General features: G+C 42.8%; 2 pseudogenes; both read left to right on the plus strand.

Moving 5' to 3' along the window:
• The first annotated feature begins 7,834 nt into the window (after window positions 1–7,834).
• On the plus strand, window positions 7,835–8,255 carry LOC140639447 (NADH dehydrogenase [ubiquinone] 1 alpha subcomplex subunit 5 pseudogene; annotated as a pseudogene).
• An 8,182-nt stretch (window positions 8,256–16,437) lies between these two features.
• Window positions 16,438–17,029, plus strand: LOC140639448 (rRNA-processing protein FCF1 homolog pseudogene; annotated as a pseudogene).
• The last annotated feature ends 55,060 nt before the right edge of the window (window positions 17,030–72,089 follow it).

Raw genomic sequence — 72,089 nt, forward strand, 5'->3', positions numbered from 1 at the left:
GCTGAGGTGGGGAAGGGTGGTTCCCCAGAGGAAAATCAGGGTGCTGTCACTAGAATAGAGGAGGCCTGCAGGTGACCCTATGGCAACGCCCTTCCCTATCCCTCTTGTACTCAGCCTTTATGACACAGAATTTCTTGGACCTCCCAGAGCAAACTCCCTCATATCTTTTAGTAATTCCTGCTTTTCTTCCCCACTGGAACCCTCTCCCACTTCACACATGAAAGAGCAACTGAAAAGATGTGTTTGCCCAGGAGTGAACACCTACAAAACACCTCCAGGATTAGCAGCACCCAGACCTCAGCTGGCAGGCTATAGATTTACCACTTTCACTGTCCATGTAAAAAAAAAAAAAAAAAAAAAAAAAAAAAAAAAAAAAAAAAAACAATATTTGGAGCATATGGGAGCTTCCAAATCCAAGGGAACAAATATTTCCATATCCATAGATTTTTTGCTTACAAATATATATTTATTGCCTCTTTGAACAATTGGCCAAATGAAAGATGGGAGCCCAGGGAAAGGAAATCCTTTTTATTGGAGCATGTTGGGCCATGGAGGCAATTTAGCAGGCAATTGTAGCAGGAATTAGGGGATTACAACTAACTGACTGGCTAACAATTGCTATAGGCCAGTTATTATTCCAAGTGGATCACATATAGTAATCTACTTCATCCTCACAATCACTCTCTGAGTTTTATTATCCCCATTTTACAGATGAGAAAAGCCAGTCTCAGAGTGGTTAAGAGATTTGTCCAGTTACATGGCTTGTCAGTGGCAAAGCAGCCTGGCCTTAGGATTTGCACATGCCCTCACCTACTAGTCTGTACAACTATCATGACCCTCTGTTTGCTGCTGAAAGTACAGCTAAGTGAGTTGACCGGGCTACACAGCTGACATAGGAAAAGGCTGAGACTTGAGCCTGGTCCCCTCGTGCTAAGCTCTTGGCAAGAAGGCAAACCTTGTCATGTGTCAGGTTCCTCAGAGAGGACTATCCATAAAAATGCCTTCTTTCCACTCATTCTTGAGTGACAAGTCACTCTGCTCCATTCATGAGCCCACATTTTGCCACTAGGGTTCAGCCATGGCTGGTTTTCAGATCCCCAAAGTGACAAAAAGAAAACCACACTACTATTTCATGCAGTGGTTCTTAGAAATGGCTACAATTAGAATCACCTGGGGTGCTTTATAAACCATTGATGCTGAGGCTCCATCTCAGACCAATAAATCAGAATATCCAGGGAGCATCAGTTTTTTCATAAAAGCCATCCAGGTGAATTTAATGTATAGTCAGTGCTGGGAACTCCTGACTTAGTCAACCCCAAACACATAGGGGACCCAGAGGATTTCTTCACTTTCTCCATCAGCTTGCCTTTCCTCCCACACAAACTCTGTCCTAGATGGGCCTGTGGGAGTCTCTTATTTCTGGCTTTTGTCTTTGCTCTCTTCTTTTACCCACCTCACCGCCATCACTTCCCACCAGAGTTCCTGGCTTCTGGGTGGCTAAAATGGGTCCTCACAGAAGGAGATGAATTCAGCTTTTAAAGTCTTCAGTGGGGGCACCTGGGTTCCTCAGTGGTTGAGGGTCTGACTTTGGCTCAGGTCATGATCCTGGGGTCCTGGGATTGAGTTCCACATCAGGCTCCTCACAGGGAGCCTGCCTCTCCCTCTGTCTAGGTCTCTGCCTCTCCCTCTGTGTCTCTCATGAATAAATAAATAAAATCTTATTTTTTTTAAAGAGTCTTCAGTGTGAAGTTCTGGAAGTCAGAAAAGCCTTTCCCTTGCTAATCGTAGCAATGAAGATGGGCAGAGAGGAAGAGGGTAATAGAGGCAGAGAACACCATTCTACTACAAGTACAAACTGAGAAGGGCTGTGATGGAAAAGTGGAGAATATCATGAGCAATGACAACAGAGCAAAGGCCTTCAGCTCTCCTCTTAGCTTAATAGCTATTAAACCAGACTGCAGCACCCAGTCACATATTATAACTTCATGGCATCACCAAAGTCACTGAAAATTTCATCAGTTTCTTTCTGCTGCCCCATCTGTTCACAACCTCATCACTGCATGTTGGTGCTGGCTTCTTCCCCAACTGTGGATAATTCTCCATACTATCTGTAAAAGGTTATGATTTAGGGGAAAAGTTTTAGAAAACAGTCATCTTTAAGATAATGTAGGAAAGAAGTACACCACAAGGGGGAAATGTAGAAAATAATTGATGTACATTTTCTAAGCCTTTATTTTGGGTCAGGCCTTATGATGGAAGGAAGATGCTGGATCTGTGCCTCAAAATATATCCTACAGAGAAATAATTCTCAAATACCATCCGAGGTGCAGCCAGTGATCCAGGAGGGTCTTCCAGATAGAACAGAGCCCTGACATTGCAAGGACTATGAAATGATAGTATGTATACTTCTGTTTCTGGCAAGGATGACAACACAGCACTTCATAGGAAAGAGTGCCTTGATTCCTGTCTTTCCTTTTAAGCACCTTTAGCAGTAACTAGAAATATGAGTAGAATAGACAGATGGACCATACAATCTCTTGTCAACTAAAGTAGTGAGGGCTTTGAAGAAATTGAGATAATTTCTACATTATATCCTCAAGCTAGGGCATTCACAGGTCCTCATGAACCTACAGTGGTTTCTGCCACATTGCCAGTCTCTTACTTCCAATCCTTCAAGAAATGAAGCTGGAGAAGATGCAGTGCTGACCTTGGACAGCTTTAGGAAGTCAGGAGGTTAGGAAAGGAGCATCCATGTTGTGATTATTCATAAAGAGGGTTCTAAGATTCACAACAACTTTCTGCCAATTTACAGATGGCAAAGGCAGGTTCAGTGACCATAATGGCCATGAGAAGTAACTTATATTTTTCATCTGCTAAGAACAACTAAAAAGATTAAAAAATAGGACAACTGGGTGGCTCAGTGGTTAAGCATCTGCCTTTGATCAGGTCATGACCCCAGAGTCCTGGGATTGAGTTCCACATCAGGTTCCCCAAGGGGAATATTGGCAGAGGGCTTCTCCCTCAAAGGTGGTGTTTCTTCAAAGAGAGAGGTGTTTCTGCCTCTCTTTGTGTGTCTCTCATGAATAAATAAATAAATAAATAAATAAATAAATAAATAAATAAAATCCTCTTTAAAAAAGTATGTGAAACAGTTGATTTCAGACTTTAAACAACAGGTCTCACTGAGAAAGGAAACAATTACTCCAGTTTCCTGCCTGGAGGTATTTTCTGGACCACAGTTCAAAGAAAGAGAATCCAAATGGAGAATTTCAATCTTGTCAAATTGAGAAATATAAGACTGGAATTAGAGGAGGCTGGAGTGGCTGGAATTTGAAGGGTAGAGCACCATAGATAGAGAACTATACACAGAAAGAGCCCCAGATACCTGCTTGAGAGTCCTCCTTGAGACTGTTGACCACAAAGATGCAGGGAGATGTTAACTGAGCAACAGGGACATTTAGTAAAGATCCCAGGAAGGTAATACTTTAATAATAAGGCTAAGATAGCCCTAGAGTAAAGTTCCATCCTAGCAAGGATTTTTAAAAGCCTAGAAAGCATCAAATTGATCCACAAGTAACTTGATAATCTACCAAAACAAGTTTCTCTTCTCTTTAAGGGAAGACAACAAAATCCAGACACTCAAAAACATAAAATCCAAAATTTCCAGCACCCATTCAGAAATTAGTATGCATTCAAAGAAGCAAGAATGAGATCCATAATCAAGACAAAGAAAAAAGCCAACATAAACAGATACAGAAATTAAGAGATGATGATGGGTGCTGAGGTGATTCAGTTGGTTGAGTGTGCAACTCCTGATCTCAGGGCAATGAGTTCAAGCTCTGCATTGGGCTCCATGCTGGGTATAGAGCCTATTTAAAAAAAAAAAAAGAAATGAAGAGATGATAGATTAACAGAAACTTTTCAATTGCTATTATAAAAATGATAAGTATCCTCAAATACTTAAAAAGATAATATGTATGTAATGGAAAGAGATATGGAAGATATGAAAAAGAACCAAGTGGAACTCCTAAAACTAAACAATATAATATTAAAAAATCCATTGGGTGGTCTATTTAGCAAAGGAGACACTTGAGGAGAAAAAAAATCATTAAAAGATATAGTAATTAAAGAACCAAAGATAGAGTAATAGAAGCTATTCAAATTGAAGCACAGAAAGATCAAAGTTTCCAAATATATCTCTGTATATACAAAGCCTTAGTGGCCTGTGGAAAAATATATGTTGCAGTTTAATATGTATGTAATTGAAATCCTGGAAGTGTGGAAAGGGAGAAAATATATTTGGAGAAATAATGGCCCAAAATTTTTCTAAACTTGATGGAAATTAACCACAAATTCAAGAAGCTTGGTGTCTTAGTTAGCTTGGCTGCTATCACATAGACTGGGTGACCTTAATGTGACCTTAATGGTCACATTAAACAATAGACACTTAATTAAACAATAGACACTTAATTCTCCTTGTTCCACAGGCTGGGAAGACCAAAATCACAGTGCCAGCAGATTCAGTTCTTGTGAGGGCTCACTTCTTGGCTTGAAGACAGCTGTCTTCTTGCTATGTGCTTACATGCCCTTTCCTTGGTGTTTGTGTGAGGATAGAAAAGCTCTGGTGTCTCTTTCTCCTCTTAAAAGGGCACTAATTCCACCATAGGGGCTCCATCCTTATGAACTCACCTAAACTTAATTGCCTCTCAAATGCCCCATTCCCTAATAGCATCACATGGGGGGTTAAGGCTTCAATATATGGATTTGGGGGAGACACAAGCATTTGGCTCATAACACTCAGTAAACCCCAAGCAGTATAAACACAATGAATAGCACACGAAGACACATCATAATCAAATATCTGAAAACCCGTTACAAAGTAAAATTTTAAAGCAGTCAGAAAAAAAGATTAATTACACACAGGGATATAGACATAAGAATTACTATAGACTTTTTGTAAGAAACACTGAAAGTCAGAAGGCAATGGTATGACACATTTAAGTGTTGAAACAAATAAATGTGTCAATCTAGAATTTAAATTCTACATCCAGTGAAAATATCCTTCAAAAATGAAGAAGAAATACACTTGCATTCAAATAAAAGCTGACTTGCACTACAAGAACAGTCAAAGGAATTTGTACAGGCTGAGGGAAAATGATACTACATGGAAACTCAGAACTACATAGAAAAAATGAAGACTGCTAGAGATGGTGAATATTTAGGTAATATAAAACTCTGTTTTATCTAGTTTTATTTATTTATTTATTTATTTATTTAATAAAGATAATTCAGACCAGAAGAACTGTAGAAGAGATCAACAACAGGAGTTGATCAACCAACCAACAACCAACAACCAGGAGTTGGTTCTTTGAAAGAATTAATAAGATAAGTAAAACATTAGCCAGCCTTATTAAAAACAAAAGAGAAAAGACTCAAATTAATAAAATCACGAATGAAAAAGGAGAGATCATAACCAATACCAAGGAAATACAAACGATTTTAAAAACATTATGAGCAGCTATACACTAATAAATTAGGCAATCTAGAAGAAATGGACACATTTCTGGAAAACCACAAACTACCAAAACCGGAACAGGAAGAAATAGAAAACCTGAACAAGTCAATAACCAGGGAGGAAATTGAAGCAGTCATCAAATACCTCCCAAGACACAAAAGTCCAGGGCCAGATGGCTTTCCAGGGGAATTCTATCAAACGTTTAAAGAAGAAACAATACCTATTCTACTAACCCTGTTCAGAAAAATAGAAAGGGATGGAATACTTCCGAACTCGTTCTATGAGGCCAGCATCACCTTAATTCCAAAACCAGACAAAGACACCACCAAAAAGGAGATTATAGACCAATATCCCTGATTAACACAGATGCAAAAATTCTCAGCAAGATACTAGCCGGGATCCCCAGATGGCTCAGCGGTTTAGTGCCTGCCTTCCACCCAGAGTGTGATCCTGGAGTCCTGGGATCAAAATCCACATCAGGCTCCCTGCATTGAGTCTGCTTCTCCCTCTGCCTGTGTCTCTGCCTCTCTCTCTCTCTCTCCCTCTCTCTCTGTGTGTCTCATGAATAAATAAATAAAATCTTTGGAAAAAAAAGGTACTAGCCAATAGGATCCAACAATACATTAAGAAGATTATTCACCATGATCAAGTGGGATTTATCCCTGGGATGCAAGGCTGGTTCAACTCTTGTAAAGCAATCAACGTGATAGATCATATCAACAAAAGAAAAAACAAGAACTATATGATCCTTTCAATAGTTGCAGAGAAAGCATTTGACAAAATACAGCATCCATTCCTGATCAAAACTCTTCAGAGTGTAGGGATAGAGGGAACATTCCTCAGCATCTTAAAAGCCATCTATGAAAAGCCCACAGCCAATATCATTCTCAATGGTGGAACACTGGGAGCCTTTCCCCTAAGATCAGGAACAAGACAGGGATGTCCACTCTCGCCACTGCTATTCAACATAGTACTAGAAGTCCTAGCCTCAGCAATCAGACAACAAAAAGAAATAAAAGACATTCAAATTGGCAAAGAAGAAGTCAAACTCTCCTTCTTTTCAGATGACATGATACTGTACATAGAAAACCCAAAAGACTCCACCCCAAGATTGCTAGAACTCATACAATTTGGCAGAGCAGGATACAAAATCAGTGCCCAGGAATCAGTGGCATTTCTATACACTAACAATGAGACTGAAGCAAGAGAAATTAAGGAGTCAATCCCATTTACAATTGCACCCAAAAGCATAAGATACCTAGGAATAAACCTAACCAAAGGGGTATAACCAAACCATCTATACCCTAAAAACTACAGAAAACTTCTGAAAGTTATTGAGGAAGACACAAAGAGATGGAAAAATATTCCATGCTTGTGGATTGGAAGTATTAATATTGTGAAAATGTCAGTGCTACCCAGGACAATTTACATGATCAATGCTATCCCTATTGATATACCATGGACTTTCTTCAGAGAGTTAGAACAAATTATCTTGAGATTTGTGTGGAATCAGAAAAGACCTCAAATAGCCAAGGGAATATTGAAAAAGAAAACCAGAGCCAGGGGCATCACAATGCTGGATTTCAAGTTGTACTACAAAGCTGTGATCATCAAGACAGTGTGTTACTGGCACAAAAACAGACACATAGATCAGTGGAACAGAATAGAGAATCCAGAAATGGGCCCTCAACTCTATGGTCAACTACTATTCGACAAAGCAGGAAAAACTATCCACTGGAAAAAGGACAGTCTCTTCAATAAATGGTGCTGGGAACATGAGAGACACCTAACTCTGGGAAATGAACAAGGGGTAGTGGAAGGGGAAGTGGGTGGGGGGTTGGGGTGACTGAGTGATGGACACTGAGGGGGGCACTTGGCAGGATGAGCATTGAGTGTTATGCTATATGTTGGCAAATTGAACTCCAATAAAAAATTTTTTTAAATGGTGCTGGGAAAATTGGACAGCCACGTGCAGAAGAATGAAACTGGACCATTGTCTTACACCATACACAAAGATAAATTCAAAATGGATGAAGGATCTAAATGTGAGACAAGAATCCATCAAAATCCTAGAGGAGAACACAGGCAACACCCTTTCTGAACTTGGCCAAGGCAACTTCTTACAAGATACATGTATAAAGACAAGGGAAACAAAAGCAAAAATGAATTATTGGGACTTAATCAACATAAAAAGCTTCTGCACAGCAAAAGAAACAGTCAACAAAACTAAAGAACAACCTACAGAATGGGAGAAGATATTTGCAAATGACATATCAGATAAAGGGCTAGTATCCAAGATCTATAAAGAACTAGGGCTCTGTCATGGTGGGTTTGCTGAAGAAGACCACCGGCCTTGTGGGATTGGCTGTATGTGAGAGTCCACACGAGAGGCTAAGAATATTGTACACGAAGATTTTTGATGTTCTTGAGCAAATTCCTAAAAACGCAGCATACAGAAAGTATACAGAACAGATTACAAATAAGAAGCTGAGTATGGTTAAAGTGGAACCAGATGTTAAGAAATTAAAAGACCAACTTCAGGGTGGCCAACTAGAAGAGGTGATTCTTCAGGCTGAAAATGAATGAAGTCTGGCAAGAAAAATAATACAGTGAAAACCATGGGAGCCTTTAGTGGAAGAGCCTCCTGCCAACCAATGGAAATGGCCAATATAATCATCATTAAATGACTAGTATGTTGATGGGAAATGGATGTAATTAAATGTTCTGTTAAATTAAAAAATATTTCCATATTATTGACATCTTACAATCAAGAAAACTAATACAGAACATATTTAGGAGACTTGTTAAAAATAATGACTATGGTAATAGAGTCCTATGAATTCAGTTTTGACATGTAAAATATTCATTCAAATTTTAAAAAAGAACTTATTAAACTCAACAGCAAAGAAACAAACAATCTAATCATGAAATGGGCAAAAGACATGAACAGAAATTTCACCAAAGAAGACATACACATGGCCAATAAGCACATGAAAAAATGCTCCGCATCACTGGCCGTCAGGGAAATACAAATCAAAACCACAATGAGATACCACTTTACACCAGTGAGAATGAGGAAAATTAACAAGTCAGGAAACAACAAATGTTGGAGAGGATGTGGAGAAGAGGGAACCCTCTTCCACTGCTGGTGGGAATGTGAACTGGTGCAGCCACTCTGGAAAACAGTATGGAGGTTCCTCAAAGAGTTAAAAATAGAACTGCCTTAAGACCCACAATTGCTCTACTGGATATTTATCCCAAAGATACAGATGCAGTGAAATGGCAGGACACTTGCACCCCAATGTTTATAGCAGCGATGTCCACAATAGCCAAACTGTGGAAGGAGCCTCGGTTTCCGTCGAATGATGAATGGATAAAGAAGCTGTGGTCTATGTATACAATGGAATATTACTCAGCCATTAGAAATGACAAATACCCACCATTTGCTTCGAAGTGGATGGAACTGAAGGGTATTATGCTGACTGAAGTAAGTCAATCGAGAAGGACAAACATTATATGGTCTCATTCTTTCAGGGAATATAAAAAATAGTGAAAGGGAATAAAGGGGAAAGGAGAGAAAATGAATGGGAAATATCAGTGAGGATGACAGAACATGAGACACTCCTAACTCTGGGAAATGAACAAGGAGTAATGGAAGGGAGGTGGGTGGGGGGTGGGGGTGACTGGGTGACGGGCACTGAGGGAGGCACTTGACGGGATGAGCACTGGGTGATATGCTATGCGTTGGCAAATCGAATTCCAATAAAAAATATACAAAAAATATAATTCGTTATTTACAAGAAGATAACTTATTGTTTATGAGAAGATTAATCTTTGTCTTGGGAAGTAAAGAAAATAAAGATTACAAGCATCGATGATTTAATTATATCTTTTATTCTTGTCATATTACTTTCTGCATACCATAGCCTACTAGATAGTACACTTCTTTTTTTTATAAATTTATTTTTTATTGGTGTTTAATTTGCCAACACATAGAATAACACCCAGTGCTCATCCCATCAAGTGCCCCTCTCAGTGCCTGTCACCCAGTCACCACCCCCCCCACCTGCCCTTCCACCACCACCCCTAGTTCGTTTCCCAGAGTTAGGAGTCTCTCATGTTCTGTCTCCCTTTCTGATATTTCCCACTCATTTTTCCTCCTTTCCCCTTTATTCCCTTTCACTATTTTTATATTCCCCAAATGAATGAGACCATATAGTGTTTGTCCTCTGATTGACTTATGGAGGGTATTATGCTGAGTGAAATAAGATAGTACACTTCTTTGTTCCTACCTATCCACCATGGATGTGGCCTACAGGTTATCTTCCTGAAGCCCATCCCTAAGCATAATACTCCAACCCCAAGTACTAACCAATCTTTACTATCTCCCATTATAGTGGTAAAGTCCATGGTCCTTAACCTAGCATTCAAAACCTTCTATAATCTGGACCAAACTGTCCACGCTTGCTACTGCCTCTGCCCTACACAAATAATGTCAGTGCTTCTCACCTTCCATTCACCAGATAAACCGCCCAGATTCTTATTCCTAAGCCTCTACTTACTTTATTTTCTCCCTGCATGTTCCCTGTGTGCTTCCTCCCCAACACACACACACACACACACACACACACACACACACACACACACAGGTTTTTCTAACCTATCGCTCCTTCAGGACCAGGTTGACATACCCTTTCACCTTCTCTTAGCCTGGAAGTGATCTTTCTCTTTTGCCTATAGAAAGACAACAGGCTCTGGAGTCCTGGCTCCACCACCAAATGGGTGAGGAACCTTGGGGAATGATGCAACTTCAATTTCCCCATCTGTAAAATGAGAGGTAATTGTCTTAGACTATGGAGTTGTCAGGATGAAAATGAAATAATGGATGCTAAGTGTCAAATATTGAATTCTTAATTCATACCCACCCTTCTCTTTTAAAATGTGGGACTCATAAATGAATATGGTATTCTAGCGGCAAAGTTGCATAGGAGATCAAATGGCCCTTGTTTCCTTCCTCCTGGATGCTCTTTCTATTAGTGGAAGTTAAGATCCCAGTGGCTTCATACTGAGATGACAACTACCCACAGCCCTTAAATCTTTTGCACATATGCTGTCTAAGCCATAGTTTCCCTAGTTCTACTTGCTCTCTTGATTTTGTTGAAACTGACTAACTCGCTGCCATGTTCATTTTGTACATGGAGCTCCCTCATGTGCCTGTCCATCATACCTGAGTACAGACAAAGAAGGCTGCCCACTGATTCAGAGGGTTCATTCTCAGGGGTAAAAGTGCTGTCTTGTCTGGGTGTGATAGAAGTTCTTTGCCATCTCTCTGTTCTGCAATCCCTAGATGTCCCCCATCTCTCTGCCCACATAACTGCTATCTGCTTGGAGCTCTAACCCCTGGATATTTGGGTGTTAGTTGAAACACTGGGTCTTCAGTTTGCTCTTCAGATGCAGAGTTTTGAATTTATATGGAAAGAACAACAGAAGGAATATAGCTCAACCTTCTCATTTTATACACGAGGAAACTGACGTCAGTCAAGTGCATGGTCCACGTGGTAGATTTTTTAATCCAGATGAGCGATCTCACTAGGTCAAGATAACACAGATGTTTATTCACAAGTTATAAGACTCTCTGTGTTGTCCATCAGTGTATATCCAAGCACCAAGTTTGGCACTAACAGGCAATCTGGAAACATTTACTGAATAAATGAATAAATATTGAAGTACCAACTCTGATCACCTGGAGTGCTGGACTCTCACAGGCTTCGCAGAAAAGTATGTTGTGACCTCTTACTGATGTCTATATGATGCAGCAGGGGAGAGGGGCAAGATCCCTGCATCACACTCTGTAGCTTCTCATAGGTAACAGGAGACTCAGGGAGCCACCAACATCTAGCAAGAATTAGTTTACAAGCCATAAAGAGTTCATTTACATTCCAAGGGTCTGAGAGAAAAGCACATAGAACAGGTACCCTGAAATTATTGGCCAAGGAAAAGACTCAGGTTTGGGGACCAGCAATAATGGTGAGGGTCCACATTACACTAAGCACCAGAAGTACCACACATCACAACTTCCTTGCAGTTATCTGCAAAGAACAGCTGATAGCCTAATGAACATTTTCCGTAACTTACCAGGTTCAAAATCCTCAGCTAAAGAAGTATCAGCCAGCAAGTAAAAGCCAGTTAAACTTTTGCAGGTGAAATTATTTCCTGGGCTGTCATAACAAATTATTACAAACTGTTTAATACATCATAAATGTATTCTCTCAGATTTCTGGAGGCTAGAAGTCCAAAGTCAAGGTATCAGCAAAGCAAAGCTCACTCTGAAGGCTCTAGGGGAAGACCTTTCCTCATCCCATCTAGCTTTCTGTAGACCAAGTATTCATTGGCCAATGGCAGCATCACCATAATGCCTTCTTCCCCTTCACACACTGTATCTTCCTTCTGTATCTGGGTCCTTTCTCTTTTTCCTACGAGTACACCAATCATGTGGATTAGAGCCCACCCTAATTCAGGATGACCTCAACTTAATAACATCTGCAAAGATCCCATCTCCAAACAAGGTCATGTTCACAGGTTCTGGGGCTGAGACTTCAATATGTCTTTCTGGAAGACTCACTTCAATCCATAATACCAGACCTCTTGGTCCCAGGACAACTTGGAAGACAATGAGAGGGATCCTGGCAGAAGTGTCTCAAGAAAACCCAACTTGTATGTGTTTTTTTTTAATTTTTATTTATTTATGATAGTCACATAGAGAGAGAGAGAGAGAGAGAGAGAGAGGCAGAGACATAGGCAGAGGGAGAAGCAGGCCCCATGCACCGGGAGCCCGACGTGGGATTCGATCCCGGGTCTCCAGGATCGCGCCCTGGGCCAAAGGCAGGTGCTAAACCGCTGCACCACCCAGGGATCCCTTGTATGTGTTTTCTCCAGAGGAAGGTCCTTCACAATGGGGCAGATGTAGGATATCACAGCTCTTCCCTAGAACTGAAGTCACCATGATCAGACAGGGGTAGCCCTGATCCCAAAGCTTTCTCCCCTATAACCACAGAATTATAGTGACTATAGAATTAAACTGTAAGGAAAATGGCTCATTCTCCTTATGAACCTCACTGGCACAGGAGTCAGGGGCCTGGCCTGAATCCTAGATCTGCAGTTCTCAAGCTGTGAAACCTTGGACAAGTGACTTAACATCTCTGAGCCTCAGCTTCCTCATCTGAAAAAGGGGACCTCATCATGTTGTTACAAGGATTAACTGGGAAGGTGCATTTCAGTTGTTCAGCAGAGTCTGGACTAAAGTACATGAGTCTATTACTCCTAATGGCATCAGGTTGAGGACCCAGAAGGGGAGAAGGTCTACTTCTTCATCAACAAATCAAGAGAGCCCAGAAATGGAGAAGCCCTCTGAGGTGATGTGTCCAACTTCATCCCCACCATTAGGGAAAAAAAAGGAAGACAAATAAAATGGCCATTGAACTTATATCCTCTGCATTAATTTTCACAGTTAACTGCTGAACTGAATAAATTCTTTTCTTTTCTTAAGGACCTTTATAAATTCCATCATTAATAAAATCAGACATTCAATTAGCAGGAAACTCTGATTGGTAACTGATCGCTTCCTTGATGCCTTTCTCTCCTCTCTCTGTGAAGACTGCCTGGCTTGTCTTGGGCTTGGCTCTGCTGACATTCCCTTCCCCATTCTCCCCTCTTCTTCCCCCATGTCTGTCAGAGCCCCAACAAAAGCCAGAGAAGAACATGGGCTGATTCCATTAACCTCTGTCATTGCTTAACTCTCTCTCTTAATTAACATGAGTTAATATGATTAATCAAAATAATGAGACAAACCTATTAAATTAGGGGGGTTTAAATGACAGAACTTGGCAGGGGAAGTAAAAGAGGAAGTATCAGAAGGGCCAGGTGAGGGGGGGCGGTGGTGAGTCCAGAGGTGAGGAGGCAGGGAGACAGGGGCCGGCCCAGTCCTGCCCAATCCAGCCTGGGGCAAGGGGGAGAGGAAGATGGAAGATGTGGGCAGTGGCTTCTGGGAACATGTTCAATGTTTTTGCCCATCTCAGCTCATTATTACCAGTCCCCATATTTTCTGGGGCCTTTCTGGGTCCTTCATAGCCATCCCCAGCATCTTGATTCCTGGTATCCCTACTGGTGTGTTAACTCCACCTGATATCTATAACCTCTCCCTCCAGAGGCCAGGATGACCTGCAGAATGATTGACATCCCAGCTCTGAGCTTTACAGGGCATGAGTTTGAGGAAAGTCCCTTTCCTTCTCTGAGGCCCAGGGAGCCCATCCATCAGGATTGGAGTAATACTCCTGAGCTAGATTAACTGCTGTAACTGCTGTAAGAATGCAGAAGAAGGCTGTGTGAAAATACCTGGTGTGCCAGGTCCAGAGCAGGCCTCCAGAGAAAGTTCTTTCCTTCCTCCTTCCCCTGGTAAGTCTATGATAACACCTTGGGATTCTACAGTGCTTTGTAATTCTTAACATATCTCCATTTATATTGTTCTAAGAAAAACCTAGGAGATAAGCGAGACAGGTATGATTTTACAGATCAGTGAAGTTTTGCCAGCAAGACTGAGCACCTATTTGGTGTCAATGCCTATACAAGGCCACTCAGAGCCAACAAGGTGAAGTGACTTCTCTGGGCTTCTTCTAGAGCCAGGTCACCTAACCTATAGGCCAATGGGATTGCCATTGCCCCTCATGCAAGTGACCAGGAGCACCCACAGTGCCTCCAGGAGTTCCTTTTCCTCCTTGTGATCTCTGAGCTATCCTAGAGTCTCCCACAGGCCTTTGTGTCTGTGGTCGCCAGCTGCTGGGTTGCTCAGCATGGAGTTTATTCAAAGAGAACAGTGGCTCTCCAAAACAGGACATCTGACATCTGACAGATGGCTTGGGCTTATTATTAGAATTTCTCATTCCAGTGAAACTGTGCCCCTGAAGCCTCTTCTGTGCTCCCTTCAGTGGCCCACATCCCTAGACCTCTGTAGACATGCCACTCAGCAAAGTCCTTATGAAAAACCCAGAGAGAGAACCTCATTTGGGGCATGAGACACCCCTAAGGTCCCTGTGTAATGTTATTTTCTCCCTTTCTCTGGAAGTATACTTTATGGGTCTCACCAAGATCTGTTGGTATCTTCCCAGAGATGGACTGAATATTTGCAACAAAGGAGAAAATACAGTGTTGAAAAATCCCCTGCTCAAAGTCCTGCTTTCTGTAGGATTCATATTTACTACTTTTTATATTTCTATAAAAGAATAGATAAAGAACTGCCCCTCCACATCCCAAATGAGGTAAGAGCCATGGTCAGATGTTCCTATAAGCTCCCAACTCTGCCTTGAAAACACACACACACACACTCTCTCTCTCTCTCTCTCTCACACACACACACACACACACACACACACAAAGATCAGAACAACCATGCCTCCCCACCTCCCAGGCCTGACACATTTTAGCCTCTATTCTTGAAGGATGCAGTGGCTGTGCCTCATCTAACTCAGCACTCAGTAAGCCAGCCTAGTTCTGGGTCCAGGAGGGTTCAGACATGTAATGACGCACCTTCAGATTCAGAGCTATAAATAGTAATTCTGAAGCAGCAGCAGTTGGCATTGCACTTCCTGGGGGAATAAAAGGCAAGTAGCTATTATAGATGCAAGTGTCCCTCCAAATTTTGTAAGTTGAAACCCTAACCCTCAATGTTACTGTGATTATTTAGGGAGAACCTGTAGAGAGGGATTTCAGGTTAAGTGAAGTCATAAGGGTGAGGCCCTGATGCCATAGGATTGGTGCCCTTATAAGCAGAGGAAGAGATACCAGAGTGTTGTCTCTCACTGGGCATGCACAGAAGAAAGGCCATGTGAGGACACAGTAAGAAGGGGCCCATCTACAAGCCAGCAAGAGAAGTCTCACCAGAAACCAAAACTGATGGCACCATGGGGCACCTGAATGGCTCAGTCGGTTAAGCAACCAACTCTTGATTTTGGTTCAGATCATGATCTAAGGGTTGTAAGATCGAGCCCCATGTCAGGCTCTGCACTAAGCGTGAAGATTGCTTAAGATTCTCTCTCAAAAAAAAAAAGAAAAAGAAAGAAAGAAAGAAGAAAGAAAGAAAGAAAGAAAGAAAGAAAGAAAGAAAGAAAGAAAGAAAGAAAGAAAGAAAGAAAGAAAAAAGAAAAAAGATTCTCTCTCTCCCTCTCCTGTGCCCCCCACCCTACATATGTGTGTGTTTGCTCAGGCACATGCTCTCTCTCTCTAAAAAAAACAAAACAAAACAAAACAAAACAAAAAACAACAAAACAAAACAAAACAAAAACAAGTTGCAAAAGGCACATGAGAAAATGCTCCGCATCACTGGCCATCAGGAAAATACAAATCAAAACCACAATGAGATACCACCTCACACAAGTGAGAATGGGGAAAATTAACAAGGCAGGAAACAACAAATGTTGGAGAGGATGTGAAGAGGGAACCCTCTTCCACTGTTGGTGGGAATGTGAACTGGTGCAGCCACTCTGGAAAACTGTGTGGAGGTTCCTCAAAGAGTTAAAAATAGATCTGCCCTACGATCCAGCAATTGCACTGCTGGGGATTTACCCCGAAGATACAGATGCTGTGAAACACCGGGACACCTGCACCCCGATGTTTCTAGCAGCAATGTCCACAATAGCCAAACTGTGGAAGGAGCCTCCGTGTCCATCGAAAGATGAATGGATAAAGAAGCTGTGGTTTATGTATACAATGGAATATTACTCAGCCATTAGAAATGACAAATACCCACCATTTGCTTCGACGTGGTTGGAACTGGAGGGTATTTTGCTGAGTGAAATAAGTCAATAGAGAAGGACAAACATTATATGGTCTGGTTCATTAGGGGAATATAAAAAAATAGTGAAAGGGATTCTGGAAGAAACAAGAGTGCGGCGTGAACATGGGAAAGCAAAAGAAAGCAAGAAAGTATGCGACCATGAAGCGAATGCTTAGTCTCCAAGATCAGAGGCTTAAAGAGAAGGATAGATTAAAACCTAAGAAGAAAGAAAAGAAAGATCCCAGTGCACTCAAGGAAAGAGAAGTCCCCCAACATCCTTCCTGCTTATTCTTCCAGTATAACACACAGCTGGGCCACCTTACCACATCCTGGTTGATACCAACTTTATCAACTTTTCCATTAAAGCCAAACTTGACTTAGTACAGTCAATGATGGACTGTCTGTATGCCAAGTGTATCCCTTGTACAACTGACTGTGTAATGGCTGAAATTGAGAAACTGGGGCAAAAGTATCAAGTGGCTCTAAGGATTGCCAAGGATCCAAGATTTGAATGATTGCCGTGCACACACAAAGGAACCTATGCAGATGACTGCTTAGTACAGAGAGTAACTCAGCACAAGTGTTACATTGTGGATCCGGAAGATCCCTGGAGTTCCCATCATGTACATTTCTAACCATAGGTACAACATTGAGCAATGTCAGATGATTATGGAGCCCCTTGGTTCTAATTCTTAAAAGATAGAGTTTTTCTGCCTTCTTATACCAACTTTTTCTGTTGCCAGTTCATATTAGCAATATGATATAGTATGAATTATTCTTCTTACCCATTTGCTCTGTTACGAGCTGAGTATGGTTAAATATACTAATTTTTTGATGTTTTGAAATCAGTATTTTGTGTCATTTTAAGTATTGTTGCATCTTTCTATAAATCAGATGATTACTTGTAAAAAAAAATGGTGAAAGGGAATAAAGGGGAAAGGAGAGAAAATGAGTGGGAAATATCAGTGAGGATGACAGAGCATGAGAGACTCCTAACTCTGGGAAACGAACAAGGGGTGGTGGAAAGGGAGGTGGGTGGGGGGTTGGGGTGACTGGTGATGGGCACTGAGGGGGGCACTTGACGGGATGAGCACTGGGTGATATGCTATATGTTGGCAAATTGAACTCCAGCAAAAAACAAACAAACAAACAAACAAGCCTGATAGTACCTGGACTTCTATCCCCAGAACTGTGAGAAAAACATTTCTGTTGTCTAAGCTACCTGGTCAGTGGTATTTTGACCTGGCAGCCTTAGCAAACTAATATAGTGGGTGAGACACTGGAACTGGGTTCTGTCTCCTGGTATTCCATGATAACATTTCACTATGAGTAAGAATAATAGCAATAACCTTTAAAATAATAATAATAATAACAAATACATGATCTCATGCAGGGATCATTGACAAGCCTTTAGATAATCACCAAGTTTCTATACTCTGATATGTGTTTCAGCCCTCCTCAGCCCTCCACCCAACCTCCCCTTCACAGAGTCAAAGGAGAGTCTCTCTGTTATATAGTTTCCCACCATATCTCAAGTGCCACCCCTGGCACAAAGGATGGACTTAATATATATTAGTTCAGTACGTGAAGATGCTGGGTGCTGCCTCCCAAATGGGCTCAGTCCTCATGGTTCGAAGACAGGAAATTACACAAAAGACACAAAAATCCTCCATGAAGAATCTAGACACTTCTAAAACCTTAGTGCAACACAGTGATGTGTTAGTAAACCCCTAGCTAAGTCCTGTGGGGTGTGTGTGTGTGTGTGTCCCTCTCTGGTCTTCCTTTGCCCCAGAGGATTTACTATGTGTTCTATGATAGTAAATGCTTTCCAAACACTAGTGCCTAGAACTATGGATAGTTTCCTCAGTCAGATTCCCAAGCTTGGATCTCTGGGTGCTACGGATTCCATAGACATACCCATAGAGCTTCTACAAATTTCATTGAGATCGCCTTCATTGTCTTGAAGAAGTCATTTCCATGCTTCTACTATAATCCCCTTGCTGCCTTCCATGATACAGTCTGGAAAGCCAGGCACTACATTCCCCAGTCTCTCTAGTAGTTAGAGGTGGTGATGCGATCAAGTTTTGGCTACGGAAATGATGACCTGCTAGAAAGATCTTAGAAAAACTAGCTTTCTTACTCAGAGATAGGTGGGTATGGAGCCGCCTCCTCCCACTCATTTTTGATGTGAATGACCACACAATGTGTGGAGCCACCATAGCAGTTTTATGACCTTGAGGTAATATATTTCAGGCTAAAAAGCTAACACTCCTGGATGGATGATAAAGATAGAAGAACCTGGATCCTCTATGTTATTTTGACATTGCAGAACCATCTGTCTACCACTGGTCTTCTTAGTAAGTAAGCAATAAATGCCTGACATTTAAGCCACTCCTGCCTAGGTGTTCAATTACCTGCAGCTGAAGCATTTCTAACAGACACAAATCCTTAAATTTGTATTTAAACTTCAGTGATTATCCAAAAGTTTACGTAAGCATAGCCTGAATCATCTGGAAGCCCACCTTACATAACTGAATACTATCTTGATATTTCAGTACTCATGTTGACATTAATCAACAATCGTTTCATGCCAAAGAGTACTGCAGGTCTCCTTTGCTAACTAAATATTTGCTATTTGAACTCAGGAATTGAATTAAATCCACATTAAAAAAATAGGGCTGATGCCCCTTGCTATCTGAACTCTTGGCATTTGTTATCCAAAACTAGGGAACCAAATAGTTTGGGATACTCTGGCACCCCTTACCATTTAACATCTTACTGTATGAGATTTGAAACTGAATAATAAATTTTGGATAGTACAGAATACTTGCATTTCATTTTAGGTTAACGAGAAAAAAGAATAATGACTACTTTAATATGTACAGGATACATTAATCAAAGGAAAGATCAATTATGTTACCTCACAGTGTCCAAACAAACACAGATATTATAGGAACTGGAATGGAAAGGTAGGGGGGACAATTGAGTTAGTTCAGCATACACAGAAAAATAGGCACAGTGAGTTCAAAAGAACCTAGAAAGCAATAGTGTGCTGGAACTGGCTTGTTCTGGCTCACAAGACCTGTTTCATTTTCAGATATTTTGAGAGCCAGTTGTGAAGCACAGCAATTATGATGGGAGCCAGGGTAAGAAATCAGTAAACACTATGAAACCGGTTTTCTTTTTTTCTGGAGAGACAATTTATCAGGACATCACTCTCAGTAACAGTCAATGCCATATTTGCCTTGTGAGTAGCAATTTCATTTCAGCAAATATCATCATTTAGTCCACTAAATTAATGTAGGATTTTATTAGTTTGATCCCATGTTGTGTTTAATTTGTAAATTAGGTTTGGTTTTATGATTCATATAAGAGATATAAGCATAAGGCATGTACATCTAGTTTTATATCCATATATATTTAGGTATTTTTATATAACAATTTCAAGTCAAAACTGGTGCTAACAAGACATTGGTTGCCCACTTAAGTTTGAGAAACACTGATCAAAGCCCATCACAGTGAATGACTCCAGCCTAAGGACCCCTAAAGGACCCCAGGCACATCAGGTCCTTCAGGATCTGATTCCATTGTGACTCCCACCTTGAACTTCCTGCCGCAGCCAACCTGATCTCCCCCTGTGGTTTTGATAAGTTCCTCAGGAATGTGGCATTTAAATGAGATAAGAGAAATGGAAGCACAGCATGCCACCCTCCATGCTAAGTCTGTACATCCTTGGAGGCCTGACTCAGAACCTCCTCCTCTGTGGAGATGACTCTTGGGCAAGGCAGTCCTTCTCTTCTCTGCACATACAACCTGAGGTGTCCGATTTTGTCAATTGATGCCACTCACTTCCTTGACTAGAAGGGATGCCACTCACTTTCTTGACCTTTGCAGGTAGTAAAGTTTGAAGAGTCCTCACAGATCCCTCTGTCAACTTTCCTCCACCTCCAAATTTACCCATAATTTCCTACCACTTTCTCTTCTACACTGTGAGGAAGGACTTTGCCTGTTCCTTTCCAAGCCAGCTCCACCACCAGTGGTCTTGCACACAATTACTGCCATCAACTCTCTCCCATCAGCTCTTTTCTCTGTTGTGTGTTTTTAATTTCTTTCTCTCCTCTGAACTTTCTCCCTTGACCCTGGGTATCCTCTGTTTTAGATAAAATAAAATCCACGGATATTCATTAGTGATGCCTTCAGCTGCATATAACAGAACACCCAACTAACATGGTTTAAACAATCATAAAATTTATTATTACACATTAACGAGAAATCTGGATGTAGGGCAGTCTCTGGGCACCATTCAGATCAGGGTCTAGCTCTCCAGTCCTCAGACTGACTTCTCTCCTGGTGGTTATCTGGTTGCCAATAGCAGCCATGGTCACACTTGATTAGTCTGATTGGACCACAAGGTCAAGTGCCCATCCCTGGATAATAAATAACAGTTGCCAGGGGAATGCCCTGCACTGATAGACTTAAGCTCATGTTCTTGAGTCAATCAATGGCAAAGAAGAATGGGATTACCATGATTGACTTAGATTGATCAGTATCCATCTGTGTGACTCTGAGTTAAAAGGGTTTCATTGAGGTAGGATGGAAGCCTAAACAAAATTGGGATTCTGTTAGAACAGAGAGGACAGAGCTTGGAAGATAACCAATAAGTTCACTATTCCACTTTCCCCTCTCCCAGCTACTGCTCTCTCTCCTTTTCTCAGCCTCTAATCTCCTCTAAGTGGCCACTACATTTGCTGTCTTCACTACTTGATGTGCTGCAATCTGGTTTCCCACCCTGCTACTCTATGAAAATCATCTTGCTAAAGTCGCTGAAGTCCTTATTTGGCTTCTCTTCAGGCTTTGACACGTCTACCAACTCTCTTCTTTACCCTCTTCCACCCATCACCCAATTCATAACCTTCAAATCATCAATCCATCCTCTCCCACAACATGCTCATCACTCAGCAATGTTTATTCCACAAACATTTTTTGAGCACCTACCATATACCAATTCCGTATATCCAGCACATAACACTTTGCAAATTACCCCTGAATGCATGGTTTAGTCTCATCATTTTTCACCTCCACAACTGCAATAACTTCCCAACTGGTCCTTCTGCCTCCAATCTCTCCCCATCAGCAATCTGTCTTTCTTGCTCACAAATGTAATCTGATCATTTGCAAAGTCTGATCATCACAGTCCCCCACTTTGGTTTCTCCTGCAAGAGAAAGCCCCAAACCCCCAACACCGCTTTCAGGGCCATGGCAACCAGGTCCTGCCAACCTCTCCTTATCTGGAGCCCATCTCTTTTCCTTTTATATTTTAAGCTCAGGGCATAATGAACTACTATTTCCCAAATACAACATGAGCTTTCTTATTTTGGAGTTTTGCTCATAGTTAACTAAAATGCCCTCTCCTGCTTTTTCTGCTAGGAAAAACCCTCCATTCTTCAAGACCTAGGATCTGTGTCACCTCCTCAGTGGAGACTTCTCCAAGGCCAAATCAAGCACATCCTCTGTGGTCCCAGAACACTTTGTCCATAGTAGCAATAAGCCATTCTCTGGGTGTATTACAGATAGGTTTATGCTTACAAATTCTTGCAGGGGGAGGATTAGATCTAAATCATCATTCTGTAGTAAGCACAAACACTGGGCGATACATGCTCAATATATGTTTGAAGAATTAAATGAAACAGTTATTTAATTTTACAGATGGGGAAACTGAGGGCTAGAAAGAAAATGACTTGCAATGGTAAGTCTATGTATTTCATCAGAATTCTTTTGCGGCAAGTAGAAAAAAAAAAAAAGAATTGGGGGGGATGGGAAGCTCACCAAATTGAAAATTCTCTCTTCAAGCACAAGTTTTTGTCAAGGATTCAAAAAGTCTTAACAAGAGCTGATTTTTTTTCAGCTTTGCTTCCCTCTCTGTTGGCTTCATTCTCTGGCTCTATGTCAGAACAAAGTGGCAACCAACAGCCACATGTTGCTATATGTTGCTGCAACAAGCCAAGGAATGCCTGGAGCCACCAGAAGCTGGAAGAGGCAAGGAAAGAGTCTCTCCTAGAGCCTTCAGAGAACAGAGTCCTTTTGACACTTTGATTTCAGACTTCTAGCCTCCAAAACTAAGAGAATAAATTCTGTTGTTTTAAGTCACAGGGTTCACAATTTGTTCAAGCAGTCACCAGGGACTACTGCAGCAAGGGAACCAGATATATCTGACTATCAAGGTCAATACCATGGTTGTGATATTGTACTGTTGTTTTGCAAGAGGTTACTCTTGGAGGAAACTGAGTGAAGGGCACATGCAATCTCTCTATATTATTTCCTACGATTTTATATGAATCCATAGTTATCTCAAAATAAAGTTTAATCATAAAAATTTTTCTCTGAAAGATGTGTAGTAAACAGATGGGAGCATAGCTAGAAAGAAGGCTGAGAGACTTGTTGGGTGTTGCTGAAGCAGTTCATCAGAGGTGATGGCACCTGGACCAGATGGTAGCCAGGGAGATGGAGAGAAGGGGGTGGGGGGGGGTGGGAATTGGACGGTAAATGTAACAGCTGTTGGGGATTTATTGTGGATGGGAGTTGAGGAGTAGTGGTGTCCGTGATGACTCTGGCTTGTTTGACCTAGAGAATGGCCAAGGTTTTACCAGGAGCCTCTTGGAAAAAGAGCACATTTAGAGAAAAAAATATGGGAAGTGAAGCATGCTCAGGACAGAACAGCTCAAAGGATCAGGTTGCCAACTTCTCAGAATTGGCAATACAGGGGCTCCTGGGTGGATCAGTCAGTTAGTTAAGTGTTTACCTTTGGTTCAGGTCATGATCTTGGGGTCTTGAGTTCGAGCCCCACATTGGGCTCCCTGCTCAGTGGGGAGTCTGCTTCTCCCTCTCCCTCTGCCCTTCCTCCCTACTCATGCTTGCTCACTCTCTCTCCCTCTCTCTCTCTCTCTAATAAATAAATAATCTAAAAAAAAAAAAAAAAAAAGAACTGGCAATCTATTGCTCCCTAACCCCACCTCTGTCTGCATTTCACACCCTTACTCTTCACGGGAAATTGTGATTGGGTCAGTTTGTCACAATCCAACACAAAGCATCCTTACTGAGCAGTCAAGTGCCAAGCTACTCATTGGCCTTCTATGTGATCACTGTATACTGACCATCTTCTCTTTGGGTACTGATACCTGCTCATGAGGCACAATATAGCCACTTTCTCCAGACAGATTGGGACTGTGGTACAGCAAGAACTTAGGATTTTAGGTGTCTCTAGAATAGCCACTGGAGCTAAGCAGAGATGGCTGAGGATGGAAGAAGATTGCTTTCAGATATTCTTTCCAGTCATTGACCAGGCAAACAAGGAGAACCAGAACTTTCCATACCTACTCCAGCTTTGTTTCCTTATGAGAAAGAAGGAAAGTCTTTCAGAAGACAAAGGTGGAGGACTATATCTGATTTCAAGACTCACCATAAAGCTACAGTAATCAAGACATATGATATTGGCATCAATATAGACAAATAGATCAATAAAACTGAATACAGAATCCATAAATAGGTCCACACACATGAACACCTGATTTTTGAAAAAGGTATAAATAAAATTCAGAGAACAGTTTTTTCAACAAATGAGACTGGAACAATTGAATATGGCATATGGAAAACAATTGAACCTCAATCCATACCTCACACCATATAAAAAAATTAATTCAAAATAATTTGCCCCGGTGGCGCAGCAGTTTAGCGCTGCCTGCAGCCTAGGGCGTGATCCTGGAGACCCTGAATCGAGTCCCACGTCAGGCTCCCAGCATGGAGCCTGCTTCTCCCTCTGCCTATGTCTCTGCCTCTCTCTCTGTCTCTCTGTCTCTATGAATAAATAAATTAAAAAATCTTAAAAAAAATACATCATAGACTTAAACATAAAACCTAAATCTATGAAACTCCCAAAGGAAAACGTAGTGGAAAAACCTTTGGGATCTTGAGTTTGCAAAGACTTTTTAGATAAAATGCCAAAGCATAATCAATGGTAAGTTGGACTTTGTCAAAATTTACAAGTGCTAGTCTTTGAAAGATGCTGTTAAGAAAAAGAAAAAGCAAGCAACAGACTGGGAGGAAATATTTATAATCATAAATATGATAAAGGACATGTATACAGAATAAAGACCTTTAAAAACAATGAGAAAATGAGCAAAGATTTGACCAGAGACTAGCGACGAAGATGTACAGATGGCAAGTACACACATGAAAAGCTGTTCAATTATTTTTAGTTGGAAAATAAACTATCACTATTCATTAATGGTAATTAATGAAGCCTAAGCTCTCATCGGTCATTAGGAAAATGAAAGTTAAAAACCACACACCTATTAGAATATCTAAGTTTAAAGGAATGACTGTATCAAATGTTGGCAAAAATGTGGAACAAATGGAATTTTCAACTAGTTTGGAAAACAGCTTGGCAGTTTCCAAAAATCAAACAAACAAATAAAAAGCCATATACCTAACATATGATCCAGCCATTCTACTCCTAGATCTTTATACAAGACAAATGAAAACATATGTTCATACGAAGGCTTGTACATGAATGTTCCTAGAAACTTTATTTATAATACCCCCAAAATGGAAACAAACCAAATGTCATCAACAAGTGAAGGAATTAAAAAAAAAAAAAAAAGGTATATCCATACGATGGAATGCTACTTGGCAATGAAAAGGAAGGAACTTTTCATGCATACTACAGTAAACTACAAAATAATTATGCCGAGTGAAATAGTAAGACAAAAAAGAATATGTACTGTATGTTACCATTTATGTAGGTTTCTATAAAACGCAAACTAATCTATAGTGACAAAAGGGATCAGTGGTTGCCTAGATACAAGGGGAGGCAGAGAGATGCAGAAGGGGGTAATTATAAAAAGGCATAAGAAGACTCAGGCGGAGAGGACAATTGATATGTTAATTATCTGGATTGTGGTGATGGTTTTGTTGGTATATAAATATGTCAAAATATCAAACTGTACACTTTAAATATGCACCATTTTTGTATGTCGATTATACCTGAATAAAACTGTCTTAAAAAAATTGTCTTAAAAAGAAGAATCTAGGAAAGAAAACAAAACAGAACCTTTCTCCCTTGTGCTCTCTGTCACTGCCCTGATCCATCACAGAACTTACATGCTACTGAAAAATGGGGCCATGTTTTCTGTCCCCACAAGCCAGTCACTTATAATTAAAGAGCAGTCTTGTCGGGGGATAAACCTGGGTGTGGAAGAAAGAAGACAGGTAAAAGATTCTTTATCAAAGTCAAGGCAATTCCTTAGCAAAGTGCCTGGAACCAAAAAGACCTAGGTATAAATTATGGCTTTACGATTTAGCAGTTTTTAAATTCCTAACCTCTTTAAACCTCTGTTTCTCCATCTACAGAGGTGGGATCATGATACCACACAAAGGATGTTGGGAAGATTAAGTGGCATTCAATTTACAAAGATACCTACATCAGGCCTGGCATGGACTAAATGCTCCTCCATCCAGAGAGGCAGCGTCTTAGAATGGGACAGGTCTGGAGTTCAAAATGGAAAAATTTGGGTTCTAGTTCTAACTCTGCTGCCAACCCCTTATGTGACCTTGCTGCTGGTCTGAGAAGCCTTCCATAGTGGACAGAACCTACCAGCTCTCCACCCCAGTAAGTTCTCAGAGTCCCTGTTGAGGATTTAGTTAGATCAGCAGTCGGCAAATGATAACTCTCAGGCCAAATCCATCCCATAACTGTTTTTGTAAGGCTACAAGCTAAAGATGTTTTGAATATTCTAAATGGTTGGAAAAAAGTTTTAAGAATAATAATAATATGAAAATTATACAAAATTCAAATTCCATTGTCCATGAATAAAGTTGATTGAAATATCCCTTCTCCCATTTGTTTACATGTCTGTGGCTGCATCAGGATACAAAGTCAGAATAGAGGAGTTGCAGCTGTGACCATATGGTCCACAGAACCTAAGTCTTTACTGCCTGTCCCTGTAACAGAAAAAAATTGCAAACTCCTGAGTTAGGTCTTCAGAAACAGCACGCTTGTCTTGCTACTTTTCACCTCCCCACAGAAAAGCATTCAGTGTGTTGAGATTTAATGTTATGCCCTTAACTTTTATAGAGTTCATAAGAAACATCCATTTGAATGGAACTTCTGTGTCTTTTGCAATAAATATTTCCTTGAATTTTATGCCAAGAAAGAAGTTTGTCTGCAATTGACCTTATATATGTCATTTTATTACCCCAGCATAGCTGGTGCATTTTAAATGGCAGACAGAATAACTTCAGGTTATTTTAAATTATATTAGCAGACAATTCCTTACCTAAATGATTACACATTTATGTATGTGTTTATCCCCTATTTGTGGCTAGTGATGGTGGTTTTGCAGCTATAAAAATGTCAAGGTTTCTTTTTAATTTAACTAAATGAAATAATCGTATTGATTTTTTTTTTTTTAGCAAGTAAGCTAAAATTTAGGTAGATCCACAGGAAAGGCAAAACAAATAAAATGTCTGTTTAAGAATGATGGAACTTTGGAAATACCATACTGGACAATAGGAACATGTTTTCCTTTTTGCCATGGTTGCCAGGAAGCTCAGGATTCACGGTAGTGCCAACTTGCAGAAATATCCAGGGTCCCGTATTCTATCTCATTCTACTTCTTTCCATCTGACTTTATTAGAACACTGACCACAACTTATAGTTTCTGTTGGTTCAACGTGTCTGTCTTCCAAGCAAAATGGGAGCCTGGTATCCCATTACGACTGTGTACTCAATTCTAGAACATGTTAGATAGACAGAAAGAGGTGTGAGATTAACAAAGGAACAAAGGGCGCATGAATGAGTAGTGTTTACTTCCCTCTTCTTTTCATCAACTAACCAGAAGGGATTCCAGACAGTAAGTTCCAGAAAGGGTGAGATACTCAGCCAACCCTGGGCAGAAGAGTTTTGTGAAGTTTTGGTTGCTTGTTTTCCTCTGAATTCTCAGGAGCGGGTCCTCCAACTGTCTGAGAGAGGTAGGGAGGTGGGGGCAGCAAGGTGCTAATGAGTATATCCCAGACATTGTGCCTGCCTGCAGTATCTCAATCTACACAACAATCCTGTACAAGTACACACTGTTACTACCCCCATTTGGGGTTAAAACTCAGGCCTAGAAACTTGGATTTCATGGATCAATAAGATACCCAAAATCTCAGGCAGGCACCCATATGGATATTGCAAACATCCATTTTCTTAGGTAAGGCCAGTAGAAGGAACTACTCACTGTCTACCGTTACCCTTGTTTCATAAACGAATGGACATCTTAACAATTAAATAGGAGTACCTGAGTGGCTCAGTTGGTTAAGCATCTGACGTTTGGTTTTGGCTCAGGTCATGATCTCAGGGTTGTAAGATCGAGGCCTATGTGGGGCTCCATGCTGGGTGTGGAACCTGCTTGGGATTCTCTCTGTCTTTCAAAAAACAGTAACAACAATTAAATGAAGGGAGAGAGAAATGGCCTCAAATAAAGAACAATTCTTTATATTTAAAAAAAGTTAGCATTAAAAGAAATTATGACATTGCCCTTAATGTCCTCATTTCCCCAGTGATCAAAGACAATGTAGGTGTAAGATGGGGTAGGATGCCATACTATGGAAAGAGCCCAACTGTCCATTGACAGATGAATGGATAAAGAAGATGTGGAGTATATATACAATGGAATACTACTTACTACTTAGCCATCAAAAAATGAAATCTTGCCATTTGCAATGACATGAATGGAACTAGAGGATATTATGCTAGGCGAAATAAGTCAATCAGAAAAAGATAATTATCATATGATCTCATTCACATGTGGAATTTAAGAAACAAAACAGAGGATCATAGGGGAAGAGAGGAAAAAATAAAACAAGACAAAATCAGAGAGGGAGACAAACCACCCAGGTGTTATATAGACTAATGAATCACTGACCTCTACCTCTGAAATCATTAACACATTATATGTTAATTAAATTTAAATAAAAATTTTAAAATACAAAAAAAATGAAAAGAAAAGATGAGTAGGATGAAAAAAGAGTAAAAAAAGAGAAAAAAGAGTAGGATGAGTTTAGGGAGTCCCCATGGCAGACAACGGGGATGAACTCAGGAATGCAGGGTAAAGCCTCAGGGAGGTTGCAGAGGCAAGTGTGCCCAGTGTGGGGGGTGCCCCCAGTATACACCTGGGATGGCACTCAGGACAGAGCATGGGGACACCCCCAAACAAGACGTTGGAGATGGCAGGTGTTTGTATCTACACAAGGCATTTGCCCCAGCATTCCAGAGAAATAGAGTTCAACCCTGGGATGCACCTGTGAGGTCAATCCATCCAACTCCTGTACATTGCAGAGAGGAAGATTCAGTCTCAGAGAGGTTTAACAGTCTCACAGAACCACAAAGCCGCCGGGCACAGAGCCAGGATTCCAACTCCAGTCTCTGTCTCCCAAACCAGTAGATTTTCCATCACACCACTAGTACCAGCCAGAGCACAGAAACTCTGCAGAAAAGATGCTAACTACGAAGGCATCCACTCCTAAGGGTGGGGTATGGTCGTTTGCTGCCTCGAAGATACTAGAAGGATGCACTTCCTAGGAAAGGACAATCCTCCCCCTTCCACACTATGCATCAACAATCACTGGATCTTAAAAGTGCTGAGGACCCACGTGGGGAGAAAAACACCACTCCTCCTACCACCACCAAGAAGCCACTAGGTGAGATGTCCCAGCACCGTGCAGTAGCCCATGGGGTTGGGGCCCTGGGCTGGGGAGACTGTACATTCCCCAAGCTCTCCCTCTGAGAAGAGCACTCACTGGGCTTGCCGGCCAGAGCATGGGGACACAGCAGGTTGACCTGTTCCATTTTTTGTTCTCCTGTTCCTCTGGAATCCACTGATGTCTGACTCCCAATTCTTTCCTAAAATGAGTCCCACAGAGGTCATTAATGACCTTCAAATGGACAAATGCAAAGACATCCCTTTCAGCACTCAGTACATGGGACCTGGGTTTGGCGTGAGACCACATGTACACATTATTACATATCATAAGCTAATGACATCCCCTCCACCCAATAGCACAAGCCAACGGTTCAGTTATCCTTGATTCCGTGCTCTGCCTTACCTTTCCTGTCCAAGCTCTGGTCCCGTCTGTCCTTTACTCCAACCAAGCACCTCTTAACATTCTGGGCCCCTCTGGAAACTCTGTAGCCCTAACTCACGCTCTCCTCACTCCATGGACACAGTATTGGCTTTGCTCCCCTCACTTCTGTCCCCTCCAGTCCTTGTCCACTTGGCTGATGGGTAACAGTGTAAACCAGAAGCCAACAGACAATGCTCAGACTAAGGTAGGCCAAGTCCATCCATCACTGGAATCTGCATTCTAACACTCACTGCCCACCCAGCTGGTTCTCATGCAGGTTCTTTTTCTTTTTTCCTAAAGATTTTATTTATTTATTCATGAGAGACACAAGGAGAGAGGTAGAGACATAGGCAGAGGGAAAAGCAGGCTCCCCATGGGGAGCCTGATGCAGGACTCAATCCCAGGACCCCGGGATCATGACCTGAGCCAAAGGCAGATGCTCAACCACCCAGGTGCCCCCTCATGTAGGTTCTAATTGCAGGTCCAAGTCCACACTTTGTGAAATTCTACTCCACCCATAGGGACAACCAGAAGGTGCTGAAACACTCTAGGCCATCTTCATACCTTTGCTCTCACAGACATGCCTGTCCGGGAATGCCTTGGCAAGCATCTTTCTCTTTCAAGGCCACAACTTTCCAGAACCCCACCCCTGTCTCCTACAGTCAGTGTCACCCCCTCCTCCGCCTTGCTCCATAAACCACCTACCCTCTGTAACCCAGAAGATGTGCTTATGTGTTTGTCACAGTTGCCATGTGCAGCTCTTCATGTGAGACATGACTTCCCTGTGCTCTGGCCCTCGAAGGGGAGGCATTTGATCAATATTCAATGAATCGATGAGTGGCAGATGGACTTGTTCTGAATTGCCACATGACATGGAGCAAAGTCGGGACTAGAGTCTGAACACTGTCCCCCAAGCCCACCCCACCCCCAGCTCCAGTGACCTCTGTGCCCTTCCACGGACTGCTGGAGCAGACCGGTTCAGAGCAAGGGCCGGCCTGGGTGTGAATCCGGCTCCGTGCCTCACTAGCTCTGTGACCTTGAGCAACTCATGCCAGCTCACTGAGCCTCATTACCTCATCTCTAAAATGAGAAAGATGATACTAATAGCACTGACCTCATAGAGTTGCTCTGAGGCTTCGGTGAATAATCCACGGAAAGCTCTTTGGCTCGTGGGAAGCATTCTGCGCAGGCTCACTGTGGCTCTTCTTCCATCATCTTCCTTTGTCCACACCAGGCATTGGCCCAAGGGGAGCGAGCCCGACAGGAAGCCTTGGCTTTCTCTAGGGAGGAAACAGCAGGGGCTATTCAGAGTCAGGTCTCGGGGTCAGTTGACCCCATTGCTCTTGTCACTGAAATCCCACAGGAAATCGTCATTCAGGGGAAGCCCTGACAAAGTGACCCAGAACCCTGGGAGTGTACAGACCTTGGAGCAACTAAAGCCCGGGACCCCAGCCCCCAGGCCATTTGCCCAGGGCAGTGGTCTGCGACATCACACGTTTGTTGAGCTCCATCAGTAAGTACACACCAGGGCGGAGGCTGCCAACCCCAGGGAGAAGGTTTGATGGAGGTGCTTCAGAAGCCCCAGTTGCCCACAGTGTGGACCTGCCACGCACATCCATGCAACGTGGGCCATCCTTGTGTGGCCAATCCAGGAGAGGGGCTTCCCATGCAGGGTGATCTCTGGGATGCAGAGACCAGATTACAACCCCACCTGCAGCTGCTGACGCTGCCATGGAGCCCACAGGGCCACAGAATCAGAAAGACCTGAGCATGTTTGCTCAAGTATGCTCTTTGGCAACCATTCTTCAGTGGCACAAACCAGAAATCTAGGAGCTGACCTTGATGCTTCTCTCTATATAACCCCCAACCTCCATCATAGCACATTGTCATTTTTACCTCCTAAAGACCTCTGCCATCAACTACCCCCCATTCCCAATCTCACTTAGTCAGACCAATTTCTTTTTCTTTTTTCCTTTGTGCATAATGCTTCCCAACATCCCAGTTTCCTTACTTACTATGTTTACTGTTGGTCTCCCCTCTCGCTAAAACATCAGCTCTGTGAGGACAGGGTTCTTTGTCCATTTGGTACAGAGCAGGTGTTCAGAGATATTCATGGGCTGATTGCCCATGACCACCATGTCCTCTCTGAACCACCACACTAACCTCCTGTGTGGCCCATGGTCGCCCACTATGGTCCATTTCCAGTCCACTCCACAGTGTGGTGTCTTCTCTAAATGCAAAGTGAGCTCATGTCTGCTCTATGTTGCTCACACCTGCACTCAAAGACTCAGATATATCTATGGTTTCCCCCAACTCTCAGGATAAAGTCCAGGTCCCCTGACATGGTCCCCTGGGTGTCTTGTTTCTGGCCTCCGTGCTCCCCAACGCCTTTGCTGTCCCTGCTCTAGCCCCTCCTCCTTTTGGCTCTACCTGTTTACCATTAGGGTCTCATACATCAACAGGGACTTCCCCTCCACTTATCATGGTCACATTTTAACACCTCTCCATGAGTTGTTTGGTAACATCTCTCTTCTTGTCTATACTGTAAGCTCCAGGAGGGCAAGACTGCTTTCACTGCTCACTATTCTACCCCAGTGCCCAGCGGTGTGCCAGGCACCTAGCAGGCACTCAATAAACATTTGCCAAATGAATGAATGAACTGAGGAATCCAAGACCCAAAGAACAGACAGACGTGACTTGTTCACACTGAAACAGCTTGGAGATGACTGTATCCAGCTGGGATCACAGATGACAAGACTCTGCCCAGAAGTCATTGCACTTCTCTTCCAAGGGCAGTGACAAGGGCCCCCACAGCCAACAGGGAAGGTAGCTGGCTGGCACAACTGGACAAGAGGGTGGAAATCAGGCCTGCCTTAAACCCCTTCTGGAACATCTCCAGGCAGTCAAGACAAAAGGCCAATGTTTTGGAAAATATTCCACAGTAAATTTTCCTCATGGAGATTATAATTCACATCTGCAAATGGAAAGCCCTAACAAAAATCTACAGGTCAAAAAGAAATGGTTTACAATTAGCAGAGGATTTTCTTTGTACAAAGGAAAACATTTCTGCACACAACCAGCCAACAGGTCCTGGAAGCAGGTCCTCCAAGAAGGTCAGCTCCAAACACAAGCAAGTGGATGCTCATTGTTTCTAAGATTTATGAAAGCCCTATTCAGTTTTGGGCTCCGGGGCCACAGCAGAGGGAAAACAAGCAAGGTTCCCAACCTCCAGAAACTTACATTCTAAGAGGGAAAATGTCAAACACAAAACCAATGAGATGATGGAAAAAACCAACTGGCCATGGATAGAAATCACAGGAAGCAATGAAGAAGGATGACAGGCCAAAGCTGAGTGTTGGGTGGAGCTCTGAGCAGGTGACCACACAGCTGACAGCCTGAGGTACTGGGCCATCTTGATGGGAAGGCCAGGCCCAGACACTCCACACTCCTAGAAATCCTATCCTTTTACTGTGAATCAGCTGCAGACAAATTCTGGTCCCTTCAGATGTTTTTCTACATGTCTGCCTGCCACTACCTGAGTGAGAAACTGCAGGTCTCTCTGGTTTATGACTTAGGGGCAGTGACGTGGGGACTCTGTGTTGTCACATTTCAGACACATTAGTCCTGAATGAGAAACCACATACAGAAAGGAACGTGCCTCTTCCTAGGCATCATCTTGAAAACCAAGCAAGCTTGAGGTATAATATCCTACGGAATGTACTAAAATGTTTCTGGCGAGCAAAGGAATTGCTTAAATGGAAAATAATTGTTGAGGAGCCATTACGACTAATTCAAGATGTGTCGAATGACATTGAGGTGTTCTATTTAATGTGCTGTCATTACTACCACCTTTTAGAGAATATAAAAATAAGCGTTCATTTGATGACCTGAATGCCCATACCTATTTTCCTAATAATATCTTATGACCATCCACCTGGAATTCTCCAACCTTGGGAGTTGTCAAGAACACAGCCCTCACTGCTAAGGAGGGGAATGCCGGCAGCACCCTGGTCCTAGATGGGCCTGAGGCTACTGGAATGTTAGGGAACTTTCCTGGGGGTTTGGCAGAGCCAGCTGTACAAACGGACGGACGTGAGGCCCATCACATGCTCGCCTAGCATGCAAGCCTTCTGTTTCATGTGAGGTATTAGGGAGGGAAATTGGCTGCTGAGTCTGGGATCCCAGCCCCGTAGCCTGCCCTGGTTGACCCTCACAGTGGAGTGCAAATGTTCTCCGGCATTGAAAGGGCTCCTGGGTGCTGCAGGGAACTAGCAGCGGAAAACTAAGGCTAGCCTGACCCCTTGTGGTGCATGGCTCGAAAAGTCCACTCTCGGCCGTCCAGAGAGGGCAGGCAAGACTGGGTTCTGTGTGAATGTGGGCCTGCGGTGGATTCCATAGCGGGCCCCAGAAAGATGTGTTCTCCCAATGTGATCCTATGTCCATAAACGATCTTTGCAGGTGAATTAAATTACGGATTTCAAAAATGAAATCAGGGCGCCTGGGTGGCTCAGTTGGTTAAGCATCTGACTCTTCATCTCAGCTCAGGTGTTGATCTCAGGGTGGTGAGTTTGCGCACCGGTTGGGCTCCACCCTGGGCATGAAGCCTACTTAAAAAAACAAGAAAGAAGAAAAGAAAAAAGAAGAGAAAAGAAGAAAAAAAATCATCTTGGTTGACTCGAGTGCCCTTGTAACAGAACATACAGACACACAAGAGAAGACCAGGTAAAGATGGGGGAAGGGGCATCTGGGTGGCCCAGTGGTTGTGTCTGCCTTTGGCTCAGGTCATGATCCCGGGGTCGTGGGATTGAGTCCCACATCGGGCTCCCTGCAGGGATCCTGCTTCTCCCTCTGCCTATGTCTCTGCCTCTACCTCTGTGTCTCTCGTAAATAAATAAATAAATAAAATCTTAAAAAAAAAAAAAAAAAGGATGGAGGAAGAAGTTGGAATCATACAGTTGTAAGCCAGCAAATGTCAAGGATTGCCAGCAGCCACCAGAAACTAGAAAAGAGGTATGAACAGATTGTTCCCCGAGCCTCCAGAAAGAACCAGCCCTGCTGACAAATGTTGATTTTGGACTTCTGGCTTCCAGAACTGTGAGACATTGAATTTCTGTTGTTTGGAGGCTCCTGGTTTGGGGTGATTTTTAAACAAATGTGTTCTGGGAAATATATACAGTGCCTTGTAAATTCAAGACAGGGTTAAAGGACAGGAAAATTCAAAGCCAGTGTTCTCCAAATGCTGTAGAGGGGGTGCATCAGGACCCCTTAAGGCACTTATTAAAACAGATTCCTGATTCTGGATTAGATCCCAGGGGGAAAGGCTCTGAAATCTGTACATTTAACAAGCCGTCCTTTATCAGTGCTCCTACACAACTAGTTCTGGGAGCTGTTGTTCCGAACAACTCAGGGATAAGCTTTGTGGTCACTATTAGTGCTGGTCACTGAGTATTTATAGCTCCTTACCTTGCAAGTACAGAATAGGGTTGCACTTCCTGCCACCGTGCCCCATGGTCAGGTGGTATCAGGTGACTAGTTTGGACCAAATGATTTGTGAGTCAAAGTGGTACATCACTCCCAGTGCAAGGCCCTCCAGAGTGCTTTCCCTGCAATGTCTGGGATGGAGCAACCCCATCCAGCCTGGGTTCCTGAGTGATGGAGCAGAGCCCCTCATCCACCTGCAATGGCCATGTACCTTTGGAGTTTTAAAGCCATTGAAATGTCATGTTGTTTACTACTGCAGCATAACTCAGCCTATCCTAACTGGTTTAAATATGAAATGTTTTATTTTGACTTCAAGTCGAGCTCCCTAAGGCAAAACTTGGATATCTTTTTTTTTAAGATTTTATTTATTTATTCATGAGAGACACAGAGAGAGAGAGTGAGAGGCAGAGACATAGGCAGAGGGAGAAGCAGGCTCCTCACAGGGAGCCCAATGTGGGACTCGATCCCAGGACCCCGGGATCACGACCTCAACCAAAGGCAGACGCTCAATCATTGAGCCATCCAGGCACCCCTACAGATACATCTTTTTTGAGCTTTGCAAACAATTTGCTTAACATGCCTTAGGCTCATCAGAGGGGACACTTCTATTCTGGGGATCACTGAACTGAACTGAACTCAGTATTAACTCCCAAACAAATTCTACAACTTGTTTTTCTTGCTATTTTCTTAATTCATTAAACTATTCATTTTCTAGCTAGGGGCAAACCTGACTAGGCATGTGAATCACCCCAGGATCTTGTTAAAATACACACTATAGAAGTTCTGTGGTCTATGACGAGCTACATTCTGTATTTCTAACAAACTCTCAAGTGATGCCAGTTCTGCTCATCCGTGGACCACACTCCAAGTAGCAAGGTTTCAGGGAATGCTTTTTGTACAAAATTAATTACTGAACTAACAGTTAAATTAATTTCATAACATCCATAATTATAATAGTGCATCTCTGTAAAGCTATCTATAGTTTCACGCATGTCCAGTTTCAGTCTCATCATGGTCTTTTTCTATGAGAGAGACCAAGCAGATACTCTCACATGGAGGGAGATGAAGAAAGAGACTTTCTCAGGGTCATATATAGCTGGGAAATGCCAAAGGTCAGACTAGGGCACAAACCATGTTTATTCTCTAGCAATGCTGAAGTAGCAGTCCTTAAGATTTCACCCGTGTTTGGAATATCCAGCAAGATTCTAAACATAGCATGCGTGTGCACATCTGTGGCTGGAAACCACTTCAAATTCAAATTCTTTGGTCACTTCAAAGGAGCCTCTCGGTTACACTGTGCAGCAGCCTTGGGGTGTCCTCTTTCTCGGGGAAAGCACTGCCCTCTGGTGGACTTCCAGAACATTAACGTTAGGACATTAACGGGTTCCATCCTTGCAACTTGGGCTACGTGGCTCCAGTTCTTTGAAGCAGCACAAGTGCTAGACTCTGTGTAAGAGATCCAGACAGGGCATAAGCCATGGTCCTTACCCTGTTGGGGCTCTTGAGGCAGGGGCAGCGATGGAACATTTTACATGAAACAATTTGCTCATCGTGCAAATTTTGTGATCAGAATATATGTGGACACTGTAACCTTTATTAGTTGGGTGGCTTTGAGCCAGGCACTTGACCTCTCCAATCCTCAGTCTCCTCATCTATGAAAAGAGAACACAAATAGGATTGCCTAGCCAGGTCATTGGGGTGAAGATGAGAGATTTGTCTTAGAAACCAGCAGGACCTGGGGCGCCTGGGTGGATCAGCAGGTTAAGCTCAGTGGGCTCAGGTGGTGATCCCAGGGTCCTGGGATCAAGTCCTAAGTTGGGCTCCCTGCTCAGCGTGGAGTCTGTTTTTCCCTCTCCTTCTGCCCCTTCTCCCTGCTTGTGCTTTCTCTCTCTCTTTCTCTCTAATAAATAAATAAAATCTTCCTTTAAAAACCCAGCAGGACTTAAGAATGAAGATGTATGGAATGCAGGAGAAAGTCATAACTGCACAGCACCACCAACACATTAGAATGGCCCAGTTCACAGAGGTATTGGGGCCTTTTTGGGTGTGGAGGGGAGATGACATTTACCTGTGCATCTGAAAAAACACTGGAATTCTGTGTGGCGATATCCAAGACAGTGGGAAGGAGATGTGGGGTGAGGATGCAGATTTGAAAAGGCAGGAGAATGCAGGGGCAGGTGCACAGGCCTGGAGCCCTGGTGCCTGGCCTTAACCCTCAACTCCATGGCTTCCTAACCACGACCTTAGCAAGTGATCTTCAAAGCCTCTCAATGCCTCAGATCGCACCTGGGAAAGTGAAAATAACCCTGCTTAGTGTGAAATAGTGAAAATAAAATGAGTTAGAGCGGGCACATGGGTTATAACATCTACCAAGTGCTTTCTGTTGGCCAGAATATTACCTCCATCAGGGCAGGAGGATTTTGATTGTTTCTCTTTCTCCTGGTGCATGGGGGGCATTCAAGAAATAGTTATTGAACTCACGAGTGAATGAATGAATGAATGAATGAATGAATGAAGGACTTGTCACAGGACTGATGGATGAAGAGGCTTTCTGGGGGAGAGCCTACAGGGAGAGCCAGAAGACTAAGCTTCTGATGTTACCAGATTTAGGGCCCGAGGGCCATCCTCTAACCATGCTCTTTCTAGAAGCATGAAATGGAGGTTTTCCCCTGGAAAGGGCTGGGGAAGTGTCGATGGGACAGTGTCTGGAGGGAGACATTTTTGGGCTTTGCAGTGGGTGGAAAGAGTGCTACTGGCATCTAGTGGGGAGAAGCCAGGGATGCCGCTCGTCATCCTACAAGCACAGGCCAGTCCTCACAATGAAGAATCATCTATCCTCAAACGTCAACAGACCGAGGCTGAGAAACCCCAGACTAGACATAGGTGTCCAAAGGATCCTAATCCCCGTTGTGTTTCTCACTAGCTCTGTGGCCTCAGCAGTCAAATCCTTGCTCCGAATTTCCTTCTCTATCTGTAAAATGGGAACATTAATACAGTGAGTGTTGTGGGGAGGCAGGGAATAGTGGGTTCCCAGTATCTTCCGTGTGGCAGGCTCCTGTTAAATCCCGTTAGGACTCTCGTGAAGGAGGGCATTACACAGATGAAGCCTCATCTCCTGGGCAAATTACTGAGGCTGAATCCTGCTCACAGAGCTTGATACATGTCACTTTGAAGAGGTCAAACTCATTCACTCTTAGCCGCCACCATCCCACACACAGCTGCAATCATGCTAATATTGGTCTGGCCCTCCTTTCAGCTTGATCGAGGAGGTGGAAGGTGGTACAGAGCTGGGAGTGACTCTGGCCTGGCCACCAGAGCAAACACGGGCGGAGGCTCCTCTGCTTATAGTCAGCTCATGATAGCTCATAACCCCGATGCAAGCAAATGTTAGCTGGCCTGAGTCCCCCACTTCAATGGCCTGGCCACCGGAGCATGCCTTGAATATTACAGATGCCACTAAAAGCTCCTTTTAAAAAAGCTGCCTCCACAGCAAAGAAGAAAAGGCATCTGGGTAAATTTTGGCTAAGGTAAAGTTTACTTCCATGTTAGTGTTAATGAGTGTGCAGATGCATGGCCTGGTGCGCATGTGACACACACTGAGAGCCCTACTTGCTGAACACACCCACCCAACCCTCCCTAGCACCTGGGGGCTGGACCTTGGCTGGCCCTTCTCTGGCCTGCTCCAGCTGCGGCTTACAGATATCTCTGACCTGACCAATCGCCTTTATTTCATGAGGATGGAGACTCGAACACCAGTTCTTCCCTCTGCCCTGAATGTCTCCTGGAGAATGGACAGGGAAAGGGGCAGTTGGGCAGGAAACAGAAAAAGAGAAGTTGGGGGGGAGAAATAAGGAAGAGATGAGACATAAGATTCCTGAGCCCCTCAACTAGTAACATAGCTAAGTTCTCTGAGCACTTACTTGGTATCAGATACTGTGCTACCTTCGTGTTCGATATTCAATCCTTCAACACAACTTCGAGTTTAAGGATGTCCATTTTACAGAAGCCAAGTGTGTTCCAAGAATTATGTTCCCTCAGCTCAGATCCTTCTCAGCCTGATCGATAACTATGACTCTGTAGGAGAATGTGAAGTGGCCTTACAGGAGATCCTCCCCTCCCAGCACTTGTGTGAGTGCGGAGGGGGAAGGAGGACTTTCTTTTCCCGTTCAGGTCACCAATTAGTCACAACAGCTAGGGAAGAGGGGAGCACCACTGGTATTTAGCTGGGGAAGGCAACGATGCTAAAATTCCTCTGTTGTAAAGACTAACACTCTGGTCGACAAACACTGCAGCCTCTGGCCCTCAGCTCCCCCCAGCCGGTACTATTGACCATCTCACCTGCATCACCAGGTTATAATGAGGGTCGAATGACATACCACCTGGAAGGCACCAGCTCCCCCAGTGCAGCAGACAGTGTCAGAGCCCCAGCTGTGGCCTCGAGGTCTGTACCATCTCTGAGCAGTCTGGCCTCATCTCTACCTAAAGGCATCTGCATCTCTTTTTTCTAAGAGCTTCCGTGGCTCTGAAGCCTTGCTGTGCCCTCCCATGACAAGGCAAGCTTGAGGCATGTCACGCCCTCACCCAAGATTGGTGGGAGCTGGTGTTTACGAGGCTCATGTGCCACGCTGTTTCCAGAGCTCTCCAGGAGGACTAACCTCCAGTGTCCTATGGTGGTAACCAGCTCCCTTTTCTTCTCTATGTCTCTGTCCCTCTTCTCCTCATGTTCCCTGGGATCACCTCCCAATTAAGTTATTTGCTCCCATACTCTGTCTCTGGGTTGCTTCTGGGGAAACCCAATTTAAGACACACACTAAACAGGTTAAATGTTCATCTCCTTCCCCTGTGCCCTTGTTGGTTTCTGTTTTTTCCACCTAAAGCTCCTATCATGAAAAGGTGTGTGTCTTCTTGCATGGGTCCTGCTAATTTTCATGACTGTGTGTGGGTGAATTATGTTAGTTCCTCTCTCTGGCTCATTAGCAACATTATAAAAAATCAGGGGGGGGTGGTGGTCCATTAAACCCCACACACTGAGAATTCCTTTTTGGACAATGTGCGTACCACCATTTCCACTATAGGACTGGGAGCCCCACCGCCACCACCAAGTCAAGGAGACAGGGCCCTTGTGGGGCAACAGTGAGAGATCCGTGCAGGTCCTGGGCAGCTGAGGGGCTGTGTTGGGGAGGAATCCGCTGCCCTCATATAAGCTGCAGAGTTGCACTGACCAAACAGGGTCCCACGAGCCAGACAGCAGTGCTAGTGGAAGGAGAGCAGCCCTGCGCTTGAGAAAGGAGCCAAAGCTCTGGCTAAAGAGCCAACCAAACAACGATGCCGTCCAGAACCCAGCAGTCTTCCATGAGCTCCAAGCAGGCGGCATGAACTGCATTAAAGAAGGGTGGGTTTTGAAGCTACCCCTGGGGGACCTCTCAGCCTTCCTGGCCTGTGATGTATGATGGGCCACCGAGGGAGGTGGCTGAGGGACAAACCTGGCCATCTCACATTGATGTGTTTTGCTAGGTACCCATCAGGCACTCTGGTCTGGCCCTGCACTCACCCTCTGCGCCTCCAGGAGGAAGAACTTCAAATATTCATCTCCCACTCCGAGCGGCAGAGGAGGCGTGTAATCATAACAGGCGCTCCGGAGCTCTGCAGACCACATGGGATAGGGCACATCAGGAGCCGCGGAGTTCCCAGGGGTAGCGTCCAATCCGTAAACCTCTAGGAGTACGAAACCGTGTTCGCAGCCTCGGAACCTGCGGAGTGGTGGCAGGAATGCTTTCCCGTGTCCTCCCCAGCAGCTGGCACAAAACGTGGCACAGTTGCATGCCTGATAAATACTGACATGAAAGAACGAGTAAACCAAACCAGCCTGAAGATATCGTTGAAAGCAGCAATTTACTGCGCACTTCCCAGGTCCTGGCTCCCGAGCTGAGCATGTCGTATAGAGCCTCTGATTTTATCTATTTAGATTGTTCCCTACTTCTGAGGTTTCTCCCACACGGAGCACCTGCTGAAACACCCCAGCTCTCTTTCTTCCTCACTCCTTTAGGGACCGATTCATCTGATCGGTGAGTTGGGTGGAGACACTGAGCAGGTGCAGCAGAGCTTCTGCCCACACCTGCCTCCTTTTGGGAGTTCGCCCCTGTGCTTCCTGCCCCATGAGGGTTCTTGGGGTTGGGCAGGTCCAGGGCTGCAGGTAGCCAGGTAAGTGTGTTGTTCTAGGGCTCAGTATCAGGAAATCCTGTCAATACCAGCCATACATTATGATCTGGCCTTTATCAATAGCAAAAATGATCTGCATCAGGTATGGGTTCAGCCCTGGTGGGGAAGGGCAGTACTATTTTTTTTACCCCCTATTTGATATTAACATAAACTCTGCACTGATCCCTTGATGTAGATATCGCTCACATTATCCTTTTTTTTTTTTTCTTTTTTAAATGTAGAGATGCTAGGGGATTTGCCCAAGGTCACACAGGTGAGCTAGGATTCAGACTTGAGTGTTTTCAACTCCAAAGAATGGCTCTGCCCTATGCTGTATGCATCACTGGAAAGCTTCTGTCTCCACCACGCCTATAATGCATTTTCAATCTTAGGAGAAGAGAGCAAAGAAAACCTTCAGGAGCACCTGCCCAGGGGACCCTGGCTGGGCCCGCCCCCTGTGCCTCCCAAGGATGGTCCTGGCAGTCATCACTTCAGGGGGCCTGTTCACCAGCCTTCGTTTCTTGCAGGAGCTCCTCCTCATCTCCATGTTTTCTTCTCTCCACTCTTCTTATCACTTGGCAAAAGTATCCCAATCCCTGCAGGAAATGAAACTCCAACATATCCCTCCTTGAGCTTGTTCAAGTTTCTTCTTACTGGCTCTCTTATTATTTCTGTTACATATTCTTGGATGCTCTCACGGCAACTTGAGTTTCAGACCCCCTTCATTTTTCAAATGACGTGTTGATGCTGGCAGTGTTGGTGGATGTTGGTGCCACACATGGTCAGGAACAGTGCATGTCGTCACTTTCCTAAGCAATCTCTCCTTCAAGGTATTGGCAACACTCCTCACATGTTCCCATCCTGCTAGGTGTCTACAGAGGCAAGGAATTTAGAGTCTGGTAGGGATTCTGCCTTCTTCTCATTTTCCTCTCCTTCTTCTTCCTCCTTCACTTCTTTCTCGAATAACAACCTCACTTTCTGCATCTGAAATAAAGTGTCTGGTTGTAAACTCCAAGAATTTGGAACTGAAGATGACCCTACTTTTCTAATATGATTGTTGAAGAATGAAGAAAAGGAGAGGTTAAGGGACTTGCCTTGCCTAAGGTCCCACAGCAAATGAGATGCTGAGCCAGACTAACGTATAATCTTTTGACTCTCAGTCCAGTGCTCATCCCAGAATGCTGTATGGTTAAACTGGGTTTATAGTCCTGACTTAAGGACCCCATAATTAAGTGAAGCAAACACATCCCATTCTCTACCTTGTAGAAAGCCACATTCTCCTGGATCTGCTCCATCTGGATCAGACCCCATCTCCTCCCTCCGTGCCCCTTGCTCGCTTTTCTCACCGTTGTGCAAAGTCAGGCCCTGACCCAGGGCCTTAACACTGGCACTCTCCTCAGACTGAATACCCTTTGCAGGTCTTTGCATAGCTCCCTGATTGCTTAGGTCTCTACCCAGATGTCCCCATCTTCCCTACACTGTCCTTCTTCACCTTCTATGTCTCCCACCCTGCTTTATGTTTATGAACACTGATTATTCTCTACTACATCATTTCTGCTTATTCTCTTATTTTTTGTCTGCCTCCTGCATAGACATGAACTCTGTGAAGGCAGGGACTTTGCTTTGCCCGCCACTGTGCCTTGCTGTCCCCAGGGTCTGGCACTCAGTACATGGTCACTAAATGAATTTGTCTACTATGAATATATTATTGATTGGTAGTTGTTAGGATTGAGGTAGTTTCTAGCACTGGGCATAGGGCGGCAGGCTCTCTGGATGGCTGCCTGGAGGCCCAGAAAGATTAAACACCCTGGATCCAGCCATGGCAGGCTATCCTGCATGTCCTGGATTCACTCTTTAGAACATAGTACATCTGACTCCTGAAGGACGAGGAGCCTCCACAGAACAGTGGGGCCACATCTCCTCCAACACCAGGTTGATGGATTAAAATGCAGGAAACTGGACAGACCAGTACAGGCAGGATCAAGATGCTCACTCCAGCATCCTGTTCTTACCAGATAACAGATTCTCCCCATGATGGGATACCTCCTGCCTGGGGCTCCATCCCTCACTCAGGCCCCACACTCCATCTGACCACCTTAGGAATGCATATTGTTGGTAGCGGTCACTCCAGCTTCCATCTGCAAAGATAAAGAGGTAGTTGTTAAGATAAGAATGCATCCTGGTTAACCCAGAAGTCAGTAAAGAATGATCTGCCTTCTGATCACGGAATTTGGGGTATCAGTGATGCGATGGGGTGAGGGGGTATATTTTTAGGCCCAGTGGTCCCCTTTCTGTGACCTCCACTGTCATAAACCACTGGGAGCCCCATAAGTCCTTCTCCTACCTCATGAGCCCCTCAGTTAAGTGAGGAGGGAGTCACCCCACCAAGACAGCCTCACATTTATCTTTCCTACACTCGCACTGAGATGCTCAGGTGGCAGCCCAGGCCCTCTTAGCCCAAGGCAGGAACAGCACTGTGAAGAGAGGAGCAGCCAGCCATGTACTAGGGTTTCACTGTCTTTATTCTATAGGGGAACCTGAGAACCCTAAAATACCCTTGAGGCTGCCCAGTGCTGCCCATCCTTAAAGATGGCTTCAGTGTGCATGCTTTGTTATACATTACTTATTATTATTATTACTATTATTATTATTATCAGCGGCTAGCATTAATAATATTATGTGCTAAGCACTATTTGAAATATATTCCTTGTATAAATTAATTCTCACAATAGGACCCTATGAGGTAAGTACTGCAATTGCATCCATTTTCAGATGTGGGAACTGAGACACAATGTGATAACTTTACACAAGATTATGATGCTAGTAGATGGTAGAAAAGGGATTTTTAACTAGGCCATTTGGTTACAGAGCCCTGTACTATAAGTTGTTGAAGCTATGAATTTTCCTCTTAATGTAGCTTTAGTTATAGCCTTGAGTTTGCCATTTGTACATTTTTTATTGTAATAACTGTCTAAATATTCTAAAGCTTCCATTTGTACTTCACTGCTGAAGTGAGCCTTGTATAGAAAAGAGTGCTGAAATTTTCAAGTGGTTTGAGGTTTGTTCTTTTTGTCTGTTTGCTGGTTTGCTTTTATGAGTTAGAACTGATTATAAGTAAAATAACTCCCAGTTGACTTAAGTAAAATATAATTGGTTATAAGTATATAAGAGCTTTGTGTACTTTAAGGGCAAGAGTGAAGGTGAAAAGGATGCCAACATAGTAACTCGAAGAGGCACATGCACCCCAATGTTTATAGCAGCAATGTCCACAATAGCCAAAATATTGGAAGAACCCAGATGCCCATCAACATATGAATGGATAAAGCAGATGTGTGTGTGTATATATATATATATATATATATATATATATATATATATATAGAGAGAGAGAGAGAGAGAGAGAGAGAGAGGAATAGTGGATATATAAATATATAATGGAATATTACTCAGCAATCAAAAAGAATGAAATCTTGCCATTTGCAATGACATGGATGGAATTAGTGAGTATTATGCTAAGCAAAATAAGTCAGAGAAAGACAAATGCCATATGATTTCACTCATATGTGGAATTTAAGAAACAAAACAGATGAACATAAGGAAGGGGAAGGAAAAATAAAGTAAGATGAAAATAGAGAGGGAAACAAACGATAAGAGATGCTGAACCATAGGAAACAAACTGAGTGTTGCTGGAGGGGAAGTGGGGGGGATGGGATAATTGAATGATGGGCATAAGAAGGGCATTTGATGTAATGAGCATTATGTTACATGCAACTGATGAATCACTAAATTCTACTCCTGTAACTAATAATACAATATATGTTAACTAAATTGAATTTAAACAAAGAATTTTTAAAATAAACATAAAAATCGGAGAAGGACAATCATTATATGGTTTCACTCATACAGGGAATATAAGAAATAGTGAAAAGGACTATAGGGGAAAGGTGGAAAAATGAGTGGGAAAAATTAAAGAGGGTGAAAAAACATGAGAGACTCCTAACTCTGGGAAGTGAACAAGAAGTAGTGGAAGGGGAGACGGGTGGGGGGATGGGGTGACTGGGTGACGGGCACTGAGGAGGGCACTTGAAGGGATGAGCACTGGGTGTTATACTATATGTTGGCAAATCGAACTCCAACAAAAAAAATATAGAAAAAAGAACACATAGCAAAAAATAATAATGATAATAATGAAATTTTTAAAAAGAGTGAAGGTGAGACTCTTAGACATATATCAATGACTGAAAAGTCATCAGGATCCTCCCTCTTGGTCTAACCTCTGTTCCCTCCTATGTGTCTATTTCATTCTCTCTCTATATATCTCTCTATCTCTATTTCTCTCTTTTTTTTCCCCAACCTATTCTGTCTTCAGTTCACATGGCAAACGGTGACCACTGATAATTCCCAAGTTTGTATACTGTAAGTCCAGCCATCTGACAGAAGATATTCATTCCTCTCTTTGTGTCTTGATTCCAAATTCCCAGGGAAGGAATTCTGGTCTGTCTTAGTGTCCAATCCTAAATCAATCAATCAATCAAGGCCAGGAAGGTGGGGTCAAATTGTATCACAGGTTGCTGGAATCCCAAAGCAGAGAGACATTGTCATGCATAGTTATGTGACTCAACTGGACACACAAAGATATCCACTACTGTTTACTTTTTTATTGTATTATTTATTTCCCAATTTACTACATTGTCAACATAAAGTGCACTCTGCTTTGTTTTTGTCTTTAGGAACTCGTGGAGATTTCCTCAATTATGGTTTCTTTCTCATTTGCTTTCATACAAAGAAAGATGTTGTAAAGTTTCCTGCCTCTATTGTTTCTGTCAATTTTTTACTATTTTTTAATGCATCTTGTTTGGCACATAAAGTTTCAAGTATATTGCATTCAGTTTAAAAATTACATTCTGTTCTCTGGGATGTTTAGTAAAATCATAGACTCTTGGGGTTGAAGATCTTAAAGACGTTTAGCTTATCCCCTCTTCAGAAACTTTACTATCCTCTCTAAGATTTCCTCAGGTGGCCATTTAGCCATGTTTGAACTCTTCCAGTAATGGTGAACATGTTTCCTTCCTCCTATCTGGAGGCCTGCTCCATTACTGGACTGCTCTGACAACCAGAAAGTTCTTTCTCAATGAAGTGGATGGACTCTGCCTTCTTGTCACTTCTCCATCTCAGTTCTCACATTGAGCATCTTCTCCCCTGTAGCGATCCTTCACATTTTTCAGATCAATTTCTAGAAACTGGTCTGAAACACAAAGCCAGAGCCCCTCTTTCTGGATGCTTTTCCTGGTGGCTTCAAATATAACAAACGTATCACAAACTCTGAAATGCCAGTTCGGAAAGAAACCCCTTTCCTGAAAGCCTTCTTGTTTCTGTCCCTCTGATCCTTTTAAGTTAGACCATGTTTTCTTTGCCTCCATTTTCTCTACTGGCAAACAAGGCTGATGTGAGTCTTCCTCAAATCCAAACTCTGGTGAAAGATACAGCACAACAAGCAAGCCCATAGGCCCTGAGTGCTGATCAGCAAGTCAGTCATCTAGCAAGGCTTTGTCTCAGTAGAACTCAGGACAGGTACATTTTGATGAGCCAAAGGACTGGTAAATTAGGGACTTTTGAGGGAAAGGGAAGAGGGGAAGCCTCAATAATAGTTATAATCTACTTAGCACTTATGCATTAGACCCTATGCCAAATGCTCTAGCATATTATCCAGTCTAGTCCTTACACTAAGCCCAGGATTTAGATTCAATTATGCCCAGTTTGCAGACTGGGAAAAACTGAGGCTCAGAGTTGAAATGGTTTGTCTAGGGTCTCACAACCAGAAAAGGACCAAGCTGAGGTTTGAACCCAAGTCTGTCACACTTTAGTGTCTTAACTAATCATGACTCTGCCTGAGTCGTCTGAGGACACTGGGCACCAGTTATGCTGTAGGTACTGAAAGAGGGGGAAGGGCAGTATTGGGCAGTGGCAAGAGCTGCAGTCTGGTCCCGATTGCTCTGCCATCTGCTTGTGTGTCCTTGAGTAAGTCACTTTGCCACTGCAGCCTCAGTTTCCCCACCTATCATATGAAAGGATGGGACTAGATGAACTCAAAGTCCCCATCTAACTCTCATATCCCCTGCATCCAGAATGAAGGGCCAATATAAAAACTCCACTATCCTCACATTTTGACCTTGGACAGGAGCTCACATCAGGCACCCAGGATCCCCAAAAGCTGAGAACAGTAGAAGACAGTGGACCACATCGTCACTAGAGTAGAATTACATCATGATTTAGCCATCACACAAAACCAATGACCCAGGGGCCTGGGGGGAGGGATTTGGAAATGACTCTGCAGGCCACTCACTTGAACCCAGCCTGGGTTCTGAGGACACAGAAACCCATGGTTTCCCTAAGCACACAGATAATACACAGATGCCTTCTCTACCTGGCTCTCTAGGAGGTGAGAGTCCCCAAAGGGGACTACTGTCATTAAGTTGATTTAGAAATGAATCCCATGAGACACTCTCAGACCCCAGGCAGACCCAGACTCTCAGCTCTCATCTCCACTGATTGCCACGTGTGGACCAGTGGTCTTACTCTTACAGAGGGTCACCGATCTCTTTGACAATTTGATTAAATCTCAGAATGCTTTCCCTAGAAAAATTCTCACAAGTGTGTATACCATGGCATACTATAAAGCCCATTCATGGTTACCAGTGGAGAATACTTGGCATAGAAGGTGAACTCTCTGATTGGACTTGTTCCAGGAATAAATGGAGGGCTGAGGAAAGGATCAAGGTCACTTAGAAGTCACTTTATTTTCAGAGCATCTCATGTAATTCAAAAGATGATGCCTTTGGGGCATCTGGGTGGCTCAGTTGTTTAAGTGTCCAACTCTTGATTTTGGCTCAGGGTCATGGGATCATGATCAGGGCTCAGGGTCATGATCTCAGGGTCCTGGGATTGAGCCCCACATTGAGCTCTGTACTCAGTGGAGAATCTGCTTGAGATTTTCTTCCTTTCATTCTCCCTCCCACCCACTCACGTGTGTATTCTCTCTCTCTCTCTCTCTCTCTCTCTCTCTCTCTCTCTCTCCCTTTAACAAATAGATACTCTTTTTAAAAAACAACAGAAGGGCAGCCCTTGCTCAGTGGTTTAGCGCTGCCTTCAGCTCAGGGCCTGATCCTGGAGACCTGGGATCGAGTCCCACGTCAGGCTCCCTGCTTGGAGCCTGCTTCTCCTTCTGCCTGTGTCTCTGCCTCTCTCTCTCTCTCTCTCTCTCTCTCTCTCTCCCTCTCTATGTCTCTCATGAATAAATAAAATCTTAAATAAAAATAAACATAAAAATAAAAATAATTAAAAAACAACAGAAGCTGATGTCTTTGTTTGGAAGGAGGGAATCTGAGAGAGAGAGCAGGGTGACATTTAAAACACATCTGCATACAATTGTCAACCAACTACTTTATTTTCTTTACCTATGTCTTAGGATTTGGAAAATCCAACAGTATTTCCATTTCCTTGGTTATCTGGAAGTTCATCCAGAAACACAGATCCTAGGAATAATACTAGTCAGCAAATAGCAAGGATTGTCTCTCTCTCCCAGGATGGGTTTCCTTGCCATTTGGCAGCCTTGGGCTGTCCCTTCCTCCATCTGGCTATCCACATACACTAGGATAAACTATCTGGAATCAGAGCCAGTCAGAGTTTTGGAAGTCTATGGGCAGGGTACCCCACCCAGCCCTGCAATGCCAAGTTTGGATATCACAGGATTCATCTCTGAGAAATCTGACATTTTTCTGTCAATCCTTTGGGAGACATTAATGCTTCTGAAGATCTGATAAAGCTATACACCCCTCATAAAAAATACACAATGCACTCAGAAACAGACACTTGCAGGGGATTCCTGGGTGGCTCAGCAGTTTAGCGCCTGCCTTCAGCCCAGGGCATGATCCTGGAGTCCCGGGATCGAGTCCCACATCGGGCTCCCTGCATGGAGCCTGCTTCTCCCTCTGCCTGTGTCTCTGCCTCTCTCTCCCTCTCTCTGTGTATCTCATGAATAAATAAATAAAATCTTAAAAAAGAAAAGAAACAGACACTTGCAATCAAAAGTTTCATAACCTCCTTAAAACTTATCCATGAATGCCGTAGAGCTGTACCATCCCAGATGGTATGTAGCCACAAACTATGTGTGGGTCCCTTGAAATGTGGCCACTCACAGCTGAGTCATGTGGTAAGTATAAAATACACACTGGGTTTCAAAGAAGTAATATGAGAAAGAAAATGTAAACTATTTCATTAATAATTTTTATATGATTACAAGTTGAAATGATAATACTTGGTTATACCAAATTAAATAAGGTACATTATTACAATTAATTTCACTTGTTTCATAAGCTTTAGGAAACCCTGGATTTACACATTACAGGTATATGCTTTAGATCCTATTCCCCACTGCCCACTTCCTAATATAGTCAAGATGGCAGTGCTGGGCTGTGCTCCCCGTGATATACCTCTCTCTCTTCTTTACCACAGCAACCACTCAGGGCTGAAAAGAGGCTTGGGACTAGGGAGAAGCCTTCCTGAGGGAGAAGCTCATGGCCAGGCACTAGGAAGACGTGGCCACCTCTTGGCAGAGACAGAGCATTGAGCCTTCAGGTGTGGCCACGGACCCCTCAGCATGAGAGCATGCCAGAGTGAGTTTTTGCACTTCCTACTGGTTTACCAGCCTCATGTGGCATCCCCAGTCCCAGGTTCTGGGGTCTGCAGCTCCTAAGGACCTGGACCCAGCTGGCTATACAAAAAGTGATGTTCCCACATCCCCAAGGGGACATGAAGACCATGTAGTGGTTTCCACCGCAGCCCCCTGGATATTTTCCAGTTCTGGGCAACATCAGCTAAAAGGACCCAGAAATGACATCTAGTCTAACCCCTTATCTTACAAGTGGAGAAACTGAGATCCAAATGGGTCAAGTGACTTCCCTGGCCACACAGCTGCTCAGTAATATCAGCAGGGTCTGGCACACAGCCTAGCTCAGTAAATACATGCAACATAAATGAGTAAACACCCAGGGAAGGAATGCAGATCTCTCCTGGCACAGGCCAGTGCCCCTGTTGCTAGGCTCACTGACATCCTATCCTCACCCCTCCTCAAAAAGTGGGGGATTCCTTTACCCTATTGACGACCACATGGAAGGATATGAGAGAACAACCCAAAAAGCAGAACAGGATCTGAAAGGAGAGATTTCACTGGAGAGTGATCATTAGCAGTCACATCCTTCCTTCCCCCATGAGGATTTTAGGCTCCCTACAAACTCTGGATACTCTCATTTCTGGAGACCCCATCCCACTGCTTATCAAACATATTCACATTACCCCCCCCCCCCGCAGCCTACATTAAATAGAATTTATACCTATTTGAGAGTTGATTTGAAATTAGCTGCTGACATGGTAAGACTTGTAGACATTGAGATAAAACATTATTAACTAACATTTGGCTTTTTTGTCATTGTTGTTAAGTCTCAAGCGTTATCATAGGACTTTGCAAAACTCAGAACCCAAAGGCAGGGCAGATATTCAGCTGGTGCACTCCAGTACGCCTAGACATATTGTTTGCCTCTGCTGTCCACTCCAGTTGGTCAATGTCAATGCCCTGAGGATGCTAAATCTTTGAACATTACCCTTGCCCGAAGGACAAATGCCTCTGTCTTCCATAGACTTTCTTTGTCATGTTGGATGAGCAACAACTTTAATTAATACTCTCCATTGGTTCTTTTGGAGAAAGAAGGAACAAGTCACAGTGAGTAAAAATCAGAGGTCCCCTGGAGCCCCACCTTCACTGTGGATGATTCACAAGGCTGGAGTAGGATCCCACAGCCACTGATCACACAAATGTTGACACCACTACTAAAAATGATCATCAGTGGACACATACAGAGCACTTGAGAGTTTGCAATTTCACACACGTTTTTTTGCTAATAGGGGGATAGAGAATGTAATGATACAGCTGCTGATACCTGCCTCTCCTGCCACCAGAAACTTGAGTCCTGGTGTAAACCTCTGGGCTCCTCAGCAGGTGTGGGGAAAACCATATGATCCCTTCCTTATGCAGCTGCCCATACCATCAAAGGCATAGGGCTGCGGAAGGGAGGTATGCCCTGAGAGGCCACAGACACCCCATCCCCATCAGAACAACACACTGCTGGGTGTGTCCAGCTGCTACCTCAAAGTCCTCCAGGGGCATGGGGAGGATCACGGGCTGTGGAGTCAGAAAGTCCGGAGTTTGAACCCTGTCTCGGTCACTTGCTAACTGTGAGAAAGGTTACTAGATCCCTCCTCTTCCTCCTACCTGAAAGGCATGTTATGAGGACTAAGGGGGGTGTAGCTTATGAAGCACTAATCCCATGGTAGTCAATCAAATAACCTGCTTTCCCTTCCATGTCACATGCTCCTTTGAATCCTCCCTGTCCAGCCCAGAAGGGAAGTCACATAGCTAGGAGGTTGAGACCCTGGAGTCAGGGAGCCTGGATTTGAATCCAGGGTCTGCCACTTAACTACCTGTGGGACTTTGGGCCAGTTACTTCATCACTCTAGGCCATCTCACTGGTTTAAAAAAAAAAAAAAAAGGAAAAAATACTACATACGTGTAAGGTTGTTGGGATGATGAAATGAATGAATAGATTGAATAGATGGAAGTGCTGGAAGCAGCACCAGATACATAGGAAACCATCATTAATTCCAGACTTGTTGCTATTATAGTAAGTGCTCAATAAATGCTAACTGAATTCAAGTGTATCTACAAGATGTCCTGAGGAAGAGATAGGACCTCCTTTCCACTACGGTTCCCAGAGTATTATTATTTTTTCAACATCCATGCTTCCCTAAAGAAAACCCACAGGAAGGTAGAGGCCAGAACCCTGCCTGGATTGTACTGAGCTGGATACTTTTGAGGTACTTTTCTCATTTTTATTTCTTTTCTCCAATGTCCCTAAAAGGAACGCGCAGGATGGTGTGGTAGGTGAGAAACTGTCACCAAAACAAGAAGCAATCCTCCTTACCTTTCATAATTCTTTTCCACTAAGCCCTCATCCCCAATCCACTCAGGAAGAAGCCCCCTAAACAGGATAGGAGGGCTCTGGAGCAATGTGAGTCCACTCACACTGAAAAGATAGCAGCTGCATCCAGAGCTATTCCTGCTTGGGCAGCGTCCTTGTCAATTTTTCCCAATGCTCCTCTGTGGACCAGAAAGCCTTCGAGTGAAGGGAGACCAAGCTGTCCACACAATTCCTAGGAGACCTGACACACTAACGTTAATCAAACCATGAAGAGGGACACCCTTGGAATAGTGCAAAGGATATGGCTTCAGAGACTAACAGGACTTTAAATCCTAGCTCTTCCACCTCTTTCTGAGCCTCAATTTCTTCATCTGTACAATGGAGTTACTCACACAGACTTTTCCACACTACTGTGAGATAATGTGTGTGATTCATCTAACACAGCACCTGGCTCATTGGAGCTCAATAAATGATGCTAATAGCACTGGTTACAGTTATAACCAAAAAGAATTATTATAATACCCATGATAGATGTCTGGTTTCCCAGTGAGCATGAGGAGCCTGATCTAGGCAAATATTTTGAGCCTACAATAGCTCATGGGAAATAACCAGTCATTGACCCATTATTCAAGCATTTTATTAAGCTCCAACTGTATGCAAGGAAGCTCTGAGCAACAGAAAGAGTACAGACTTTGCTGTCAGGAGAGCTAGGTTTGAATCTCCAAGGTTCATCTCTGCTCTAGGATTCTAGAATGTATCAGCTTTCAGTGGAGGGAGGGAAAGAAAAATGTCCCAGAGCAGGAAGGAGTCTGAGTGTCATCAAGTCGGGGAAGATTGTTTCTTTGGTGAGGAAAAAAAATATGACCGGGACACAAGGGATGAAAGAAGAAAGTTCAGTGTGGATCCCTCTTGTCACAAGGAGTTGGGGACAATCCAACCTTCAAGACAGAGCCCATGGAGGAGGACCTCCTCTCTCCAAACCAGAGTAATGTTTGATTTTGTATTCTTTAACAAAGTTAGGATAATGCTTTAGAGCCATAGTTCTAACTTACATGTGCATCACTGTCACCCAGAGAGCTTGTTAAAAATATGCAGATTACAGAGCTCCAGCCCCCAGCATCAAATTCAGTAGGTCTTAGATTCCAGTTAACAGATGTTTCTGGTGCAAGTGAGAGAAGTTCTGCCTTAAGAACGAAACCCACGTCTTCTTACTTGAAAGTCCGTTCTTTCTCTATCATGCTAAGGTCCCCTGGAAGGATGGATGGACACATGGATTGGTGAATGGATAGTCAAATCAAATGAATGGCAGCTTCCCTCACCTGGGTTCACAAGGCTGTGGACAGGTATTAGAAGTGGGGGGCCCTGCTCTGGTTTGTCTCTACTGTCTCCCTACCATGGTTCCTGGGGAGGAGCTGAGCTCTGGAGTGCTGGCCCGCTGATCCTGGGACACTGCTCAATGCCGGCTTGGTAAGGTGGAAGGGGTATGAGCCATGGAATTAGAATACATGTGTTCAAGTCTAAGCTCTGGTACCCCCTGGTTGTATGACCACATGGAATTCACACCTTTACTGAACCTTGAGTTTCTCATTTGTAAAAAGAAGGTAAAAGCACCCAACCCACAAGATTGTTAACTACTAAACTATATAATAAGTCCTAGATAATTTCCCCAGTTAAGGACAACAGGGGCACGTGGGTGACTCAGTCGGTGAAGTGTCTGCCTTCGACTCAGGTCATGATCCTGGGGTCCTGGGATGGAGCCCCATGTCAGGATCCCTGCTCAGCGGGGACTCTGCTTCTGCCTCTCCCTCTCCCAGCTTGTGCTTGCTTTCTCTCCCTCAAGTAAATAAATAAAATCTTAAAAAATAAAAAAGAAGGGCACAACCACCAGTCCCCTCTGCCCTTTTCTCCTGATCTGAAATCCTTAAGGAGGATCGAATAACCTCTCATATTCATTTACACCTCTCTTTCAGAGACATAGGTCCCATCTGAGTCTCGCACCAGTGTGCTGCCTCTTGTGAGGCAGGTGGGGGTTACAATTCCCAACAGACAGTAACTGAGGGGATCAGAAAGTAGAGAAGTAATGCCACTTATCTCAGGTCACCTGGCAGCTGTTGAGGAGCTATAGATCTCAAGGGCATCTTTTGGTTCTAAGTCCAGAGGGCCTTTCAACTGCCTCCTCCTGCAGAGGGCGCTTTCCCGTTAAACCCTAAAATAGCCTTTGCAGTAGCTTGGTTGTGGGGCAGGATCACAGCTAAAATTAAATGGGTCCCATCAATTTGTCACTAGATTGTAACTGGAAGCATTTGAATGTTCAACTCCCAGGCATTTAAGATTAGTCACACTGAAGGCACTCCTGGAAACTCTTGGAATCTTTTCTTCAAGTCTCTTTGGTGGCCTCTTTTCCCCTCTGGCCTTCAGAAGGCATTTGCATCCTGGTTTCTGATAGAGGAGGCTCTCTGAGGGGACAGAGTCTATTTATCCTAACTTGCTCTGTCGCCTCTAATGTACTGTCACACAAGTGACTTGCTGTGTGATGCTAGGAAGGAAACAATAAAATGCACGATTAAGAGTGTAGCTAATGCCTCCCAGGGAATGGGGTTCTCTGGAGGTCACATTTCCCCAGGGATTCATTGCCTATGGAAAACTTCCCCATGGCCTTCATGGAACGTTCTGTTGTGGGTCTGTGTTGCCCTTTTCCATGTGGAACTGCGGATTAGGTGGGAAGTGGGGAGTGGGGAATAGACAAAGTAGCCAGGGCCAACTCCACCCAATGACCCTCCAAGGTGAGAAGAGACCTGCCGGCTTCTTTTGCGGGATTTGTCTTCCTTGGATCTTGAGTCAAATCCTTGCTTGAAAGAGCCTTTCCAGCTCTGGCTTTTATGACTTGAATGATCTAGAACAAACAGCTCCCACTGTACTATTGTTTTTTTGTTTTTTTTAAATTTTTTTTTTAATTTTTATTTATTTATGATAGGCACACAGTGAGAGAGAGAGAGGCAGAGACACAGGCAGAGGGAGAAGCAGGCTGCACCGGGAGCCCGACATAGGATTTGATCCTGGGTCTCCAGGATCACACCCTAGGCCAAAGGCAGGCGCTAAACCGCTGCGCCACCCAGGGATCCCTGTACTATTGTTTCTCTGATTTTTAAAGTGAAGTCCAAGTCCTCCTAATTCTCTCCTTCTCAGAGAAACTAAAGGATTAAGGTCTTCCTTGGATTCTTTTAACAAAGACAATTGATAAGAATGACATTTCCCTCCAACAACACAGGCCCAGATATTAAAGCAATATTACCCCCACATTTTCAAAAATGGGGTTGCAGGGACCCAGGAAAAAGCTACAGAAGGGAACCAACATGCATGGCATATTATCCTGTGCTGGACTTTTATTCAACTTTCTCCAGCCTCACACAGCCAGATGGTGTAGATCTCTAGCCAAGAAACTTGAAGGTAATATTCTTCCTTGGATGACCCTAAATGTGGCCTTCTCTTGGGAGACCCATGAGGTAGGAGAAATGTCTAATGGCACCGTTTGCAACGGGAGTATGTGACACAGTCCTGCTAGGTCTGTAGTAGGGAAATTAGATCCACCCAAGGAGCTGCATCCAAGTACCTACTCAGTGCTCTCTGACTACACTCTTGAGGGAACCCATTCACTGAATGCCACATTAAGGGCACACTAGGAAAAAGAAGGTACTGGGTAAATTGTGAGGTAGAAAAGTTGGGTTTTAGTTCTTTTGTTCTCTCAAGCCTGGGAGTCTCATGCTCCCTCCTGCCCCACCAGCACTCCATTGCCCTTTTCTTCAAGACACTAGGATACTAAGTGCCACATGGTCCGTCTGATAAATTCATTTATCTGAGTTCCTGGAGGTCAGTCAGCAAGAGATTCAGGGAAGCAACATTAACTGCAGCCCTCTGGAGACGAAATCAGCATCTTGCATAGCAGACTTGCATAGTGACTGCCACCATGGAAGCTTTAAGCCAACAGGGATGAAGACCAGCCCATAGGGAGAAGGGGCCATTGGCCATCATTCAAATCACATCCTGGTAGGAACCTCACTTCAGGTTCCTATGACTCCAACTTGTTGGCAAATGTGTTACTGGAATTCCCTTACCCTCTCTCACCCTCAGACACAGCTCTCTTGAGCTTTAACAGAGGTCTCATGTCTGTATGTCCTCCATGCAGCCAGTGCAAGATACTGAGACAACTGCCTCCAAGACTTTGTCTCTTCTTTGGAGCCTCCTCTTCTATCTTATCCTTGCTACACCACCATATCCAGTCCCAGGGATGGGGGATGAAAATTCAGTCCCACTCAGCCCCTCCTGCCCTCCCAGCCAAGGAAGATCCGTAGAAATTCATTGGCCCCAATCTTTGAATGCCTCATTATAAAGAGGATCCATCCCCAGGGAGACCTGGTGAGTGGAGCCAAGGCCAGCCTACTTGTGAGATAGAAGAGGCTGGGGTCTCAGGGTAAAAAGAGTTCCAGCAGAGCAGCTGTTCAGCCTTGAGCTAGAAAAGTGATCAGGAGGCCAGAGCTTCAGAAGGGGGGCACAGCCTACGTGGACTTCGCAGGTATCCTTGCTTTAAGAGAGAGATCAATTAGGGGCTGTCTTGGGATGCCTGGGTGGCTCAGTGGTTGAGCGTCTGCCTTCAGTTCAGGTGGTGATCCTGGGGTCCTGGGATTGCATCCCACATTAGAATCCCTGCAGGAAGCCTGCTTCTCCCTCTACCTATGTCTCTGCCTCTCTCTGTGTGTCTCTCATGAATAAATAAATAAAATCTTTAAAAAAAAATTAGAGGTTGTCTTGTGCATAACAAAAGGAGCCTGCACTTCACTTTTTTTTCTTAAAAAGTGACTAGGGGGTTCTCTGACTGGTGACCACGCCCACCCTTGCCAGAACCCCACCGAGCACACTTGAGTTTGGGGTCAGTTCTGCGGGCATCAGTGAACCCATACTGCACTGTTTCAGGAATCCAAGGACACCAAGAGGGCTTCAAGGCAGGGCAGGTTGAGTGGATCTCAAGACATGGCCCTGCTAAACAAACCCAAAGGCTCTTTCTGGAAGTGACAGCCTAAGTGCCAGGATGCAAATGGTGACAAATCAGATCAGCGAGTGTAGGACCAGGCACAGCACATTGTCCTTACCTTTGCGTATTTAACTTGGGGGCATCGCAGGCAGCCCAGGATGGGTTGGAGCTGCCAGTGGGGTGGGGGAGATGCAGGCCTCAGAGCAGAAAGCAGAAAGGCCAGGGAAAGGAGCTGGAGGAGAGACAGCCAGGGGAAGACAAAAAGCAGGGGCTCTGGGGGACACGCCGCTCCAGAGCTGAACTTACAGCTTCGCCAAAGCTGACTTTAAGCCGACCTTCAGCAGCGCTTCTTAGCAATGTACACCGGGCAATCGCTGGTAAATCTTTATTAATTTTAATTGGCGGCACCCATTTATAAGAACCATTAAAAAGGATAAATTGAGCCCATCCGGCGTAATGTCTTTTGTTAATTAGTTTGTCAGCACTGTTTTAATATCCCCTAATGACTTCATATTTCAGACCTGACATTAAAGGAGACGCTGCGAGAAAGGAAATGGTCTTATCACAGTGTACGGTAACGTTTTTCTTTTTTGAACAAAAAGTGTCCTTCCAAACGCTGACCAAGGTTAGATGTCATTTAATTCTCAAAGGTGGGTGCCTGAGGACTTCTGAGACCCCCTATTCTGCATCCAAGTCCCGCCACACCATCGTTTCTCAATGTGCTTCTCTTCAAACCATCTCGGGCATACCCCAAATACTCATTCATTTCTTCCCTCCTTCTTTCCTTCTTTCCTTCCTTCTTTCCTTCCTTCCTTCCTTCCTTCCTTCCTTCATTTATTCAGCAAACATTTAATGAGCTCCTCAGAATCAAGGAAATAGGTGGGGAAATAGGTGGGGTCAAGATACAGATACTTTCTAGAGAAAAAAGACTGAAAAGCTTCTCATTCTCCATCCTATCTAAGGGCTTTTATCACCAAATCAAGGCCATCAGTTTTGTTGGGACAGGAAACAAAATACAGAAGAGAAGAGAAAAAAAGACAGATCAGATGAGCCTTGACTATTGATCCCAAGCAGTTATGCTCTAAAATCAAGTGGAAAGCAAAACTGGTGTCAAGGTGGTCTCCCCTGGAAGGAGCACAGGTTTTGGAAACAGAGAAACAGAGAAACACGTTTGGATCTTAATTCCACTGCTTCACCAATCTCTGCCATGGGGTTCAGAGGAGAGGGAACACTGGGATGCTGGAAGCTTTTAGAACTATTCACACACTTCTAAAATCTAAACAAAAGAAGGAAACTAAGCTTTCTCATGTGCGATGAAAGGTTTCACGCCCTGCCTCTGTCCTGGTCCGTGTCCGTGTGTCCGGGGGCCACTGTGACTCAGGGTGAGGCGTGAGGTGTGTTAGCTCCTTGCATGTTGTCCCGCCACAGCTCACCTTTGCCTCAAGCGGTGAAATCACAGGTAATATCACGGGGGTTGAACCGAATCACTCTCACAAAAACACAATTAGAAATTGCAGCTTAAACCACAAGTTGACATGAAAAATGACAGGAGAAACTTCTCCCAATCCCAGTACAAGCTCTTTGTCAACCATATGAAGTAAAAATAATGTTGATCTAATCGCATCTGACAAGCAATTGGCCAAAAAAAAAAAAAAAAAGTATGAAAAATTATCAAGAAGACTATATGAAATGTGGATTTACATCCACTATTATTCACAGTAAACTGCTCTAGGCGTATTCGGTGCCTGGAGATATTACCTAATGAGCATGGGACTAATTGATGCTTTATGGGTAAATAAACGGACATGAATGGAGGGCCATGTGTGTTCAAAAACCTTCTTACTGACAGGGTTTGCAGCCATAAACATCTGGAGACCACCCAAGTGTGGGACTCTGGGCAAGTAATTAGCCCTCTGGATACTCAGTTTTCTCATCTGTAAAATGGCAATAATTCTTTGTAGGCTTGTTCTAATGACTAGAAATGAAACATTTAAAGGGTCCATCACAGAGCCTGACATAGGCACATCGCAGAGCACATGCTCCTCCTCGACATCCTCATCCTCACTGTCACACCAGTGAGCAAGACTGTAATACCTTTCTACATAGTCTACAGTGACTATTGAATCACTGAGGAGTCCATAGTCCTGTTAAAAGAGGCAATAAGAGTTTCTTGCAGGGCTTGATTCTCTGGAGGTACTTTCTCAGAACTTTCTCCTCTCCTCCATCTTATGGACCCCATAAGGAGGGCACCAGCAACCTCAACACACAGATCATGCATATAAATGAAAAGAGCTTCAGGTGGACCACTGTCTAAAGGAATGGATGCTTCTCAGCACCATAAGGAGTAGTTGTTTGGTAGGAAGGTGAGCAGAAATCAGAAATGTAGGTATCTTTAGGTGAAATTTTGCATCTGTATGTTACCATGGCTAAAATAGCACTTTGAAGATGTATTTCTTGGGTTCTTGCAGGGTTTTCTGCCTTAAAGGGCCCTCTGATGAAAAGCAAATATTTATGAGAAAGTGAATGCACTAAGTCTCAACTCACATCAAAAAGGAAATTTATGGGATCCTTAGGTGGCTCAGCGGTTGAGCACCTCCCTTCGGCCCAGGGCGTGATCCTGGAGTCCCAGGATCGAGTCCCACATCAGGCTCCCTGCATGGAGCCTGCTTCTCCCTCTGCCTGTGTCTCTTCCTCTCTCTGTGTCTCTCATGAATAAATAAATAAAATCTTAAAAAATAAAAAATAAAATAAAAGGAAATTTACAAGACAGCCTTTTGAGAGTGAAATCACAGCCAAGAGAGGAGGGTAGGGGAACAGGAGTAGAGTGGGGAGCAGGGAGAAAGGGCTGAAAGATGAAGTGGGGAGATCCCAGGGAGGGCTCTGTTTAACATTACCTACACCTAGCTTTGCTAGCACTAGCCCTTAATCTTGAAGGTATTAATTGTTTTTTAATATTTACACCTTACCTTATTCCTCCCTATCTCCCCTCCTCTTTCCCTCCCTCTCTAGTCTCCTCTCCCAGCACACACAGACATACACAGACACACACATACACACACATACACACATGCACGCACACCCCAAAGCTGCTAGAGCTCTAAGTTAAAAAAAAAAAAAAAGATTAGGATGAAAACAAAGTTTGAAAAACTGCTAGACTCTAATATAGGACAAAATTGAAAGAAAAATGAGTTGTATATGTGTGCAGGTGGTTGTGTATAATTTACAACTTTCAGCAACAACTAATACCCCCATTCCCCAAAATCAAACTCTATATGCACACATTATGAACTAGACCTGTGCTGAGTGCCAAGGATACTAAGGTGATTAAGAAAAATAATCTTTGCCTTCAAGGAGCTCACCATTTAGGTGGCAACACCAACATGTACACCATAATAGATCATTTGTCACATATTTTAAGAGAGGTGAATCTGTGGGAACATAGATGAGAGGGGGACTCACCTGATCCTTTGGGGAGGTTGATTTGGGGAAGGCGTCATAATGGGAGCGTCCCATGAATTACACAGTTCTTAAAACATTTTTTTTACTGTTTAATGCATCATAGAGAAAAGAGTATCAGTGATGGACATGGGGATTAATGAGTGCACTTGTCTTGATGAGCACCAGGTGATGTATAGAAGTGTTGAATCACTCTATTGTATGCCCAAAACTAATACAATGCTGTATGTTAACAATACTGGGATTAGAGTTAAAAAAATGAAAACCATAAAAATAATCAATGAACATCTGGGAACCCACTTCCCAGCCTAGGAAATAGAACAGCTTCTGTATCTTTGAAATCCCTCTGAGTGTCCCTTTCTGATGTCATCTGTATGTTTTATTAATCAGCCATTCATTTTTACTATAAATTTACCACATATATATGAAGCACTAAACTATATACTTCTGTGGTCTGCTTGGTTTCAAATTCTACGTAAATGGAATAATACAGTATTTATTATTCTGAGACATGATATTTTTTACTCCACCTTTTTTTTGAGAATTATCTATATTCATGAATGTAGCCACAGTTAGTTTTGTTGGTGTATAGTATACTCTTTCATGAACAGATCCTCATTTACTGATCCATTTAACTATTGATAATTATTCAGTTGTTTCCAGTTTTTTGCTATTATAGATGGGGATACCATGAACAGTCTTCTGTAAGTCCCTTGGTACATATGTCCCCTAAAGAGGAACTATTGAGCTATTGCTGGTACATAGGAATGCAGCTGGCTTAAACATTGACTCTGAATCCAATAACTTTGGAAAATGCTCTCACTAGCTAAAATTTTAGCTGTAGATAGTTGGATATTTTTTCATAGACAACCATATCATCTGAAAGTGAGTTAGCTTCTTTCTTTCAAATTCTTATATATTCTTTTCTTACCTTACAATTGTTAAGGCCTCCAATATGACATATGGAAGTGATGACAGCTCACATCTATATCTAGCTCCTGACTTTAAAGAGAATGCATTCAACATTTACCATTCATTATGCTATTGTAAGCTTTTAAAATATATTAAGTTTTCTTTATTAGATTAAGGAAGCTTCTTCCTCTTCATAATTTGCTGAGTTTTGATCATGATTAAATTTTTTAGCATTCTTTTTTATTTAAATTTGAGTTAGTTAACATACAGTGCAATATTGGTTTCTGGAGTAGAATTCAATGATTCATCACTTACATACAACACCCAGTGCTCATCACAACAAGTGCCCTCTTTATTACCCATCCCCCATCTAACCCATCCCCCACCGATTTCCCTCCATCAACCCCCAGTTTGTACTTGTTAAGAATCTCTATGGTTTGTTTCTCTCTCTCCTTTTTTTCCCCTTCCCATATGTTCATCTATTTTGTTTCTTAAATTCCACATATAAGTGAGATCAGGGATCCCTGGGTGGCGCAGCGGTTTAGCGCCTGCCTTTGGCCCGGGGCGCGATCCTGGAGACCCAGGATCAAATCCCACGTCGGGCTCCCGGTGCATGGAGCCTGCTCCTCCCTCTGCCTGTGTCTCTGCCTCTCTCTCTCTCTCTCTCTGTGTGACTATCATAAATAAATAAAAAAAAATTAAAAAAAAAATAAGTGAGATCATATGGTATTTGTCATTCTCTGACCTATTTCACTTAGCATTATATCCTCTAGATCCATCCATGTTGTTGCAAATGGCAAGATTTCATTCTTTTTTGATAACTGAGTAATATTCCTATGTGTGTGTATGTATGTGTGTGTACCACATCTTTACCCATTCATTAGCCGATGGACATTTGGGCTCTTTCCATCGTTTGGCTATTCCTGATAATGCTGCCATAAACACATGATTGAATTTTTAATTTTGCCAAAAGTCCTTCTGTTTAAAAATATATTTTTTTTTCACCTTTAATCTATTAATATGGTGAATTACTTCACTCCATTGTCTAACATTAAACCAACCTTGCAGTCTTAGGATAAACCCAATTGGTCATTACCTATGTCATTAACGGGTATAGCCAAAATTAATTAGTTTTTATGGATGTATAGTATTCTGAACTGTCTCAGTGCCCTTCAGTCCTAACTGGCAGTGCTTTTGTCAATACAACTCTCATAAAGACTTTGTGGGTTTCCAGTTTATCTAATTCTGATCTGCCTCATGCTTACAGCCACATTCACAATTCTTTTTTAGATAGGCCTCTTGCTATTTTTGGCAACTGAAAACCCTTTTTGTCTGGCTGAGAGGGTCTAATAGGAACCAACACAAAACTTCAGAGGTCTTCTCTAAGGATCCAATGGCCACACTTTTGACTTGATCTTTATTCTGAGGCCATTATTTACTTGGAAAATAATTTACCAACTCAGGGGATTGGAATTAAGATGTGGTTTGTTGTGCAACATATTAAGTCCTGGCTTCTCCACAGTTGTGCTAAATCTTTTTGCATGCTGAACAATAATTTTCTTAGCCCATCTCTCTCTTCCCACACCTTATCGTATGCAGCCAAAAAAAACCTGACACTTTCAACCTTCTGCCTGGACTTTGGTCTTATCGAGTCTGATTTCTCTGCATCATCACCAGCATTTGATACTGTCACTCATTTGTATTTTAGCTCTTCTGATACATGTGTAGTAGTTTCTCATTATAATTTTCATTTGCATTTCCTTGAGGCTTATGTTATGAACATCTTTTCATGTGCCAATTTTCCACCTGTATTTATTTTTCAGTGAACTGTCTCTTGATGGCTTTTATTCATTTTCTAATTGAATTGTTGGCTTTTTTATTGTTCTGTATTGAGTTTCTCTTTTACTTTTTTATTTTTTTAAAGATTTTATTTATTTGAGGTAGAGAGGTGAGTGAGAGAGAGAAAGAGAGCATGAGCAGGGGTGGAAGGGCAGAAGGAAAGAGTGAAGCAGACTCTGCACTGAGTGGGGAGCCCAACATGGGGCTCGATCCCAGGACCCCGAAATCATGACTTGAGCTGAAGGCAGACACTTAACCAACTGAGCCACCCACGCACCCCTAGAGTATCCTTTTTTTAAAAAATACAGTTGACCCTTGAACAACATGGGTTTGAACTGCACAGGCCCACTTGTAGGTGGATTTTTTTATAGTTACAGCACTGTAAATGTATTTTTTCTTCCTTATTATTTTCTTAATAACATTTTCTTTTCTCTAGCTTACTTTATTGTAGAATACAGTATATAATACCTATGACATGCAAATTATGTGTTGACCTACTGTTTATGTGAACAGTAAGGCTTCCTCTAGTCAATAGTAGGCTATTGGTTACTTTTTGGGGAAGTCAAAACTATACATGGATTTCCTACTGTGTGAGATGTTGGCACCCCTAACCCCCATGTTGCTCAAGGGTCAACTGTATAATCTAAATGCTACTCCTTTCTATAATATGTAGTTTGCAAATATTTTCTCCCTATCTGTAGCTTATTATTTTTATCTTCTTGACAAGGTAAAAAATATTTATTTTTGCAGAGAAAAGATTTTTTATTTTTGTGAAGTCCAATTTACTGACTATTTCTTTTATAGATCGTGCTTTTAGTGTCATATCTAAGAACTCCTGACCAAACCATGGTCCCAAAGATTTTCTCCTATGTTATCTTCTAAAAGTTTTGTAACTTTACATTTAAATATATGATCCATTTTGAGTTAATTTTGCAAGGCATGAAATAAGGCAAGCTTCATTTTTTTGTCCTATGACTGTCCAATTTCTCCAGCACCATTTGTTTTTTAATGGTAAGAGACTCTGAATCTTATTTAAAGCCTGTGTTTCAGAACCCTCTCCTGTCACTCCACAGGAAAAGGGAGTCATTGTGGCCAGAGGGGAGTAGAAATTCAAGTTCCTCACTCTGCCTTCTCTGACTCCTGGTGGTGAAACACCTCCTTGTTACTGCTGGATGGGGATATGGGTCCCCTGCCACCCCATCGGGTATTACCCTGGATATTACAACTTACAGTCATGGAATATACACATTTGGTTATGGCACAGTATCATATATTATGATTTTAGATAGAGATCTACATCCCACAAATTTTTATGTATTCGTTAATTTCCATTTACTTCACTATATTTTCAAATTTCCCTTATGATTTATACTTTGGCTTTTGGATAATTAAAAAGTATATTGTTTACTTTCTACATATTTGGGAATTTTAAGATATCTTTCTGTTTTTAATTTCTAGTTAATTTCCATTGTAATCAGAAAACAAACTCTATACAATTCCAATTATCTTATATCTATTGAATTTTTTTATGGCAGCATATGTCTACCTTGATGACATTCCATGTGTACTTGAACAGGTATTCTTTTCTATAAACAGCAACAAGATCAAGTTAATTGATAATATTGATTACATTTTCTATATCTCTATTGGTTTTCCACCTATTTATTGTGTCAATTACTGAGAGAAATAAATCTTCAACTATAATGTGGATTTGTTTACTTATTCTTCCAGTTCTGTCATTTTTGTTTTATGTTTTTGGAAGCTGTTATTAAATGCACACTTGGTTAGGGGCATTTGACTGGCTCAGTCCATAAAACATGTGATTCTTGATCTGGGGGTTGTGAGTTCAAGCCCCACATTAGGCATAAAGCTTACTTTAAAAAAATGCACACTCATTTATTATTGTCATGTCTTTTTGATGACTTGACTTCTTTATCATCATGAAGTGTCTCTTTTTATGTCTGGTAATATTCTTGTTCTGAACTCTATTTTGTTTGATAGTAATTTAGCCACTCTAATTTTCATTTGATTAATAATTTCATGGTATATTTTTCCAATTTTTAATAATCTATATCTTTATATTTTTTAAGATTTATTTATTTGAGAGAAAAAGCACACATAAGTGGGGAGGAGAGACAGAGGGAGAGGTAGAAGCAGACTCCCCACTGAGCAGGGAGCTCAATGCAGGGCTCAATCCCAGGACCTCAAGATCACAACCCAAGCCAAAGGCAGATGCTTAACTGACTGAGCCACCCAGCTGCCCCTGTATCTTTATATTTAATGTGAGCTACATATAGAGGGAAAATAGTTAGATCTTTTGTTTTATATAGTCTGACAATCACTGCTTTTCTACATATAATAATCTATATCATTGTGTTTAAATTACTATATTGCTATTTGTTTTCTATTTAACCTTTGTTCTTTATTCTTTTTCCCCTTTTCATTCTTCTTTTGGTTTACTTAAATTTTTTTAGTATTCTTTTTTATCTCTTCAACTGGATTATTTTTTTTTCAACGGGATTATTAGCTACAACTTTTTTCTTACTAGTTACTGAAGTATTTACAGTATGCATTTTTAATTCATAGTGAATTTTAAGTAATATTTTGCTACTTTGTGTGGAATGTACAAATCTTACAAAAGTATTCTTCCATTTCCCACTTATATTCTCTGTCCTATTGTTTTATTTTCATATTATTATTGGTTTTGTTTTAAACAATTAGCTTTTAAAGCAATTTCATTAAAAAGTAATATAAGATAATAACATATAAGCTAGGTTATTATGTATTATAATACTATTTTTGTATTTTGTAATAATAAAAGAGAAAATATATTTTATATTTACCCACATCTTTACATTCTACATTTCTTAATTTATTTGTGTAGATCCCAGTTTCTGCCTGGTATCATTGTCCTTTCTCCCTGAAGAACTTCTTTTAGTCTTTCTTGTGTACAGACCTAATGGCAACAAATATTCTCAGGTTTTGTCTGAAAATGTCTTTGTTTCATGGATAATTTTGTCTTTATTTCAAGGATATGAAAATGTCTTTATTTTACAGATAATTTTGTCTTTATTTCAAGGATGATTTTGGGTAATGTGGAACTTTTGTTTTTCAGCACTTTAGTTTGGTCTTGTGTGGTTTCTGACAAGAAGTGTGGTGTCATTTTTTAATCTTTGTGTTTTTTTATGCAATTTGCCTTTTTCTCTGGCTATTTTTTAAGATTTTCACTTATCACTGATTTTCAGTCACTTGATTATGCCTTAGTGCTGTTTTCTTTGTGTTTATCCTGCTTGGGTTTGTCAATATTTTTGGGATATGTTGGTTTTAGTTGTCATCATATGACAAATGGCAAATTTCATTTGTTTTTTTCGAATGCTTTTTACCTCCTTTTGCCTTCTCTTTATTGTGGGGTTCCAACTACACATCAATAATATAGCTTGATATTGACAAATAAGTTACTAAGTTTCTGTTCATTTTTCTCAGTCTTTTTTCTCTTTTGCTTCATTTTGGATGGTTTCTATTTCTTTATCTTCAAGTTTCCTGATCTTTTCTTCTTTAGTGACTACTATGATACTAAACTCATTCAGGGATATTTGAATTTCAGATATTGTAACTATTTGAGGAGTCACAATATCTGTCCCACCTATCTCACAAAATTGTAGAAATGCAACAAAGAAAGTAACTTTGTATCAGTCAGAGTCTGAGGAGGAAATAGAAACCAATCTGAGTATTTACAACAGAGAGAAGTTATTGCACAAAGTAAAGAAATACTGAGATGCCAACAGCGATGAGTGAGGCAGCTGGGAGCCAAGAAACCAGGAAGCCTCCATCACCTCTAGGCTGGAAGAACAAAAGGACAAAATAATGTTCCACAGTCTAGGAGCTGGGGCCTTCTAAGAGAGAAGATGACCAATCACGCAGGAGTTGGAGCTATAGGGGGAGACACATGCTGCTGGGATGCATCCTGGGGCAAAGAGGGAGACGAATGTTCTGGCTTCTCTTTTTCTCCCACCATCCAACCTCCTATCAGTGTCCTGGGGTCTTGGGAAACATAGCAGAGATCAGCTTCCAGTGTAAAGAGCAGAGTAATGGACTAGAGGGCTCCCAGGCTCAAGACTAGCCCAGTGTTACATTTAGAAATATTAATGCCAATGCTCGCTTTGGCAGCACATATACTAAAAATAGAAATATTAATGCCTTGTATAAATGTTAGCTATAGTACTACAACATCTGGAGTGAAGCATACATTCACCATCCCTTAAAAGATCATTCATTATAAAATCCCTGTTTTATCAAGGAGCCTACTGAGACTCAGAAAGAGACTAAAACGAATGCCAGATATACTCACAAAACATCAAAAAAATTTAAAGAATGCAGTTATAACCAAAATCATTGCAGGGAGAAACAAGATACAATGGTTATGAGCCAGTCTCCAGTGAGCAGTGTGGTTCTCAACCCAGGGTCATAAAAGGCTTTGAGACCCTCTCCTTATTTTTTCTCTCTAACCACTCACTCTGAGGGAAACCAGCTACTATGTTGTAAAGATACATCAGGTGGCTCTAAGGAGAGGCCCATGAGGCAAGGTAATGAAGCAGCCCACCATGGCCAGCAAAGAGCAGAGCATTCCTATCAGTGGCCCTGAGGTGAAAGCAGCTCCTCCCGCCCCACTCAGGCATTTAAAGGACACAGCCTCTGTTGGCAGCTTACCACAGCCTCATGAGAGACTATAGGCAAACACCACACAGCTAAGCTGACCCACAGAAACTAAGATAGTAAGTATCTGTTGTCTCAGGTTACTATGTTCTGGGAGCATTTGTTACCCAGAGATAGATGGGTAATAAAATGATTATCATAAGACCTTTTAAAATCTTTTCCCATTTTGTTTCTTGTCACCTTGGTGATCATGGCTGCTCCAGTCCATTCCAAAATGATTCAAAATCTCAAAGTAAAAGAGCTGAATCTTCATTCTTTCCTTTCCAACTTTGTCACACTTTAGCCAGCAATTGCTAAGCTCCACTTACCCGTGCATACTTGGGAGGGGCAACAGGGCCCCATGCCTTACACATTTGGACCTCAGGCCCTTGTTAAGTAAAATTATTTAGCTATCCTGTTTCTACACAGCAATGACATAGTTACTTGCTTTCCATTTGTGTGTCTTGAGGATCTAAGTTAGATTTTCCCAGAACGAGTAGATTCCATCCCCAGGTGAACTGACAGCTGCCTTCCTGGGACAGAAGACTAGCCCTCTGGGATTCCTGATGTACGTGCCTTTTGCCCCCCCACCCCCACCCCAACACACAGTTACAGAGATAACATGCAATGCACCCTAATCACTGAAAAACAGAGCTTATGCTATAAATATGACAGCTGTTCTTGGGGGACACCTCTCATCATGGAAGGTGGGACAAGGACATGTGACCTACTCTTGGAACCCCTGAAGATGCAGAGAGGTGAGGACCATGGGGATACCACCTTTGTGACAACACCCAGTTTCCAGGGCCAGCAGGGTGACTGTACCTCCAGCTTCATACCCACGTCTGATGGTGAGGCCAGGCAAATAGGGTATCTAGTGTCCAACAGAAGTGGTGACAGCTCTATTGTCACTGGGGCTAGTCTGTGGTGCCATCTCTGCACTTCTGGGTGCCTCATCTCCATATCTGCTCAAACTGATTCCCCAGCCTTCCCAGAGAGCTGAGGGCTTCCCAACAACCTTTCCAAAAGAGCTACTTTCTGTAGCTTCAAACTAAAAATCTCACATGAGAACACATTCCCTCCCCAAATCAGACCAACAAAACTTTGTTGAAAATTCAAGGCTGGGATGCCTCGGTGGCTCAGCGGTTGAAGGTCTGCCTTCGGCTCTGGGCATGATCCTGGAGTCCTGGATCCCGCATTGGACTCCTTGCATGGAGCCTGCTTCTCCCTCTGCCTGTGTCTCTGTCTCTCTCTCTGTGTGTGTGTGTGTGTGTGTGTGTCTCATCAATAAATAAATAAAAATTTTTTTAAAAATTAAAAATTAAAAAATAAACTCAAGTCTGAGTGAGTGAATTCATGAGAACCCCAAATCTCCAAATTTACTTATATCAATTATTGTTTTCCATGAGCTATTCATTGTTGTAAGCAATGCATTTCACCAGAAACGATTATTTTTTTGGGTGTAATCTTCTTTTTCAGGAAAGAAAAAAGAACAAGATGAAAGCTAAGGGGGCCAGAAAAGCAGAAAAACAAAGCAAAAAATGAAATGTAACTTATGAACTCAGAACATAAAGGCACCAAAAAATGGCCTTCGAAGATACCGAAAAAAAAAAAAAGAGGAGAATAAAGGGAAATGTTGCTCCTTTATTAGATGGGGACAGGGAGAAATGAGTAGCAGATGACAGGGAAAAAATACAAAATAACATTTTGAGCTGGTTTGATCTTGATCAATATCAAAAACAAAATGATAAGGTGCAGAAAAGTCGAGTTAACACATGAGAAAGGAAGGACAAAGTTGCGGACAGCTTGAAACCAGGTCAGAAGTAAAGAAAATTCATTTGAATGAGCTGAAGTCCTGTAGTCAGGGATCTTAGGAAACTGAGGAAGAGTCATCGCCAGCTTGCAAACTCAACAAACATACATAGGACAGTTCGTGGTGCTGGTGATTTCAGACATCCCACTTTATCCACACAACTATGCTTTCTAGTAAGAATTCTCATCCCTCATCTATAGGTAAAGAAAATGCATCCAAAAGTTATGTGACACAAGTGGCAGAGCTGGGACTGACATGCCCCTTCCTAGTGCAACCTTCCCACAGCTGCCTTCGTAGATGGGGAATGGAGAGATGGCGGGGAGAGAGAAGGACCCCAGGACCAAATTCAGGGTAGCAATTGCTGAGGGTAGGAAGTGTGTTAACTGCTGGCAGAGATAGAGAAACCGAAAGTACCCTGGGCCACAAATCAGAATCTAGATCCTGTTGCAACTCTGCAGCCTACTAGCTGTGTGACTGTGGGAAAGTTCATCTCCTGCTCTGGACCTCAGTTTCCTAGTAAAATGAAGACATTGGTCCAGATGACCTTTGCCATTGTTTCAAATTCTAAGTCCATGATCCTGGATATGATTTAAAACTACATAGAGGGATTCTGAGAAAGCTATTGAAATCTGAGAAAATAATAATGTTCTCCATTACTGAGGAAATACATATTTATCTGGATTTCTGTTGCTTTGCCCAATATCCTTTCATCATCTTTCTGATCATCACCTTGCTTCCACCTTCCTGTCTTTGATGCACAAGGCTTCTGGCATTCCATAGGATTCTGGTGTTCCACCAGTACGGAGCTCCACCCCTGGCTTCTATGATTGACCCAAAGGTTGAGCACCTAATTTTAAAAGACCAATCAAAATTTCTCACTGAATGTCTATATGTGGCTATAGGAAGAAAAAACTTACTTCTAGGGATGTAGGACTGATACAAACCTAGAAATATCCTCTCCTCCGACCTCATCCCAACCACCACCACCCTTCCATATAGATACTGCCTCACTGACAAGGCTAACCTAGGGTAGAAGAAGAAGCAGAGGCGAGGGATATGGGGAAGAAGGGAGGACAGGCACTGTGTTCCCTTGAGCATCTCTGATGTCAGTTCCATTCAAGGCTTCCTAGCGTATGAACCGCAGATTCCGCATATTTGGAGGATATTCGTTTCCTCTGACTGTTGTAACAAGGTAGCACAAACCTGGTGGCTTGAAATAAGATGAATGTATTCTCTTGCCCTTCTGAAGGTCAGAAGTCTGAAATCGGTGTCCCTGGGCCAAAATCAAGGTGTTCACCGGGCAGTGCTCTTCGCTTCGTTTCCCAAGAGACTCTGTTCCCGGTTTTGTCTAGCTTCTGGTAGCTGCCAGCATTCCTTGGCTGGTGCTCACATTGTCCCCTCTCCCGTCCATGGCAAATATCCCCACCCTTGTCTTAGTAGGGCATGTATGATGCCACATAGGGCCCATCAGGATATTCCAGGATAATCTCCCTCTCACCAAATCCTTAATTTAATCACATCTGCAGTGCTCTTTCCCAAATAATATCTTTACAGGTTCTAAGAAATAAGGCCTGAAATCTTTGTATGGCCATGATTCAGCCCACCGTGGGGTGTAAACTACTGTTACAGGATTTGTGTTTCCTCAGTGCCTGTGGGTCCTGGTTACGCTGCTTTGAAGAATGAAGTGGTGGACCAGATGAAGAGTGGTGGGCAGCAAAGCCAAGTTTAAGGAGCAATAGTACAAAGCTCCCAGAGAAGGAGGGGACCTAAGAAGGTTGCCTTTTGGGCATTCAAATCTAGGGGTTTTTACAAGCTCTCCCAAGGAACTATCTTAAGTATTTTGAATGTGGGCCCCGGTGGATTGGCTGCTTGGGTGCACCAATCAGGGCTTTGATCATGCACCTGTCTGTCTACCTATCAGGTTATTTGGTTATACGTTGATGATCTTTTGGGCTGACATTTGGATACTAACCACCTCATTTTGTGACAGTAACCCATGTTTTATGGTTAATTGTTCTGTTTCAGGATGTTTTGCCAAAGTCACTCCTGCAGAGGCTGCTAGACAAGATGCTATTGTGGTCTTGTCTAAGCCGTAAACAGGATGCTAGTGCGGTTTTGTCTTAGCTGTCCCGGCTCCCTGTTTT

The sequence above is a fragment of the Canis lupus genome, chromosome 9, assembly GCF_048164855.1.
Source record: "Canis lupus baileyi chromosome 9, mCanLup2.hap1, whole genome shotgun sequence".
In the NCBI taxonomy this organism is placed as follows: Eukaryota; Metazoa; Chordata; class Mammalia; order Carnivora; family Canidae; genus Canis; species Canis lupus.